We start from the raw sequence: 72,089 nt of genomic DNA on the forward strand, positions 1-72,089 counted from the left end.
AACAATTAAAAACAAGAAAAACACATTTCTAAACAATAATATACAATCGTTTTATTTTCTCTCATTTTTCTTTCTATAGAATCCTAAAACTCACTAGCTTCTAGAACTCTCATCCCCTTGGAACGAGCCCAAACAAAACTCATCTCCAATACGGAAAAACGTGCAGTCAAAATAAATTGTGATCCATGGCAACGCAATGGCTAAACACAAAACACAAATCTTTTGACTGCCCACCCTTGAGACAATCAGCAACCAAGTTGTCCTTACCACAGACATGTCTGATTTCAAGAGGAAACTCCTGCAATATCCTTAGTAACTTTCCACCTCACTGCAGAGCTTCTCTCTCTTTTCAGGGTTCACTAGATAGGCATGTTGTTGGATCGGGGCCCAGTCCCCAATGTCATGCTCTAGTACATTTGGTTTGGCACATCTGAGAATGAACCCTGATATTCATAAAAACACGGCAACAATGTGAATACAATTGTACCAAAAAAATTGTCAGTTGGTTACATAAATAATTATCATTACTAAATGTTACATGAATTGTAAATATGAAATATTTGATTGCATAGTCTTATTTTCGACGTCTTTTCAATGACATTTTGCTAGGTGGGATATCCCCAATGTCAAAGCACAGTTTTAACATGTACAAATCAATAACCAATATGCAGAAACAGTTTGTGATAAATTGAAAACCTAAACATAACATGTGCTATGTACACAAACATCAGCCAGTCAGGTTGTACGTGCTGTTGAAACTAACACAACTAAAAAACACATGGAAATGGGAGATATATTTTACCTCACAGGTTAGAGGACAACCTGCAGAAGACAGTCAGCTACATTTTGGAGAGATGCATTTAAATGTAGGGGTCGCTAAACAAAGGAACACAACACTTATTCATCGATATCATGCTAAAATCATTTGTGTGACAGGAGGGAGATGAAGTTGCACGTCCTGTTAAAACGAACAGCTCAAAAACCACATGGAATCTGGGAATAATGTGTACATCCCTGGTTAGAGGACAATTTGTAGAAAGCAGCTAGATACATTTTGAAGTGTTGCATGTTAATTCAAGTGGGTCACCAACGTGGTAAGTGTAACACAGCTCTTTTGTTCTTAGTCACTTTTTATTAAATCACATAAATAGTAACTCTTTCAATTCAGAGCCTGGATTTCCCCCCTGAGGCTAATATCCATATCATGTTGAAATCAATAGAACAGGGGGCAAATGTTTATGGTTGTACATTGTGACATCATTAAAATACTCCTACTACAATGTTAAAACATTCTACATTGTGACATTATTTCATTGATATCATGAAACAACTCCTTCATGTATTTTCTGATGTTTAATCAGAGATCTTTTATCAGAGTATCTCTTCCCACATTGATCACAGCTAGGAGGTTTCTCTCCTGTGTGTGTTCTCTGATGTGATACTAGGCTGGTTAGCCAAGCAAATCTTGTCCCACATTGACACAGCTATATTGTTTCTCTCCTGTGTGTGTTCTCTGGTGTATAGTGAGATAGCTAGACATAGAAAAACTCTTCCCACATTGAGTACAGCTATAAGGTTTCTCTCCTGTGTGTACTCGCTGGTGTTTAGTCAGATGGGAAGATGAAATATAAGTCTTCCCACATTGATCACAGCTATAAGGTTTCTCTCCTGTGTGTGTTCTCTGGTGTATTATCAGGCTGTCTGGCCGAGTAAAACTCTTCCCACATTGATTACAGCTATAAGGTTTCTCTCCTGTGTGTACTAGCTGGTGTCTACTCAGATGGCAAGATGAAATATAACTCTTCCCACATTGAGTACAGCTGTAAGGTTTCTCTCCTGTATGTGTTCTCTGGTGTATAATCAGATAGCTAGATGTAGTAAAACTCTTCCCACATTGATCACAGCTGTAAGGTTTCTCTCCAGTGTGAATTCTCAGGTGTACTTTTAGTGATTTTAATCTTAAGTAACTCTTCCCACAATCAAAACAGTGGTGAGATTTCTCTCCTGTGTGTACTCGCTGGTGTATTTTAAGTTCTGATGAAGATTTGCAATGTTTTCCACAGTCAGAGCAGCAGAGCAGCATATATTTCTTCCCTGTGGGTCTCTGCTGGTGTTTCTTGAGGTGATAGAATCTGGACAAACTCGTCTCTGCCTCGTTAGCATCATGATGTTGAGGCTCCCCAGAGGATCCATGATAGTCACGTCTCTCTCCTGTGTGAACAAGTCAGACAGATAGTTAAAGGCTCACAACAGCAGAAAACCACTGAAAAAGGTGATGCAAACAGCGTAGCCATGATACTGTACAACAATTGACGTCTGTAATGAATGTTAAAATGACTTGACAATTGTCTTAAGACAGTCAAGTGAGCAACAATAGTCATATTTAGTCTTGTTTTCACATTAGTAGTAACTAGAAATAAGTAAAAGGTGTTGAACTCCTAAGCAGTGTGCTAGGCGACTTTTGTTCTCAAATATAGGCACCTTTCTGTGTTTGCTAAAATTGCGACAAGGGCGATGCACACACAATTTGACTGCAGAAACACCTCCCTGCTAATGCAGAAACCGCTAGTTATGGATGTAGTATATCTGCCTGGAGCAAAAATGGTGAGCAAGTGGCCTAAGCTGTGCCATTAGAGATTCTGGGTTCGAGTCCAAGCTCTGTTGCCGGCAGGGATATCCTTGTCTCATCGCGCACTAGCGACTCCTGTGGCAGGCCGGGCGCAGTGCACGCTGACCAGGTTGCCAGGTGTACAGTGTTTCCTCCGACACATTGGTGCTGCTGGCTTTCGGGTTGGATAGGCATTGTGTCAAGAAGCATCGCGGCTAGGTTGGGTTGTGTTTCGGAGGACGCATGGCTCTCGACCTTCGCCTCTCCAGAGTCCGTATGGGAGTTGCAGCGATGAGACAAGACTGTAAGTACCAATTGGGGAGAAAAAAGGGGTGAAAAAATATATATATTTAACAAATGGTGAGCAAAGATTAGTTTTCACAATGTATTCTGAATATTACAGCACAAGATCAGGAGTGCTACTCAAGGAAACTCACATTAAGTTCTGTGTCTATTCACTAATTCACCACCGTGGGGGAAACTCAGGGGAGTTCTCATAGGCTGACAGCAAATAAAGCCTCCATTTCCAGGTTGATTATGATTATTATTATCATTTGACACTACTTTGGATTATAATTGTAAGGCTCGTTTGAATGTCCTGATTTAATATAATGTTTGTGTTTTTGTCAAATGTACTACTTTATATTTAAAAACAACTTCAACCAGTAAAATGCTCATTGGCTAGTTTTCCATCAGCCTGATAATGAGGTTTTGTCCACTAAGTGTATGCCAAAATGGTCTATAATCTCACCTAACAATAACATAGACCTACTGTAAGACCCATAACTTCACCTAACAACAACATAGACCTAGGACTATAAATCATTTAATATTTCAGGTGAAAGAAGGAGACTAAAATGTCTTTGTCATGACAATTCATAACCTGATCACCAGATAATTTTGTGAATAATCCCGTTAGGCTACTCTGTAATGTGTTGTCATTCTAAATGTCCTGAATAAAGGAAAATAGCTCTGTGTGTTGTACAATAGCCTATCCATCAAGGAACAGTTCTCTACACATTATGAGCTAAGTATCTCAGTTTCCAAACGGACTAACGAGACCCTACTGTAAATCAAGTAGACAATAACACATTATAAATATCGATTTGTTTGGGATGTTGGATCCAACGTGGAGCACGGCATAACTGTCTTTACCGGTGTAATGAATGAAGAACTACATTTGACTGGCATGCAGAAAATGATTTCCTGGATCAGCTGATGATAGTTGAACATGTGACTGTAACTAAACAGCTACAGTATTAAGTATTATGTGTAATTATTTAAGAACCGCATTAATGACAGTATCCATTTGGGAGTTGTCAATAAAGTTAAGGTGACTCTCGGTTAGAACCATTGGATTTAGTAAACTGAAATGATTTAGGATTTCTGTGCCCATGAAAACTGTTTTCCCAGCGTAACATAAGGAGACACTAAATGTTACATAGTTAGAGAGCATTTCAGAGATCTGAATACAAAAAAACTGTCCGACAGCAAGATCCGGTATTTAAGTTAAAGTTCATCATATGACAAGCTTAACGTTATGACTATAACTACTGTTCCCTGAAGGAGGGAAACTAGGTACAACATACTATTAAATCCACACGTTATGACTATAACTACTGTTCCCTGAAGGAGGGAAACTAGGTACAACATACTATTAAATCCACACCTCGCTGGAAGCCCCGCATTCCACAGGTGATGAGCGTGAGACTCGGATATATTCCTTAAATGTAATACCGCTCTTCACCGACCCAGGAAGTGGCGGGGCCAAACAGGTTTGGTAACTCGTTCATAACTGGCACGCAGATCGGTAGAAATGGTCAGATAAATTGGCACTTCAAACGGAAATGGAAAAAGTTTGCCTATTTTACCGGAAACTTCAGGAGCATAAAGTCAGAATTAACGAAGGCCAGCAGCAGGTGGGGAATTGGTTATTTTCTTCTGGTTATATTGACCTCTGGCTTCCTCAAGTCATTTGTGTGTGTTAATTATTTAATCAAACGCTTGAAGCATCAGTTCAGTTCAAGTTCTGCACATACAGTTGATTTTATTAAACACATGGGGTGTGTCTATATGGAAAAATACACGTCATAACATTTCAACAAATCAATTGGTAGAAATAAATAAAATAACTTTTTATCTGGGACAGAAGAAGAAGAACATAGTGCATTCAGACCCCTTCCCTTTTTACACATTTTGTTATGTTACAGCCTTATTCTGAAATGGATTAAAGAGAAAATGTCATATTTTTTAATGATCAATCTTCAGACAATACCTCAATGACATCACAACACCCCATAATGATATCACATCCATAAAAGTGAGATTTTTTTTTTTTTTTTAAATACTTGCATACCAGTGGTTGTATCTCTCTAGGTCATGCCAGTAGGTTACAGTAGGTTGTTCCTCTCTAGGTCATGCCAGTAGGTTACAGTAGGTTGTATCTCTCTAGGTCATGCCAGTAGTCTACAGTAGGTTTTATCTCTCTAGGTCATGCCAGTAGGCTGTATCTCTCTAGATCATGCCAGTAGGCTACAGTAGGTTGTGTCTCTAGGTCATGCCAGTAGGTTACAGTAGGTTGTAACTCTAGGTCATGCCAGTAGGCTACAGTAGGTTGTATCTCTCTAGGTCATGCCAGTAGGTTACAGTAGGTTGTATCTCTCTAGGTCATGCCAGTAGGTTACAGTAGGTTGTAGCTCTCTAGGTCATGCCAGTAGGTTACAGTAGGTTGTAGCTCTCTAGGTCATGCCAGTAGGTTACAGTAGGTTGTAACTCTAGGTCATGCCAGTAGGCTACAGTAGGTTGTATCTCTCTAGGTCATGCCAGTAGGTTACAGTAGGTTGTAACTCTCTAGGTCATGCCAGTAGGTTACAGTAGGTTGTATCTCTCTAGGTCATGCCAGTAGGTTACAGTAGGTTGTATCTCTCTAGGTCATGCCAGTAGGTTGTAACTCTCTAGGTCATGCCAGTAGGTTACAGTAGGTTGTATCTCTCTAGGTCATGCCAGTAGGTTGTAACTCTCTAGGTCATGCCAGTAGGTTGTAACTCTCTAGGTCATGCCAGTAGGTTACAGTAGGTTGTAACTCTCTAGGTCATGCCAGTAGGCTACAGTAGGTTGTAACTCTCTAGGTCATGCCAGTAGGCTACAGTAGGTTGTATCTCTCTAGGTCATGCCAGTAGGCTACAGTAGGTTGTAACTCTCTAGGTCATGCCAGTAGGTTACAGTAGGTTGTAACTCTCTAGATCATGCCAGTAGGTTACAGTAGGTTGTATCTCTCTAGGTCATGCCAGTAGGTTACAGTAGGTTGTATCTCTCTAGGTCCTGCCAGTAGGTTACAGTAGGTTGTATCTCTCTAGGTCATGCCAGTAGGCTACAGTAGGTTGTAACTCTCTAGGTCATGCCAGTAGGCTACAGTAGGTTACAGTAGATTGTAACTCTCTAGTAGAGGTCGACCGATTAATCGAATGGCCAATTAATTAGGGCCGATTTCAAGTTTTCATAACTATCGAAAATCGGTATTTTTGGACGCCAATTTGGCCGATTTCTTTTTTTTTAGACCTTTATTTAATGCATGTCAGTTAAGAACACTTTCTTATTTTCAATGACGGCCTAGGAACGGTGGGTTAACTGCCTTGTTCAGGGGCAGAACGACAGATTTTTACCTTATCAGCTCAGGGATTCAATCTTGCAACCTTACGGTTAACTAGTCCAACGCTCTAACCACCTGCTTTACATTGCACTCCACGAGGTTACGTGAATGCAGTAAGAAGCTAAGGTAAGTTGCTAGCTAGCATTAAACTTATCTTATAAAAAACAATCAATCAATCATAATCACTAGTTAACTACACATGGTTGATGATATTACTAGTTTATCTAGCCTGTCCTGCGTTGCATATAATCGCTTAGGTACACGTTGTTCCAACGATAAACATCAATGCATTTCTTAAAATCAATACACAGAAGTATATATTTTTAAACCTGGATATTTAGCTAAATGAAATCCAGGTTAGCAGGCAATATTAACCAGGTGAAATTGTGTCATTTTGCGTTCATTGCACGCAGTCAGGGTATATGCAACACTTTGGGTAATTTGTCAGAATTTTACGTAATTATGACATAACACTGAAGGTTGTGCAATGTAACAGGAATAACGTTTTGTTTTCGACAGTATTAATGACCTAAGGCTCGTGTTTCTGTGTGTTATTATGTTATAATAAAGTCTATGATTTGATAGAGCAGTCTGACTGAGCGATGGTAGGCAGCAGCAGGCTCGTAAGCATTCATTCAAAATAGCACTTTCGTGCGTTTTGCCAGCAGCCCTTCGCAATGCATTGCGCTGTTTGACTTCAAGCCTATCAACTCCCAAGATTAGGCTGGTGTAACCGATGTGAAATGGCTAGCTAGTTAGCCGGGTGCGCGCTAATAGCGTTTCAAACGTCACTCGCTCTGAGACTTGGAGTAGTTGTTTCCCTTCCTCTACATGGGTAACGCTGCTTCGAGGGTGGCTGTTGTCGATGTGTTCCTGGTTCAAGCCCAGGTAGGAGCGAGGAGAAGGACGGAAGCTATACTGTTACACTGGCAATACTAAAGTGCCTATAAGAACATCCAATAGTCAAAGGTATATGAAATACAAATCGTATAGAGAGAAATAGTCCTATAATTCCTATAATAACTACAACCTAAAACTTCTTACCTGGGAATATTGAAGACTCATGTTAAAAGAAACCACCAGCTTTCATATGTTCTCATATTCTGAGCAAAGAACTTAAACGTTAGCTTTCTAACATGGCACATATTGCACTTTCACTTTCTTCAACACTTTGTTTTTGCATTATTTAAATAAAATTGAACATGTTTAATTATTTATTTGAGGCTAAATTGATTTTATTGATGTATTATATTAAGTTAAAATAAGTGTTCATTCAGTATTGTTGTAATTGTCATTATTACAAAGAAATTTTTCAAAAATGTCCGATTAATCGGTATCGGCTTTTTTGGGCCTCCAATAATCGGTTTCGGCGTTGAAAAATCATAATCGGTCGACCTCTAGACTGTAACTAAACAGCTACAGTATTATGTGTAATTATTGAAGAACTGTGTTAATGACAGTATCCATTTGGGTGTCAATAAAGTTAAGATGACTCTCGGTTAGAACCATTGGATTTAGCAAACTCTGAAATGATTTAGCATTTCTGTGCCCATGAAAACTGTTTCCCAGCGTAACATAAGCAGCCACTAAAAGTTACATAGTTCGAGTGCATTTTTTTAACTTAGAAATTGCACTGTTGGTTAGAGCCTGTAAGTCAGCATTTCACTGTACACCTGTTGTATTTGGCGCACGTGACAAATACATTTTGATTTGATAGCAGTAGGACTAGTCTACCTGTCCTGCTCGCAAATGTAGGCCTATAAATGTGTCCATTTGTGGATGTCTGATAGTATTTCTGGTTGTCTTAACACACCACCACTAATGAGTTGTGGAGCTTCTCAAAGTAATTTTTTCTTCACCTCAAACAGCAAGTAAACAAAGTCTTACTAAAATCAATTGCCTATGACAATAGTTCCTCAAAGTATTTTCGTAAAATATTTCCAGCTCTCACCCTTTCGATAACCACTCAGCATAAAAGGGAAAAATGTAATTCTCTGATCCAGTGCAAATGTCATAAAATACCTGATTACTTCTTATCCTTTGCACAAATAGCCTACAGCTGTGTCTGTCCAGAACTCACTGGAGCAGGAAACTGAGAGCCCTGAATATTTTATACAATGTTGCAAGTTCATTGAAGACAGGCCATGTGCAGCAATGTGATTTATATGATATTTATTTTTATCATATTTTCTACCTGCAGGCTGCAATGTTTAAATTTGAGCTTTATGTAGGTTTAAAAAAAAAAACGTAGCAATGGCAATAAAAATGTTTATTTAAATATAATGTAGAATTGTTGAGATATAAAGACTATTATAATTATTATTACTATTATTAGAAATTAAATGAAACTGTTAAAGTAAAATGTGAATATGAAAATCATAACTGGCACCAGATCAGTAGAAATGGTCAGATAAATTGGCACCAAATGGAAAAGGTTGCTGACTGCTGGTGTAGCCTATTACCAGAAACTATAGGAGCATAACGACTGCTGGTGTAGTCTATTACCAGAAACTATAGGAGCATAACGACTGCTGGTGTAGCCTATTACCAGAAACTATAGGAGCATAACGACTGCTGGTGTAGCCTATTACCAGAAACTATAGGAGCATAACGACTGCTGGTGTAGCCTATTACCAGAAACTATAGGAGCATAACGACTGCTGGTGTAGCCTATTACCAGAAACTATAGGAGCATAACGACTGCTGGTGTAGTCTATTACCAGAAACTATAGGAGCATAACGACTGCTGGTGTAGTCTATTACCAGAAACTATAGGAGCATAACAACTGCTGGTGTAGCCTATTACCAGAAACTATAGGAGCATAACGACTGCTGGTGTAGTCTATTACCAGAAACTATAGGAGCATAACGACTGCTGGTGTAGTCTATTACCAGAAACTATAGGAGCATAACAACTGCTGGTGTAGCCTATTACCAGAAACTATAGGAGCATAACGACTGCTGGTGTAGTCTATTACCAGAAACTATAGGAGCATAACGACTGCTGGTGTAGCCTATTACCAGAAACTATAGGAGCATAACGACTGCTGGTGTAGCCTATTACCAGAAACTATAGGAGCATAACAACTGCTGGTGTAGCCTATTACCAGAAACTATAGGAGCATAACGACTGCTGGTGTAGTCTATTACCAGAAACTATAGGAGCATAACGACTGCTGGTGTAGCCTATTACCAGAAACTATAGGAGCATAACGACTGCTGGTGTAGTCTATTACCAGAAACTATAGGAGCATAACGACTGCTGGTGTAGTCTATTACCAGAAACTATAGGAGCATAACGACTGCTGGTGTAGCCTATTACCAGAAACTATAGGAGCATAACGACTGCTGGTGTAGCCTATTACCAGAAACTATAGGAGCATAACGACTGCTGGTGTAGCCTATTACCAGAAACTATAGGAGCATAACGACTGCTGGTGTAGCCTATTACCAGAAACTATAGGAGCATAACGACTGCTGGTGTAGTCTATTACCAGAAACTATAGGAGCATAACGACTGCTGGTGTAGTCTATTACCAGAAACTATAGGAGCATAACGACTGCTGGTGTAGCCTATTACCAGAAACTATAGGAGCATAACGACTGCTGGTGTAGCCTATTACCAGAAACTATAGGAGCATAACGACTGCTGGTGTAGCCTATTACCAGAAACTATAGGAGCATAACGACTGCTGGTGTAGCCTATTACCAGAAACTATAGGAGCATAACGACTGCTGGTGTAGCCTATTACCAGAAACTATAGGAGCATAACGACTGCTGGTGTAGTCTATTACCATAAACTATAGGAGCATAACGACTGCTGGTGTAGCCTATTACCAGAAACTATAGGAGCATAACGACTGCTGGTGTAGTCTATTACCAGAAACTATAGGAGCATAACGACTGCTGGTGTAGCCTATTACCAGAAACTATAGGAGCAGAACGACTGCTGGTGTAGCCTATTACCAGAAACTATAGGAGCATAACTATAGGAGCATAACGAGGAGTAGGCTAAGGAAGAGGTTTTTCTGATGGTTAAGCGATCTTGTTTCAGAGGGGTGTCATCAATAGCCCATAATGACAAAGTGAAAACAGGTAAAAAACAGAAATACCTTATTTACATAAGTATTCAGACCACTTGCTATGAGGCTCGAAATTGCTTTCAGGTGCATCTTGTTTCCTTTAATCATCCTTGCGATGTTTCTACAACTTGTTTGGAGTCCACCTGTGGTAAATTCAATTGATTGGATATGATTTGGAAGGCACACACTTGGCTATATATGGTCCCACAGTTGACAGTGCATGTCAGAGCAAAAACCAAGCCATGAGGACGAAGGAATTGTCCGTAGAGCTCCGAGACAGGACTGTGTTGAGGCTAAGATCTGAGGAAGGGTACCAAAAAAGATTCTGCAGCATTGAAGGTCCCCAAGAACACAGTGGCCTCCATCATTCTTAAATGGAATACTCTTCCTAGAGCTGGTCACCCAGCCAAACTTAGCGATTGGAGGAAGAGGGCCTTGGTCAGGGAGGTGACCAAAAACCAGAGCTCCAGAGTTCCTCTGTGGAGATGGTAGAACCTTCCAGAAGGACAACCATCTCTGCAGCACTCCACCAATCAGACCTTTATGGTAGAGTGGCCAGACAGAAGCCACTCCTCAGTAAAAGGCACATGATAGTCTGCTTGGAGTTTGACAAAAGGCACCTTAAGACTCTAAGACTATGAGAAACAAGATTCTCTGTCTTGATGAAACCAAGATTGAACCCTATGGCATGAATGCCAAGAGTCACATCTGGAGGAAACCTGGCACCATACCTACGGTGAAGCATGGTGGTGGCAGCATCATGCTGTGGGGATGTTTTTCAGCAGCAGGGACTGGGAGACTAGTCAGGATCCAGGGAAATATTAATGGAGCAAAGTGCAGAGAGAACCTTGATGAAAGACCTGCTCCAGAGTGCTCAGGACCTCAGACTGGGGTGAAGGTTCACCGTCCAACAGGACAACGACCTTAAGCACACAACCAAGACAACACAGGAGTGGCTTCAGTAGAAGTCTCTGAATGTCCTTGAGTGGCCTAGCCAGAGCCCGGACTTGAGCCCGATCTAACATCTCTGGAGAGACCTGAAAATAGCTTTGCAGTGATGTTCCCCATCCAACCTGACAGAGCTTGAGAGGATCTGCAGAGAAGGATGGTAGAAACTCCCCAAATGCAGGTGTGCCAAATAAACTAGCTAAATGAAAGGGGGGAAAAAAAGATTTTAATCCATTTTAGAATAAGGCTTTAACGTAACAAAATGTGGAAAAAGTCAAGGGGTCTGAATACTTTCCGAATGCACTGTAGACAGCAACACCTCCCCCATAAGCATTCCTGTCTTTTCTGTAGATGTTATATCCCTGTATTGCTACTGCTGTATCAAAGGAATTTTCTCAGTGAGTTTCAGAGATGAACAGTACAGTGCATTCCAAATTCAATAGGCAGGCAAGTAAACAAAAACGTTTTCAAAGAAAAACTATGCCAGAAAATGTCAAAGCGTATAATGCCCGTCCAAGAGACTGTCAACCAATCAATCGCGTTCACATTGTTACCAAATCCCTTTTTAAAGTCAGGGTATGAGTCGAGAAACATGCCTATTATCCTTGAAAGTACGTAATGTTACGATTGCAAAGCTATACAATATTACAGAGAACAAGTTAATTATCTCACATCTCTGAAAATATTTGTAATGTTGTGCTTCTTGTTCACAGAGGTTAATTCATGCCAATGTTCTTTTCTTTAAGCTGTTAATACGAATCGAAAGGAGTTTCCAATATCCTCATTTCTTGAAGTATTTCTGGTGATAGCTAGTGATAGTGATACACAAGCTAGGTCTATTTGAAACATTGCCATCCCATGGCAGCATTTACCAGCCACCAGATTCAGAAGATTTAAAACCACATAAAAAATATTTAAAACCCAATTCTAATTTTGCCCAAAGTTAAGATATAAATTATTCAAACTGAACATAATTCATGCTGGTTATTATTTTAGGCTATTTTAGTTTTGGAGTCAAAGATAGTTTTGGAATATTTTTCAAACAGGTTTGTTATTTTATTTCAGGTTACTAAATAGTTTCCCCCTAATTACTTTTCTATAATAAGCATGGAGGTTTCCCCTATCAACCAGTCATAGGTACTGGTGACAAAGCACCTCGTAACCTAGCTGGGAATGGGACAGACTGAAACCACTCCCCTATCAACCAGTCATAGGTACTGGTGACAAAGCACCTCGTAACCTAGCTGGGAATGGGACAGACTGAAACCACTCCCCTATCAACCAGTCATAGGTACTGGTGACAAAGCACCTCGTAACCTAGCTGGGAATGGACAGACTGAAACCACTCCCCTATCAACCAGTCATAGGTACTGGTGACAAAGCACCTCGTAACCTAGCTGGGAATGGACAGACTGAAACCCTTCCCCTATCAACCAGTCATAGGTACTGGTGACAAAGCACCTCGTAACCTAGCTGGGAATGGGACAGACTGAAACCACTCCCCTATCAACCAGTCATAGGTACTGGTGACAAAGCACCTCGTAACCTAGCTGGGAATGGGACAGACTGAAACCACTTCCCTATCAACCAGTCATAAGTACTGGTGACAAAGCACCTCGTAACCTAGCTGGTAATGGACAGACTGAAACCACTCCCCTATCAACCAGTCATAGGTACTGGTGACAAAGCACCTCGTAACCTAGCTGGGAATGGACAGACTGAAACCACTCCCCTATCAACCAGTCATAGGTACTGGTGACAAAGCACCTCGTAACGTAGCTGGGAATGGGACAGACGGAACCCTTCTGTGGTAACAGACAGGGGCGATTTGTAATCAAATCTAATTCCCAGGAAAGGGGTTCATATGAACCACAGAGACTGTGTGTGGGATAATAACATGGCCGTGTCCAACCCTGCTTGTTCCCTCCACTCTGCTACCAACCACCAATCTCCAACAGGACCCTTAACCTGTATCACTAGACACCTCATAGTGAGCTACAGGTAGGAATCAGCAATGAATCCCAATAATGAGACACCTCTGGGGAGGGGTGCCAGCAACATTTAAATAATATATATATAGTGTTTTATGATAAACCGTTTTTACAAATCTGTCAAGACACCAACTTAGACTTTACCGATTTGATGTGATATTTAAGTATTGTGTGAAATGATTTGACGTTATATGAAAGTACAGCAATTTATGTTTCTAGAAACGTATCGCAATTGAGAATCAATTCTCATTTAGATGGAATATTTGACTATTTGGTCTGCCAGAGCCAGTCTACCTCTGAAAATAACATACAGTCCTTGGACCTTGAGGAGTAATGGGGGCAGCAATCAGCAGTAGAAACAATAACAAAGCGTACTCCCTGCCCGTTTCGGTAAAAAGCTGAGGGATGGGGCTGGAGAAATGTAACCATCCATGATATCAACATTCTAGTTTTAACCATGTTTTGAGGCTATACAGTGTTTATATTTACTGACAAACATTGGAGGGAAAAAAAAGCTTATATTTTGGGTTCTGATGGGGTACGACAGTTGAACTAAGCTCATGAGGCATTTATAAGTGAATTCTTCAAGAAACAACTGCTGATTGCCCTTTTAAGAGAACATATTGGGCTAATCTAATAGGAGATATTGAGTACTACAGTATTTCAGGCATTGTCATTGGATGCATTTGATCAATTGTTAACGTTTTGTTGATGGTCCACTCTTGATGTTCTACACGTTACAGTGTAGCTTCAGCCATTCCTACAGAACAACATTAAAGTGTAGAACCCCTTTACTGCATATTGGTTCAACGACTGCAGAGACGGTACTTACTGGTGTTAAACAGATCTCCAACCTCCTCTTCTTCCTCCAATGTGACAGTCATCTCCCCCTCCTCCTCTTTCACTCCAAAAACTGCATCCTCCTCCTCTTTCACTCTGAACGAGTCTTCCTCTTCTTTCACTGTAACGTCTTTCTCTTCTTCTTTCACGGTAACAGCCTCACCCTCTACTTGTCTTTGTATTGTAACATCTTTCTCTTCCTCCTCCACTTTCACAAGAGCTTCTTTCTCCGTCAAGCAGACCTCCTCTTCTTTAGCAGGAGGAGAGTAACTTAGTGAACTCATGGTCGGGGATGTTAGCTAGCTAGTATTAGCGACTAGCCTAGTTCTAAGCTAACTTAGCAAACCAGCTAGCTGACAAACAACGTAAATATATAATTAAACGGGCCAACAAGTACATACGACAGAAGTGTGTTTAAAACACAGCGACTAATATACACCAAAACAGTGTAAAGAGCGTGAATGTTGTAGCTATGTTTGCTAGAAAGCTACCGAGGTGTCTGACAAGCTGTTGTTGTTGAAGGAGCGTCCCGTCCACTAGATTATACGTCACACTGGCAGCATCGCCTGAACCTAAAAGACGCACATCGCCATCTGCTGACTGGAGGGCAACGCAGTTGAGGAACCAAACGTTTATTTTTCATTTATTTCAGAAAAGGTTAATATTATATTAAGTCGTTCAAAGAGAAGCATGTGTTGATTGATTCGTGTTTAATGAGTGAGAAATTGAAACAAACTTTACACCCACTACATATTTTCATTGAACCATACTTCTGACATGGATCATTTTGACCCCAGAGGCATGTCTTTTATCATAGCCAAAATGTATTTTATTCAATTCTTCAAATTTTTCATGACTTTGTCAATCAACTGGTTGTTAATACATCTAAATCATGGTTTAGTGTTTCTGTATCAATATGGACTTTTAACAAATTCAAATCCTTTGGAGTCATTTTGACTCCAGCCAAAAGCATCTTTGATAAATAGGACGTTTAATTCAAATCAAAATCACATTTTATTGGTCACATACACATGTTTAGCAGATATTATTGTGGGTGTAATGAAATGCTTGTGTTTCTAGCTCCGACAGTGCAGTAATATCTAATAAGTAATATCTAACAATTTCACGACATATACCCAATACACACAAATCTAAGTATTTGAATCTAGGTTTCTCTGTTGACATGATCCATCCCACCAGAGGGTGGAGGGGCTCCTGTATCAGTGGTTTTGACCAGATAGACACCTGCAGACACACAGTATAGTGCTTCCCATATACTCTCCTAAGATTGGACTCTTCTATACCACATATCACATGACTGTGTACAAAACTGCAAGGGGTATACAGTGCATTCATTAAGTATTCAGACCCCTTCACTTTTTACACATTTAGTTACATTACAGCCTTATTCTAAAGTTGAATAATGTTATAATTGAATAATCAATACCCCATAATTACATCACAATAACCCATAATGACAAAACAAAATCATTTTTTAAAAACATTTTTACAAATGTATTTACTTAAGTATTCAGACCCTTTGATATGAGACTCGAAATTGAGCTCAGATGCATCCTGATTCAATTGATCTTCCTTGAAATGTTTCTACAACTTGATTGGAGTCCACTTGTGGTAAATTCAATTGATTGGACATGATTAGGAAAGGCTCACACCTGTCTATATAAGGTCCCACAGTTGACAGTGCATGTCAGAACAAAAACCGAGCCATGAGGTCAAAGGAATTGTCCATATTGCTCTGAGACAGGATTGTATCGAGGCACAGATCTGTGGAAGGGTACCAAAAAATGTCTTCAGCATTGAAGGTCCCCAAGAACACAGTGGCCTCCATCATTCTTAAATGGAAGAAGTTTGGAACCACCAAGACTCTTCCTAGAGCCGGCCGCCCGGCCAAACTGAGAAATCGTGGGAGAAGGGTCTTGGTCAGGGAGGTGAACAAGAACCTGATGGTCACTCTGACATAGCTCCAGAGTTCCTCTGTGGAGATGGGAGAACCTTCCAGAAGGACAATCATCTCTGCAGCACTCCAGCAATCAGGCCTTAATGTAGTAATGATTAAATTGTCAAAATGTATTTCAATGGACAATTAAGTGAACTGTTCACTACTGTAAGTTGCTCTGGATAAGAGCGTCTGCTAAATGACTAAAATGTAAAATGTCTTACTCGTACCTCAGCCAGCATTGTGAATGGTTAGGAAATAATATGTCATGTTTTACTCGTACCCCAACCAGCATTGTGAATGGTTAGGAAATAATATGTTATGTTTTACTCGTACCTCAGCCAGCATTGTGAATGGTTAGGAAATAATGTCATGTTTTACTCGTACCTCAGCCAGCATTGTGAATGGTTAGGAAATAATGTCATGTTTTACTCGTACCTCAGCCAGCATTGTGAATGGTTAGGAAATAATATGTCATGTTTTACTCGTACCTCAGCCAGCATTGTGAATGGTTAGGAAATAATATGTCATGTTTTACTCGTACCTCAGCCAGCATTGTGAATGGTTAGGAAATAATATGTTCCTGTGGTTCAGTTGGTAGAGCATGGTGTGTGCAACGCCAGGGTTATGGGTTTGATTCCCACGGGGGGCCAGTACAAAAAAAATGCATGAAATGTATGTATTCCCTACTGTAAGTCGCTCTGGATAAGAGCGTCTGCTAAATGACTAAAATGTAAAATGTCTTACTCGTACCTCAGCCAGCATTGTGAATGGTTAGGAAATAATATGTCATGTTTTACTCGTACCTCAGCCAGCATTGTGAATAGTTAGGAAATAATATGTCATGTTTTACTTGTACCTCAGCCAGCATTGTGAATGGTTAGGAAATGATATTTCATGTTTCACTCGTACCTCAGCCAGCATTGTGAATGGTTAGGAAATAATATGTCATGTTTTACTCGTACCTCAGCCAGCATTGTGAATGGTTAGGAAATAATATGTCATGTTTTACTCGTACCTCAGCCAGCATTGTGAATGGTGTCTGATGCAGTGACATACTAGACCATGGCAGTAAATCTAATACTTAGGTGTTTTTAGTCATGCATGAAAGGTCTGGGGTGGTTCTGTGGTTCTAAGTTACTGACCTTGGAATACATTTCTGGCCATGCTGGCTGGGTCTGAATCAAAACCAATGTCCACCTGGTACACTGGCAGGGTCTGAATCAAACCCAATGTCCACCTGGTACACTGGCAGGGTCTGAATCAAATCCAATGTCCACCTGGTACACTGGCAGGGTCTGAATTAAACCCAATGTCCACCTGGTACACTGGCAGGGTCTGAATCAAACCCAATGTCCACCTGGCACACTGGCAGGGTCTGAATCAAACCAAATGTCCACCTGGTACACTGACAGGGTCTGAATAAAACCCAATGTCCACCTGGTACACCGACAGGGTCTGAATCAAACCCAATGTCCACCTGGTACACTGACAGGGTCTGAATCAACCCAATGTCCACCTGGTACACTGACAGGGTCTGAATCAAACCCAATGTCCACCTGGTACACTGGCAGGGTCTGAATCAAACCCAATGTCCACCTGGTACACTGACAGGGTCTGAATCAAACCCAATGTCCACCTGGTACACTGGCAGGCTCTGAATCAAACCCAATGTCCACCTGGTACACTGACAGGGTCTGAATCAACCCAATGTCCACCTGGTACACTGACAGGGTCTGAATCAAACCCAATGTCCACCTGGTACACTGACAGGGTCTGAATCAACCCAATGTTAAGGGGAGGGAAGATTGGTCAAGAGGGTGATAATTATTGTTGTTCTACTCCCTGATTGTTATGCAACAACACTGTTTACAAAAGCTTTGTTAAATCAGCACAACAGTTTTCAGCTGTGCTAACATAATTCTAAAAGGGTTTTCTAATGATCAATTAGCCTTTTAAAATGATAAACTTGGATTAGCTAACACAACGTGGCATTGGAACACAGGAGTGATGGTTGCTGATAATGGGCCTCTGTACACCTATGTAGATATTCCATAAAAAATCAGCCGTTTCCAGCTACAATAGTCATTTACAACATTAACAATGTCTACACTGTATTTCTGATCAATTTGATGTTATTTTAATGGACAAAAAAAGTGTTTTTTCTTTCAAAAACAAGAACATTTCTAAGTGACTCCAACCTTTTGAACGGTAGTGTTAATCATTTTAGAATAAGGCTGTAATGTAACAAAATGTGGAAAAAGTGAAGGGGTCTGAATACTTTCCGAATGCACTGTATTGTTACACCATGTAGCAGCAGTATAGACCTAGTCTGTTCATACATGATGTATTGTTACACCATGTAGGAGCAGTATAGACCTAGTCTGTTCATTATATACATCTACATGATGTATTGTTACACCATGTAGGATCAGTATAGACCTAGTCTGTTCATTATATACATCTACATGATGTATTGTTACACCATGTAGGAGCAGTATAGACCTAGTCTGTTCATTATATACATCTACATGATGTATTGTTACACCATGTAGGATCAGTATAGACCTAGTCTGTTCATTATATACATCTACATGATGTATTGTTACACCATGTAGGAGCAGTATAGACCTAGTCTGTTCATTATATACATCTACATGATGTATTGTTACACCATGTAGGATCAGTATAGACCTAGTCTGTTCATTATATACATCTACATGATGTATTGTTACACCATGTAGGAGCAGTATAGACCTAGTCTGTTCATTATATACATCTACATGATGTATTGTTACACCATGTAGGAGCAGTATAGACCTAGTCTGTTCATTATATACATCTACATGATGTATTGTTACACCATGTAGGAGCAGTATAGACCTAGTCTGTTCATTATATACATCTACATGATGTATTGTTACACCATGTAGCAGCAGTATAGACCTAGTCTGTTCATTATATACATCTACATGGTGTATTGTTAGTCCATGTAGGAGCAGTATCGACCGACAGTAGATGGCTACTTATTTAGATGTTGTTTGACTTAATGAAACTGCCTTAAATGTGCTGTAGTAAACATGTTTTATTCGCATTAATCAACCAACACATCCCTGTCTTTGTATGTCTCAATATAATAGTATTATTTAATTAAATCCATGTAAAATAATATTTTCTGAAAATAAAATGTGATCCTCAACTGCGTTTCCCTCCAGTCAGCAGACGGCGATGTGCGTCTTTCAGGCGATGCTGCAGCGTGACGTATAATCTAGTGGACGGTTCTTCATAAACAGCTCGTCAACCACCTCGGTAGCTTGCTAGCCAACATAGCCGAAAGATTCAACCTATTTATACGCTTTCGGTCTATATTACCTACTGTGTTTTAGACACACTTCTGTCGTATCTACTTGTTAACCTATTTAATTTAATATTACGTTATTGTTTATTAGTCAGCTATAGTAGCTGGCTGGTTAAGTTAGCATTAGCCTAGTCGCTAATGATAGCTAGCTAGCTAACATCCCCGAACATGAGCTCCCTAAACTACTCCCCTCCTGTTAAAGAAGAGGAGGTCTGCTGGACGGAGAAAGAAGCTCTGGGGCTGAACATTGTCGTGAAAGAGGAGAAGGAAGAGGAGGATGTTACAGTAAAAGAAGAAGTAGAGGGTGAGGCTGTTACAGTGAAAGATGAAGAGAAAGACGTTACAGTGAAAGAAGAGAAAAACGCGTTCAGAGTGAAAGAGGAGGAGGATGTTACTGTAAAAGAGGAAGATGCAGTTTTTGAAGTGAAAGAGGAGGAGGAGGAGACAGGTCAGATTAACACCAGTAAATACTAATATTTAATAACGGGGCACAAACCCTGCAGTTGTTGAACTGATGTACACAAACGTGGTTTTAAAGCAGCAATGGTTTTTGTTTTGCATACATTTTAAAATGAAAAATCAGAGTCTGGTGTAATTCTGTTACTGTGGAATTGTCCAGCTCCTAACTATACTCAACAAAACATATAAACGCAACATGCGACAACTTCAAAGATTTTACTGAGTTACAGTTCATAGAAGCCAATTGAAATATATTCATTAGGCCCTAATCTATGGATTTCACGACTGGGCAGGTGCGCTGCCATATGCCCACCCACTGGGGCACAAGACCCAGCCAATCAGAATTAGGTTTTCCACACAAAAGGGCTTCATTACAGACAGAAATACTCCTCCGCACCCCCCTCCCTCAGACGATCCCGCATGAAACATGGGACCAACACTTTACATGTTGCGTTTTATATTTTTGTTCAGTATATAAACTGAGGAACACATGTCAGCGTAGAGCCCTGAACTATAATAATAAGGCAGCAGTTTATCTGGCAGGACAGTGTGGTGTGTAGTGATCAGCAGTTTATCTGGCAGGACAGTGTGGTGTGTAGTGATCAGCAGTTTATCTGGCAGGACAGTGTGGTGTGTAGTGATCAGCAGTTTATCTGGCAGGACAGTGTGGTGTGTAGTGATCAGTTTATCTGGCAGGACAGTGTGGTGTGTAGTGATCAGTTTATCTGTCAGGACAGTGTGGTGTGTAGTGATCAGCAGTTTATCTGGCATGACAGTGTGGTGTGTAGTGATCAGCAGTTTATCTGGCAGGACAGTGTGGTGTGTAGTGATCAGCGGTTTATCTGGCAGGACAGTGTGGTGTGTAGTGATCAGCAGTTTATCTGGCAGGACAGTGTGGTGTGTAGTGATCAGCAGTTTATCTGGCAGGACAGTGTGGTGTGTTGTGATGTGTTGTGTTATGGAGGCACTTTGTTGATTCTTGATGTTCACTTGTACAACTGTTCATCATTACTATTGTATCTAAATGAATTATTTTAACACATTGGTTAAAAGACTCGTCACAAAAATGTAATTACATTGAGCAATATACCACATTACTTCTTACTTACATTCCTTGTGTTACAAACATTGCCAAGCTGCTCATTAGTTTTCTTGTAGTTGTGATTTTTGGTGTGATCAGTCATGGCAAAAAAGATTTTGGCTGGTAAAAAATCAGTGGCTGGTATATTCTATCATCTGCCTGCTACAGTGGCTGGTATATTCTATCATCTGCCTGCTACAGTGGCTGGTATATTCTATCATCTGCCTGCTACAGTGGCTGTTGGACCAAAATCAATCTAAAACAAGACTTAGAAGACATTTGTCAAAGTTTGTAAAAACATTTAAACACTACATTCACTACATTGACTGTCTGATTTTGACTTTCATACAGGAGAGAGACGGGACTATCGTGGATCCTCTGGGGAGCCTCAACAACATCATGATGCTGACGAGGCAGAGAAGAGTCTCTCCACATCAGGACACCTCAAGAAACACCATCAGAGACCCACAGGGAAGATATCTCACTGCTCTGACCGTGGGAAACGTTGCAGATTTTCATCAGAACTTAAAAAATACCAGCGAGTACACACAGGAGAGAAACTTTATAGCTGGAATCAATGTGGGAAGAGTTTTACTCATTCAAGTAATCTGAAAACACACCAGAGAACACACACAGGAGAGCAGTCATATAGCTGTGAGCAATGTGGGAAAAACTTTTCTCGGGGAGAAAGCCTTAAAGAGCACCAGAGAATACACACAGGAGAGAAGCCTTATAGCTGTGATCAGTGTGGCAAGAGTTTTACTCAGTCAAGCAACCTGGTATCACACCAGAGAACACACACAGGAGAGCAGCCATATAGCTGTAATCAATGTGGGAAGAGTTTTTCTCGGATAGACCACCTTAAAGGACATCAGAGAACACACACAGGAGAGAGACCTTATAGCTGTGATCAGTGTGGGAAGAGTTTTACTCAGTCAAACAGCCTGAATAGACACAAGAGAACACACACAGGAGAGAAACCTTTTAGCTGTGATCGATGTGAGAAAAGCTTTTCTCAGATAGAATACCTTAAAGGACACCAGATAACACATACAGGAGAGAAACCTTATAGCTGTGATTAATGTGGGAAAAGCTTTGGTAGAACTTATTATCTGACTGAACATAAGCAAACACACCCAGGAGACAAACCTTACCATTGCTCTGACTGTGGGAAGCTCTTTAATTCCCTAAGAAGCCTGACACAACACCAGAGAACACACACAGGAGACACACCTTACCACTGCTCTGACTGTGGGAAGAGCTTTGCTTCCCTAAGAAACCTGACAAAACACCAGAGAACACACACAGGAGACAAACCTTACCAATGCTCTGACTGTGGGAAGAGCTTTACTTCCCTAAGAAGCCTGGCACAACACCAGAGAACACACACAGGAGACAAACCTTACCACTGCTCTGACTGTGGGAAGAGCTTTACTTCCCTAAGAAACCTGACACAACACCAGATGTGTCCTCTCTGGAAAAAAGCAGGAGCAGACATTTCTGAACTCTTAACCAACAGGCCTTTACACCCAAGAAAAAGTATGTGAACCCTTTGGAAATACCTGTATTTTTGCATAAATTGGTCATAAAATTTGATCTGATCTTCATCTAGGTCACAACAATAGACAAACACAGTCTGCTTAAACTAATGACACACAAACAATTATACGTTTTCATGTCTTTATTGAACACACCGTGTAAACATTCACAGTGCAGGGTGGAAAAAATATGTGAACCCTTGGATTTAATAACTGGTTGACCCTCCTTTGGCAGCAATAACCTCAACCAAACGTTTTCAGTAGTTGCGGATCAGTCCTGCACAACGGTCAGGAGGAATTTTGGACCATTCCTCTTTACAAAACTGTTTCAGTTCAGCAATATTCTTGGGATATCTGACGTGAACTGCTCTCTTGAGGTCATGCCACAGCATCTCAATCGGGTTGAGGTCAGGACTCTGACTGGGCCACTCCAGAAGGCGTATTTTATTCTGTTTAAGTTATTCTGTTGTTAATTTACGTCTGTGTTTTGTGTCGTTGTCCTGTTGCATCACCCAACTTGAGCTTCAACTGGCGGACAGATAGTCTAACATTCTCCTGCAAAATGTCTTGATAAACTTGGGAATTCATTTTTCTGTTGATGATGGCAAGCTGTCCAGGCCCTGAGGCAGCAAAGCAGCCGCAAACCATGATGCTCCCTCCACCATACTTTACAGTTGGGATGAGGTTTTGATGTTGGTGTGCTGTGCCTTAACAGTGGTCATTTATACCTGTTAATTCACAACCCATCATTTATACCTGTTAGTTCATAACCCATCATGTATACCTGTTAATTCATAACCCATCATTTATACCTGTTAGTTCATAACCCATCATTTATACCTGTTAATTCACAACCCATCATTTATACCTGTTAATTCATAACCCATCATTTATACCTGTTAATTCATAACCTATCATGTATTCCTGTTAATTCATAACCCATCATTTATACCTGTTAGTTCATAACCCATCATTTATACCTGTTAATTCACAACCCATCATTTATAAATGTTAATTCATAACCCATCATTTATACCTGTTAATTCATAACCCATCATTTATACCTGTTAATTCATAACCCATCATTTATACCTGTTAATTCATAACCCATCATTTATACCTGTTAATTCATAACCCATCATTTATAACCCATAATTTATACCTGTTAATTCATAACCCATCATTTATACCTGTTAATTCATAATCCATCATTTATACCTGTTAATTCATAACCCATCATTTATACCTGTTAATTCATAACCCATCATGTATACCTGTTAATTCATAACCAATCATTTATACCTGTTAGTTCATAACCCATCATTTATACCTGTTAATTCATAACCCATCATTTATACCTGTTAATTCATAACCCATCATGTATACCTGTTAATTCATAACCCATCATGTATACCTGTTAATTCATAACCCATCATGTATACCTGTTAGTTCATAACCCATCATGTATACCTGTTAATTCATAACCCATCATGTATACCTGTTAATTTATAACCCATCATTTATACCTGTTAATTCATAACCCATCATTTATACCTGTTAATTCATAACCCATCATTTATACCTGTTAATTCATAACCCATCATTTATACCTGTTAGTTCATAACCCATCATTTATACCTGTTAATTTATAACCCATCATTTATACCTGTTAATTCAGGGGCGGTTCAGGCAGGCTGGCACGCTCCCTAACCATACTCGGCAGGAACTCATGGGGATCCATAATAAACCCCAGGAAGAGTAGCTGCTGCCTTGACAGGAACTAATGGGGATCCATAATAAACCCCAGGAAGAGTATCTGCTGCCTTGGCAGGAACTCATGGGGATCCATAATAAATCCCAGGAAGAGTAGCTGCTGCCTTGGCAGGAACTAATGGGGATTCATAATAAACCCCAGGAAGAGTAGCTGCTGCCTTGACAGGAACTAATGTGGATCCATAATAAACCCCAGGAAGACTAGTTGCTGCCTTGGCAGGAACTAATGGGGATCCATAATCAATACAAATACTTGCATCAATATATTTGTGTCTCTTTACTCTCGGATTCTAAAATGCTAATTAGCATCAAAGTAGATGACATGCAAGACTACAAATCCCTGCAAGATCCTGCATGTCATCTCTAGCCAACACCTTTCACAGAACACTTCACTGAATTGTCCATTGAAATAAATTTTTACAATTTAATCATTGCTACATTAAGGCCTGATTGCTGGAGTGCTGCAGAGATGGTTGTCCTTCTGGAAGGTTCTCCCATCTCCACAGAGGAGCTCTGTCAGAGTGAACATCAGGTTCTTGTTCACCTACCTGACCAAGGCCATTCTCCCACGATTTCTCAGTTTGGCCGGGCGGCCGGCTCTAGGAAGAGTCTTGGTGGTTCCAAACTTCTTCCATTTAAGAATGATGGAGGCCAGTGTGTTCTTGGGGACCTTCAATGCTGAAGACATTTTTTGGTACCCTTCCCCAGATCTGTGCCTCGACACAATCCTGTCTCAGAGCAATATGGACAATTCCTTTGACCTCATGGCTTGGTTTTTGCTCTGACATGCACTGTAAACTGTGGGACCTTATATAGACAGTTGTGTGCCTTTCCAAATCATGTCCAATCAATTAAATTTACCACAAGTGGACTCCAAGTTGTAGAAACATTTCAAGGAAGATCAATTGAATCAGGATGCATCTGAGCTCAATTTCGAGTCTCATAGCAAAGGGTCTGAATACTTAAGTCAATACATTTGTAAAAATGTTTTTTTAAATTATTTTGTTTTGTCATTATGGGTTATTGTGATGTCATTATGGGGTATTGATTATTCAATTATAAAATTATTCAACTTTAGAATAAGGCTGTAATGTAATTAAATGTTTAAAAAGTGAAGGTGTCTGAATACTTAATGAATGCACTGTATACCCCTTGCAGTTTTGTACACAGTCATGTGATACGTGGTATAGAAGAGTCCAATCTTAGGAGAGTACATGGGAGGCACTATAATGTGTGTCTGCAGGTGTCTATCTGGTTAAAACCACTGTTACAGGAGCCCCTCCACCCTCTGGTGGGATGGATCATGTCTACAGAGAAACCTAGATTCAAATACTTAGATTTGTGTGTATTGGGTAAATGTTGTGAAATTGTTAGATATTACTTATTAGATATTACTGCACTGTCGGAGCTAGAAACACAAGCATTTCACTACACCCACAATAACATCTGCTAAACACGTGTATGTGACCAATAAAATGTGATTTTGTTTTGAAATAAATGTCCTATTTATCAAAGATGCTTTTGGCTGGAGTCAAAATGACTCCAAAGGATTTGAATTTGTTAAAAGTCCATATTGATACAGAAACACTAAACCATGATATAGATTTCTTAAGAACAAGTTGATTGACAAAGTCATGAAAATTTGGAAGAATTGAATAAACCACATTTTGACTATGATAAAAGATATGCCTCTGGGGTCAAAATGAACCATGTCAGAAGTATGGTTCAATGAGAATATGTAGTGGGTGTAAAGTTTGTTTTAAATTCTCACTCATTAAACACGAATCTATCAACACATGCTTCTCTTTGAACGACTTAATATAATATAAAACCTTTTCTGAAATAAATTAAAAATCACCGTTTGGTTCCTCAACTGCCTTTTGGAGTGGGTCTGTGGACTTTTCCATGTGAATATTAAAGTCACCAAAATTAGAATATTATCTGCGATGACTACAAGGTTCGATAGGAATTCAGGGAACTCAGTGAGGAACGCTGCATATGGCCCAGGAGGCCTGTAAACAGTAGCTATAAAAAGTGAGTGAGTAGGCTGCATAGATTTCATGACTAGAAGCTCAAAAGACAAAAACGTTGTTGTTGTTTTTTGGGGGGTAAATTTAAATTTGCTATCGTAAATGTTAGCAACACCTCCGCCTTTGCGGGATGCGCGGGGGATGTGGTCGCTAGTGTAACCAGGGGGTGAGGCCTCATTTAACACAGTAAATTCATCAGGCTTAAGCCATGTTTCAGTCAAGCCAATCACATCAAGATTATGATTAGTGATTAGTTCATTGACTATAACTGCCTTTGAAGTGAGGGATCTAACATTAAGTAGTCCTATTTTGAGATGTGAGGTATCACAATCTCTTTCAATAATGGCAGGGATCGAGAAGGTCTTTATACTAGTGAGATTGCTAAGGCGAAAACCGCCATCTTTAATTTTGTCCAACCTAGGTCGAGGCACAGACACGGTCTCAATGGGGATAGCTGAGCTGACTACACTGACTGTGCTAGTGGCAGACTCCACTAAGCTGGCAGGCTGGCTAACGGTTGAGGGCACATCGGACGGAATTACATCGGCATCTTCCGCGCCTGGCTCGAGGCTAACTGGTGCTAGCTTCGGGACAAGGGCGTCACCGACATCCTGCAAAGGCCAGTTGAGGGCACATCGGACGGATTACGGTGGCAGACCAGTCATGATGGATCGGCGGGGCTCCATGTTTACAAAGGGTCCAGGCCAATTGGCAAAAGAGGTATTGTAGCTGGAGTAATTTGTTTGCTAGCCGGGAGATGCACCTGGCTCGAAGCTAACTGGTGCTAGCTTCGAGAAGGTCTTTATACTAGTGAGATTGCTAAGGCGAAAACCGCCATCTTTAATTTTGTCCAACCTAGGTCGAGGCACAGACACGGTCTCAATGGGGATAGCTGAGCTGACTACACTGACTGTGCTAGTGGCAGACTCCACTAAGCTGGCAGGCTGGCTAACGGTTGAGGGCACATCGGACGGAATTACATCGGCATCTTCCGCGCCTGGCTCGAGGCTAACTGGTGCTAGCTTCGGGACAAGGGCGTCACCGACATCCTGCAAAGGCCAGTTGAGGGCACATCGGATGGATTACGGTGGCAGACCAGTCATGATGGATCGGCGGGGCTCCATGTTTACAAAGGGTCCAGGCCAATTGGCAAAAGAGGTATTGTAGCTGGAGTAATTTGTTTGCTAGCCGGGAGATGCACCTGGCTCGAAGCTAACTGGTGCTAGCTTCGGGACAAGGGCATTAGCCACTATAGCCACTCCGGTGCAAAGGTCCAGAATTTCCGGCAGGAATCCGGTGATGTAGTGTCTTCTAGTCGTCTTAGTGAAGAGTCTGGGAGGCATCAGCTGTGTAGCCGAGTGATCATAGGGTCCACTGAGCAGGCCGGGAGATGGGCCTGGCTCAAGGCTAGCTTTGGGGCTGGGTCACTCGGTAGCAGCTAGCTAGCTGCGATTATCCGGTGTAATGGTCCAGAGCTTACGGCAGGAATACGGTGATGTAGTGGAGAAAAACAGTCCGATATGCTCAGGGTTGATATCGCGCTGTGCAGACTGGCATGTATTATCCAGGCAAAAAGCGGCTGGTATCTGAGCTAAAAAGGTAAAGCAGTGGCTAACAATGACTAAATAGCTAGTAGCTAATTAGCTGGTTAGCTTCTGATGGCTAGCTGCTGATGGAGGTTCTAGCTATAAGGTCTAAAATATAGCAGATCCGTATCACATTGGGTGAAGTGTGTTGCCGGAAGGTATATTTAATTTAAAAATGGAAAAAGAGATTGAAATATTTTGCAATATATACAAAAAAGACGAAAAGAACATAACATTTACAACAAACACGTCTTACTGCTACGCCATCTAGGATTACAAGATGACTCTCAGTTAAAAAACATTGGATTTAGCAAATTCTGAAATTATTTAGTATTTCTGTGCCCACGAAAACTGTTTTCCCAGCATAACATAAGGAGCCACTAAATGATACGTAGTTCGAGTGCATTTCAGAATACAAAAAAGAACTGTCGGACAGCAAGATCCCGTATTTAATTTGAAGTTCATCACATGACAAGCGTAACGTTATGACTATAACTATTGTTCCCTTTCAGTCGGTCAACTTCAGTACAACATACTATTGGAAAAGATAATCATTCCCCATTCCGACCCAAACGGACACTAAATGAAGCGGCCCCTGGCAGACCACCCAGATCTGACCCCGCAATTTGCGTCAGTTTTGCCAATTTATTCATTGTCTTTGTTTGAAACACTCCTGTCAATGTTGAGTAAGGACGCACACCTTATTACGCATATAGAAGTAGGACTAGTCTACCTGGCCTGTGTGCAAATGTAGGCCTATAAATGTGCCCAGTTGGGGATGTCTGATAGTATTTCTGATTGTCTTAATGCACCACCACTAATGAGCTGTGGAGCTTCTCAAAGCTAATTTTTCTTCACCCCAAACAGCAAGTAAACAAAGTCTAATCAAAATCAATTGCAAATGACAATAGTTCCTCAAAGTATTTTCGTTAAATATTTCCAGCAGCAATATTTCCACCTTTCGATAACCACTCAGCATAAAAGGGAAAAATGTAATGCTTTGATCCAGTGGAAATGTCATAAAATACCTGATTACTTCTTATTCTTTGCACAAATAGCCTACAGCTGTGTCTGTCCAGAACTCACTGGAGCAGGAAACTGAGGGCCCAGAATATTTGATACAATGTTGCAAGCTGCTATCTGAGTTTTGCTGACCCAGTTGATACAATGTTTCAAGTTTGTTTTAGACAGGCCATGTGCAGCCAATGTGATTTCTATGATATTTATTTTTATCAGGATATTTTCTACCTGCAGAATGCAATGTTTTTATTTGTTGGCTTTATGTAGGCTATTTTTTTACATAGTTGGCAATGGCAATAAAAGTTACTTTTAGATTTGTAAAATTTTCTTTTAGATTTAGATAGAATGTAGATTAATCACAGACAATAATTTTGAGATACTATTATAAATTAAATGAAACTGTTCCACGAAAATGTGCATATGAAAATCATAACTGGCACACAGATTGGTAGAAATGGTCAGATAAATTGGCACTCAAACTGGAAAAGGTTGCCGATTGCTGGTGTAGTCAATTACTGAAAATTTCAGGAGCAGAACGGCAGAATTTACGAAGTCCAGCAGCAGAGGGGGAAGGGGGGCTCCCTCTAGTCAGGTTATGTTGACGACTGGCTCCCTCTAGTCATTTGTGTGTCTTATTTATTTAATCAAACAGCGTGCTTAAAGCATCAGACAAGTTCAGTACATATAGTTGATTGTATAAAAACACATGGGGTGATTGGTAGAAAGAACAGATGACTCTTGGTTGACCAAGATGTATTTTAGTTGGGGACAGCACTAGAACATGACTTTGGGGCTCCCGAGTAGCACAGCGGACACTGCATCTCAGTGCTTGAGGCGTCACTACAGACACCCTGGTTCAAATCTAGGCTGTATCACAACCGGCCGTGATTGGGAGTCCCATAGGCCGGCGCACAATTGGCCCAGCGTTGTCCGGGGTAGGCAGTCATTGTAAATAAGAATTTGTTCTTAACTGACTTGCCTAGTTAAATAAAGTTTACATTTAAATACATTTAAAAAATAGAGTTTCCTGACAATCCATTTTTTACAAATCCGGCAAGGCACCAATTTTGAGAAGGGTTTAAAACAAAGGTTTCAAACCAATTCATGAATGTAATTGAATCTAGGTATGTCTTGCCTTTAATGTAATGGCATGAAAAACAATTGGCTGAATATTATACAATGACTTATCAACAGCTCTAATAATTTGCCTCCACAGGAAATCTACACTGGCAGTTATAGAATATACGATATATCCTAGAAACCTGGTTAAACTATCATTATGACATCATGGATGAATTCTAGAATATACTATATATCCTAGAAACCTGGTTAAACTATCATTATGACATCATGGATGAATTCTAGAATACACTATATATCCTTGAAACCTGGTTAAACTATCATTATGACATCATGGATGAATTCTAGAATACACTATATAGCCTAGAAACCTGGTTAAACTATCACTATGACATCATGGATGAATTCTAGAATATACTATATATCCTAGAAACCTGGTTAAACTATCATTATGACATCCTGGATGAATACATTTGAGTGGTTACACTCCTCCTTCCCCCATCCCTCAGCTGTTTACCAAACCAAGCCTCTGGGCAGCCATTTTGTTACTGTTGAATAAACCCACACAACCCAGCAATCTGCAGTTCATACAATAACAAAGCTGTCATTCCACCACTGTTTTGGTTATAAGATGTTGATGTGGTTGGAGAAATGTAACTACTCTCAAATTCATAGACAGACCTATGGATGCAAGGACTGACCATCCATGATATCAACATTATAGTTTTAACTATGTTGAGGCTATACAGTGTTGGTTTACATTTCTAAACATTGGAGTAAAAAAAAGCTTATTTGGGGTTCTGATGGGGTAAACAGTTGAACTAAGCTCATGAGGCATGTGTTATATTCTTCAACAATCAATGGCTATAAATTATTAATTTAAAAGTCACAATATGGATGTAGCTATTGCATATTTCCCCTTTAACACCACACATCAGTTCAACAACTGCAGAGTTTGTGCCTCTGTTTTTAAGACAGTACTTACTAGTGTTAATCAGGGAACGGTTTCTCAAAACCATCTTATTGCTAAGTTCACCGTTAGAACCATTGGACGCCTTAAGATGCGTTTGGGAAACCGGGTCCAGATATCCAGTTTCCTCCTCTTCTTCCTCCTCCTTTTTCGATGTGATCTCCTCCTCTTCCTCTTTCACTCCATAAACTGCATCCTCCTCTTTCTCTTCCTCCTCTCCTTTTACTGTAACGTCCTCCTCCTCTTTCACTCTGAACGCGTCTTTTTCTTCTTTCACAGTAACGGCCTCACCCTCTACTTCTTGTTTTACTGTAACATCCTCCTCCTCTTTCACTCTGAATGCGTCTTTTTCTTCTTTCACAGTAATGGCCTCACCCTCTACTTCTTGTTTTACTGTGATGTTCTCTTCTTTAACAGGAGAGTAGCTTAGTGAACTCATGGTCGGGGATGTTAGCTAGCTAGGCTAATGCTAAGTTAACCAACCCGCTAGCTGACCAATAACAACAACACCGTAAATATGAAATTAAATCGGAGGACTAACTAGACGACAGTAGTGGGTTTAAAACACTGTGGCTAATATACACTAAAGCGTCTAAAGAGCTTTATTGGTTCGGCTATTTTGTCTAGCAAGCTACCGAGGTGGGTGACGAACTGTTGTTGCTGTTGAAAGAAGAGTTCCGTCCACTAGATTATACGTCACACCAACAGCATTACCTTAAATTCCCAGACCGCCATCTGCTGACTGGAGTGGGTAACGCAGTTGAGTAAAATGTACATTTTATTTTCAGACAAAAAGTTAAAGTGTAGGAAGCATGAGTTTTTACTCACCAGTGTAACAACACAGTGTGGTTAAAGACTTAGTAAGCTAGTTGTAGTCACGATCTGGTTCCCTATAAGTACAAACAGTTATGTTTTTGCATTATTACAAATGTATTAACTTATTTCGGGAAATCTTCTAAACTACCCACAATGCACTATTTCCCAACGTCATATGTATTATCAACTCTATGCTACCGAGTTTGTATGCCAGTGTAACGGTGTAATGAAGTTACATAAAAAAAAATGTATTTAACCTTTATTTAAACATGTCACAGTATCTAACGAAGGTGGCGCCCCTCCTCGGTCGGGCGGCGCTCGCCGGCCTATTAGCTGCCACCGATCGTTGTTTCTGTGTCTTTTGGTTTTGTCTGTCTATCCCGCACCTGTTTTGTGTTTGTCATTCGTGGGGGGTTATTTAGTGTGTATTTTCAGTTGGGGTTCTCGTGCGGGATTGTTTATTGTTACTCAGGACAGTTGTGATTGTATCCTGTTAGTATCCATTATATTGCCGGGCTGCGCCCCGTGCGCTGTTTTTTTTCAGTGCGCTTATTTTGGGTGTTTTCCCCTGGCGGACTTCGCCACGCGCCCTGTGCCCTACGGCTATTGCATTTTTCTATTATTATTAAAACACAGTTGCTCCGGCCCTCTGTCTCCTGCTCCTGATTCCACATCTCCACTGGTCCTAGACAACCGTGACAAAACAGGCAAGCCAGCTAAGGACAAATTCTTATTTACAATGACGGCCAAACCCTAACCCAGACGATGCTGGGCTACTGTGCGTTGCCCTATGGGACTCCCAATCCCGGCCTGTTATGATACAGCCTAGTTTTGAACCAGGCTCTGTAGTGACGCCTCTAGCACTGAGATGCAGGGCCTTAGACTGCTGCTCGTGTGTTTACATTACATTCAGTGATAAAGGTGTGGGATTCTGGGTAATCCACAGCAGATTTATGGAGAATTTGGAAATTGAGTGGTCCTGGGATAGAAATGTATAAAGTTGACATTAGATCATAAAATCCACCTTTTACATCATAAATTAGCAATTTATATTTTAGTAATTTAATTAATTATTAACTTAAACAAATAAGCCTCTCTTTATATGTTATTTGCCGAATCTCAGGTTTCCATGTGGGTTTTATGCAGAAGTTCCCTCTTTCAAGTTGGTAGCAAACTGGAAAATGCATCTTCTATAGGAGAGCTATTTATATCCTGATCATTCATCCTCACTGCATCTTCTATAGGAGTGCTATTTATATCCTGATCATTCATCCACACTGCATCTTCTATAGGAGTGCTATATATATCCTGATCATTCATCCACACTGCATCTTCTATAGGAGTGCTATTTATAACCTGATCATTCATCCACACTGCATCTTCTATAGGAGTGCTATTTATATCCTGTCACTACTGATCATTCATCCACACTGCATCTTCTTTAGGAGTGCTATTTATATCCTGATCACTCATCCCCACTGCATCTTCTTTAGGAGTGCTATTTATATCCTGATCATTCATCCACACTGCATCTTCTATAGGAGTGCTATTTATATCCTGATCATTCATCCACACTGCATCTTCTTTAGGAGTGCTATTTATATCCTGATCATTCATCCACACTGCATCTTCTATAGGAGTGCTATTTATATCCTGATCATTCATCCACACTGCATCTTCTATAGGAGTGCTATTTATATCCTGATCATTCATCCACACTGCATCTTCTATAGGAGTGCTATTTATATCCTGATCATTCATCCACACTGCATCTTCTATAGGAGTGCTATTTATATCCTGATCATTCATCCTCACTGCATCTTCTTTAGGAGTGCTATTTATATCCTGATCATTCATCCACACTGCATCTTCTATAGGAGTGCTATTTATATCCTGATCATTCATCCACACTGCATCTTCTATAGGAGTGCTATTTATATCCTGATCATTCATCCACACTGCATCTTCTTTAGGAGTGCTATTTATATCCTGATCATTCATCCACACTGCATCTTCTTTAGGAGTGCTATTTATATCCTGATCATTCATCCACACTGCATCTTCTATAGGAGTGCTATTTATATCCTGATCATTCATCCACACTGCATCTTCTACAGGAGTGCTATTTATATCCTGATCATTCATCCACACTGCATCTTCTATAGGAGTGCTATTTATATCCTGATCATTCATCCACACTGCATCTTCTATAGGAGTGCTATTTATATCCTGATCATTCATCCACACTGCATCTTCTATAGGAGTGCTATTTATATCCTGATCATTCATCCACACTGCATCTTCTATAGGAGTGCTATTTATATCCTGATCATTCATCCTCACTGCATCTTCTATAGGAGTGCTATTTATATCCTGATCATTCATCCACACTGCATCTTCTTTAGGAGTGCTATTTATATCCTGATCATTCATCCTCACTGCATCTTCTATAGGAGTGCTATTTATTTCCTGATCATTCATCCACACTGCATCTTCTATAGGAGTGCTATTTATATCCTGATCATTCATCCACACTGCATCTTCTTTAGGAGTGCTATTTATATCCTGATCATTCATCCACACTGCATCTTCTATAGGAGTGCTATTTATATCCTGACCCTTCATCCACACTGTGTGTCTCATCAATGCAGGTAATTTATGACATGTATAAAGTATGTGTTTTATAAACTCATGAACACCAGCCAGTTTATCAGCCCGGTTCTGTTAGTTTAGGTGGATTATACGTCTTCACCACCAGAGGGGGACGTTGAGTAATATTCCAGGTTAATTTGTTATATTTTGATACTAAAATGGATGACAGTTTATTCTGATGTTGTATTTATTTTATTATAGTACATTAGGAATTAGTAGGAATTGTTAAATCCACCATGCGATCACAAAAACTTTGATCGACATTTCAACAACAAAAAAGTTAGTATATTATACGGCAGATTTGTGGAGAATTACTATCGGAGTGCTATTTATAACCCGTCACTACTGATCATTCATCCATACTGTGTGTGTCCCATCATTGCAGCTTTGGAAATAAATGAACTATCCATCCATTGCTCATTCCTGTGTTGACTCACAGACTTGAGGGACCAGGAAGGTCACACTAGGTTGATATCTAGCTCAAGCTTGCAAACGTTAACCACACCTTTCCATGTACTGTGTGATTGGGTTATCTAGAGGGAACCCGTTAGCACGGTAGGCTCTGGTGCCTTCTTGCTGTGGGCTCAAATCGACAGAGGAAATCAACCTGCTTGCTCCTTTTTGTTTTGACAACTTTTCATTAGGGATGTTATGTTTGATACCGGAGCTACGAGGCCTGCGTCCAAATCGCTAAGCAGTAAACTTCAAAGCAGTTTACCGACGCCTGTATCACTTTATCAGCAGCACGTCATCAATGGCGTCTGAAGCTTCATTTCATCAAACAACCACCTAATTGGTTTGGTATTGGGCTTGTTCGACACTGCAGGCGACTGCCAACTGACTGATCTACAAATCACCTTACATCATAAATAACTGCTCATTATTATTTATAAATTAGTCAACCAGTCACCATTTACCCACAATGCAGCATGGATTTTATGCTCTCGAGCACGGCCAGTGGTTTAGTAGATGACATAAAGGCTACGGTGTGGGACGTCATCTATAATAATGACATAAAGGCTATGCTGCTACGGTGTGGGATGTCATCTATAATAATGACATAAAGGCTATGCTGCTACGGTGTGGGATGCCATCTATAATAATGACATAAAGGCTATGCTGCTACGGTGTGGGATGTCATCTATAATAATGACATAAAGGCTATGCTGCTACGGTGTGGGACGTCATCTATAATAATGACATAAAGGCTATGCTGCTACGGTGTGGGACATCATCTATAATAATGACATAAAGGCTATGCTGCTACGGTGTGGGACGTCATCTATAATAATGACATAAAGGCTATGCTGCTACGGTGTGGGACGTCATCTATAATAATGACATAAAGGCTATGCTGCTACGGTGTGGGACGTCATCTATAATAATGACATAAAGGCTATGCTGCTACGGTGTGGGACGTCATCTATAATAATGACATAAAGGCTATGCTGCTACGGTGTGGGACGTCATCTATAATAATGACATAAAGGCTATGCTGCTACGGTGTGGGACGTCATCTATAATGATGACATAAAGGCTATGGTGCTACGGTGTGGGATGTCATCTATAATAATGACATAAAGGCTATGCTGCTACGCTGCTACGGTGTGGGATGTCATCTATAATAATGACATAAAGGCTATGCTGCTACGGTGTGGGATGTCATCTATAATAATGACATAAAGGCTATGCTGCTACGGTGTGGGACGTCATCTATAATAATGACATAAAGGCTATGCTGCTACGGTGTGGGACGCCATCTATAATAATGACATAAAGGCTACGCTGCTACGGTGTGGGACGTCATCTATAATAATGACATAAAGGCTATGCTGCTACGGTGTGGGATGTCATCTATAATAATGACATAAAGGCTACGCTGCTACGGTGTGGGATGTCATCTATAATAATGACATAAAGGCTATGCTGCTACGGTGTGGGATGTCATCTATAATAATGACATAAAGGCTATGCTGCTACGGTGTGGGACGCCATCTATAATAATGACATAAAGGCTACGCTGCTACGGTGTGGGATGTCATCTATAATAATGACATAAAGGCTATGCTGCTACGGTGTGGGATGTCATCTATAATAATGTGGCTGTTATAAATTTATTTTAAATAGCGTTAGACATGCTTCTAAAAGGGGGTTTCTCCCTGTGAACCTGCCAATGTACCTGAATGTCAATTAACTTGTGGGCGGTGGTCGTGATGACGGCCTATTGGATGACGTCGTCCATCGGGATTCCCCCCAAAAAGAAGATGCTCTGGATTGATCACTAGAGTCAGATGTGAAGGAGGAGGTTGATCATCAGGAGTCAGACGTGAAGGAGGAGGTTGATCATCAGGAGTCAGATGTGAAGGAGGAGGTTGATCATCAGGAGTCAGATGTGAAGGAGGTTGATCATCAGGAGTCAGATGTGAAGGAGGAGGTTGATCATCAGGAGTCAGATGTGAAGGCGGAGGTTGATCATCAGGAGTCAGATGTGAAGGAGGAGGTTGATCATCAGGAGTCAGATGTGAAGGAGTAGGTTGATCATCAGGAGTCAGATGTGAAGGAGGAGGTTGATCATCAGGAGTCAGATGTGAAGGAGGAGGTTGATCATCAGGAGTCAGATGTGAAGGAGGAGGTTGATCATCAGGAGTCAGATGTGAAGTAGGAGGTTGATCATCAGTGAACCTCTAGGATTGTGGTTGGGCTGGCGTTTACACTTCCAGCTTGGTCATATATTTTGATACATTGAATGTTGATATTGTGAACCTATGTTATATATTGGTACCTCCTGTTTCAGGAAGTGATGTCACTAAGTACTGCTCCTATATATACAGTGCAGTCGGAAAGTATTCAGACCCCTTCACTTTTTCCACATTTTGTTACGTTATTCTAAAATAGATTAAATCAATATTTTACCCTCAATCTACACACAATACCCCATAGTGACATCACAATACCCCACAATGACATCACAATACCCCATAATGACATCACAATACCCCATAATGACATCACAATACCCCATAGTGACATCACAATACCCCATAATGACATCACAATACCCCATAATGACATCACAATACCCCATAATGACATCACAATACCCCATAATGACAAAGCAAAAACAGGTTTTTATAAATGTTTCAAATGTAACAAAAACAACAAGTGAAATATCACATTTACATACAGTACCAGTCAAAAGTTTGGACACACCTACTCATTCAAGGGTTTTTATTTTTACTATTTTCTACATTGTAGAATAATAATGAAGACATCAAAACTATGAAATAAAGCATATGGAATCATGTAGTAGCCAAAAAATGGTTAAACAAATCAAAAGATATTTCACCCTTTGCTTTGATGACAGCTTTGCACACTCTGGCATTCTCTTAACCAGCTTCATGAAGTAGTCACCTGGAATTAATTTCAATTAACAGGTGTGCCTAGTGAAATGTTAATTTGTGGAATTTTTTTCCTTCTTAATGCGTTTGAGCCAATCAGTTGTGTTGTGAGAAGGTATGGGTGGCTCTCATGAGGATTGCCACAGGGAAGGAAGACCCAGAGTTACCTCTGCTGCAGAAGATACATTAACTGCACCTCAGATTGTAGCCCAAATAAATGCTTCACAGAGTTCAAGTAACAGACACATCTCAACATCAACTGTTCAGAGACTGCGTGAATCAGCCCTTCATGGTTGAATTGCTGCATGCAAAAACACTATTTAGAAAAGCTTTGTTATTAAAGAACAAGAAAGACGGCACACTGTCTACAAATAATTTGCTTTCCTTTCAAAAAACAGGACATTTCTAAGTGACCCCAAACTTTTGAACGGTAATATACATCTACATGATGTATTCTTACACCATGTAGGAGCAGTATAGACCTAGTCTGTTCACTATATACATCTACATGATGTATTGTTACACCATGTAGGAGCAGTATAGACCTAGTCTGTTCACTATATACATCTACATGATGTATTGTTACACCATGTAGGAGCAGTATAGACCTAGTCTGTTCATTATATACATCTACATGATGTATTCTTACACCATGTGGGAGCAGTATAGACCTAGTCTGTTCATTATATACATCTACATGATGTATTGTTACACCATGTAGCAGCAGTATAGACCTAGTCTGTTCATTATATACATCTACATAATGTATTGTTACACCATGTAGGAGCAGTATAGACCTAGTCTGTTCATTATATACATCTACATGATGTATTGTTACACCATGTAGGAGCAGTATAGACCTAGTCTGTTCACTATATACATCTACATGATGTATTGTTACACCATGTAGGAGCAGTATAGACCTAGTCTGTTCATTATATACATCTACATGATGTATTCTTACACCATGTGGGAGCAGTATAGACCTAGTCTGTTCATTATATACATCTACATGATGTATTGTTACACCATGTAGCAGCAGTATAGACCTAGTCTGTTCATTATATACATCTACATGATGTATTGTTACACCATGTAGGAGCAGTATAGACCTAGTCTGTTCATTATATACATCTACATGATGTATTGTTACACCATGTAGCAGCAGTATAGACCTAGTCTGTTCATTATATACATCTACATGATGTATTGTTACACCATGTAGGAGCAGTATAGACCTACAGTAGCTGGCTACTTATTTATATGTTGTTTGACTGAATGAAACTGCCTTAAAAGTGCTGTAGTAAACATTTTTTTTCTCACTAATCAATCATCACATTCCTGTCTTTGTATGTCTCAATATAAAAGTATTATTTAGTTAAATCCATTTAAAATAATCTTTGTCTGAAAATAAAATGTGATCCTCAACTTCGTTTCCCTCCAGTCAGCAGACGGCGATGTGCGTCTTTCAGGCGATGCTGCAGCGTGACGTATAATCTAGTGGACGGTTCTTCATAAACAGCTCGTCAACCACCTCGGTAGCTTGCTAGCCAACATAGCCGAAAGATTCAAGCTATTTAGACGCTTTCGGTCTATATTACCTACTGTGTTTTAGACACACTTCTGTCGTATCTACTTGTTAACCTATTTAATTTAATATTACGTTATTGTTTATTAGTCAGCTATAGTAGCTGGCTGGTTAAGTTAGCATTAGCCTAGTCGCTAATGATAGCTAGCTAGCTAACATCCCCGAACATGAGCTCCCTAAACTACTCCCCTCCTGTTAAAGAAGAGGAGGTCTGCTGGACGGAGAAAGAAGCTCTGGGGCTGAACATTGTCGTGAAAGAGGAGAAGGAAGAGGAGGATGTTACAGTAAAACAAGAAGTAGAGGGTGAGGATGTTACATTGAAAGATGAAGAGAAAGACGTTTCAGTTAAACAAGAGGAAGAAGAGGATGATGCTGTTTTTGGAGTGAAGAAGGAAGGAGAGATTACTGTCACATTGGAAGGTGAAGAGGAGGAGACAGGAGATCTGATTAACACCAGTAAGTACCGCCTTCAATTAGTTTTTAACTTTGCACGGAGGGCCCTGGGATGATGACTGATATGTCTAGAATCAGACGACGTAGAGAACAAGCTACCCCTTGTTTTCTCCGTTCCGTTTCCAAAAAGTGACTTAACATACACTACCGTTCAAACATTTGGGGTCACTTAGACATTTCCTTGTTTTTGAAAGAAAGCATTTTTTGTTGTCCATTAAAATATCATCAAATTGATCATAAATACAGTGTAGACATTGTAAATGACTATTGTAGCTGGAAATGGCTGATCTTTAATGGAATATCTACATAGGTGTACAGAGGCCCGTTATCAGCAACCATCACTCCTGTATTCCAATGGCACGTTGTGTTAGCTAATCCAAATTTATCATTTTAAAAGGCTAATTGATCATTAGAAAACCCTTTTGCAATTATGTTAGCACAGCTGAAAACGGTTGTGCTGATTTGAAGAAGCAATAAAACTGGTCTTATTTAGACTAGTTGAGTATCTGGAGCATCAGCATTTGTGGGTTCGATTACAGGCTCAAAATGGCCAGAAACAAAACTTTCTTCTGGAACTCGTCAGTCTATTCTTGTTCTGAGAAATGAAGGTTATTCCATGCGAGAAATTGCCAAGAAACTGAAGATCTCGTACAACGCTGTGTACTACTCCCTTCACAGAACAGCACAAACTATCTCTAACCAGAATAGAAAGAGGAGTGGGAGGCCCCGGTGCACAACTGAGCATGAGGACAAGTACATCAGAGTGTCTAGTTTGAGAAACAGACGCCTCACAAGTCCTCAACTGGCAGCTTCATTAAATAGTACCCGTAAAACACCAGTCTCAACGTCAACAGTGAAGAGGCGACTCCAGGATGCTGGCCTTCTAGGCAGAGTTGCAAAGAATAAGCCATATCTCAGACTGGCCTATAAAAATAAAAGATTAAGATGGAAAAAAGAACAGACACTGGACAGATGACTTCTGCCTAGAAGGCCAGTATCCCGGAGTGTTTTGCTGGTACTATTTAATGAAGCTGCCAGTTGAGGACTTGTGAGGCGTCTGTATCAGCAGGTTGTGTTCCTCTGACAGGTTGTGTTCCTATATCAGACCACACTAGCACCAGTGTTCCTAAATCAGACCACACTAGCACCAGTGTTCCTATATCAGACCACACTAGCACCAGTGTTCCTAAATCAGACCACACTAGCACCAGTGTTCCTATATCAGACCACACTAGCACCAGTGTTCCTATATCAGACCACACTAGCACCAGTGTTCCTATATCAGACCACACTAGCACCAGTGTTCCTATATCAGACCACACTAGCACCAGTGTTCCTATATCAGACCACACTAGCACCAGTGTTCCTATATCAGACCACACCAGTGTTCCTATATCAGACCACACTAGCACCAGTGTTCCTATATCAGACCACACTAGCACCAGTGTTCCTATATCAGACCACACTAGCACCAGTGTTCCTATATCAGACCACACTAGCACCAGTGTTCCTATATCAGACCACACCAGTGTTCCTATATCAGACCACACTAGCACCAGTGTTCCTATATCAGACCACACTAGCACCAGTGTTCCTATATCAGACCACACTAGCACCAGTGTTCCTAAATCAGACCACACTAGCACCAGTGTTCCTTTATCAGACCACACTAGCACCAGTGTTCCTTTATCAGACCACACTAGCACCAGTGTTCCTATATCAGACCACACTAGCACCAGTGTTCCTATATCAGACCACACTAGCACCAGTGTTCCTATATCAGACCACACTAGCACCAGTGTTCCTATATCAGACCACACCAGTGTTCCTATATCAGACCACACTAGCACCAGTGTTCCTATATCAGACCACACTAGCACCAGTGTTCCTATATCAGACCACACTAGCACCAGTGTTCCTATATCAGACCACACTAACACCAGTGTTCCTATATCAGACCACACCAGTGTTCTTATATCAGACCACGCTAGCACCAGTGTTCCTATATCAGACCACACTAGCACCAGTGTTCCTATATCAGACCACACTAGCACCAGTGTTCCTATATCAGACCACACCAGTGTTCCTATATCAGACCACACCAGTGTTCCTATATCAGACCACACTAGCACCAGTGTTTCTATATCAGACCATACTAGCACCAGTGTTCCTATATCAGACCACACTAGCACCAGTGTTCCTATATCAGACCACACTAGCACTAGTGTTCTTATATCAGACCACACTAGAACCAGTGTTCTTATATCAGACCACACTAGAACCAGTGTTCCTATATCAGACCACACTAGCACTAGTGTTCTTATATCAGACCACACTAGAACCAGTGTTCTTTTATCAGACCACACTAGAACCAGTGTTCCTATATCAGACCACACTAGCACTAGTGTTCTTATATCAGACCACACTAGAACCAGTGTTCTTATATCAGACCACACTAGCACCAGTGTTCCTATATCAGACCACACTAGCACCAGTGTTCCTATATCAGACCACACTAGCACCAGTGTTCCTATATCAGACCACACCAGTGTTCCTATATCAGACCACACTAGCACCAGTGTTCCTATATCAGACCACACTAGCACCAGTGTTCCTAAATCAGACCACACTAGCACCAGTGTTCCTTTATCAGACCACACTAGCACCAGTGTTCCTATATCAGACCACACTAGCACCAGTGTTCCTATATCAGACCACACTAGCACCAGTGTTCCTATATCAGACCACACTAGCACCAGTGTTCCTATATCAGACCACACTAGCACCAGTGTTCCTATATCAGACCACACCAGTGTTCCTATATCAGACCACACTAGCACCAGTGTTCCTATATCAGACCACACTAGCACCAGTGTTCCTATATCAGACCACACTAGCACCAGTGTTCCTATATCAGACCACACTAGCACCAGTGTTCCTATATCAGACCACACTAACACCAGTGTTCCTATATCAGACCACACCAGTGTTCCTATATCAGACCACACTAGCACCAGTGTTCCTATATCAGACCACACTAGCACCAGTGTTCCTATATCAGACCACACTAGCACCAGTGTTCCTATATCAGACCACACCAGTGTTCCTATATCAGACCACACCAGTGTTCCTTTATCAGACCACACTAGCACAAGTGTTCCTATATCAGACCACACTAGCACCAGTGTTCCTATATCAGACCACACTAGCACCAGTGTTCCTAAATCAGACCACACTAGCACCAGTGTTCCTATATCAGACCACACTAGCACCAGTGTTCCTATATCAGACCACACCAGTGTTCCTATATCAGACCACACTAGCACCAGTGTTTCTATATCAGACCATACTAGCACCAGTGTTCCTATATCAGACCACACTAGCACCAGTGTTCCTATATCAGACCACACTAGCACTAGTGTTCTTATATCAGACCACACTAGAACCAGTGTTCCTATATCAGACCACACTAGCACTAGTGTTCTTATATCAGACCACACTAGAACCAGTGTTCTTTTATCAGACCACACTAGAACCAGTGTTCCTATATCAGACCACACTAGCACTAGTGTTCTTATATCAGACCACACTAGAACCAGTGTTCTTATATCAGACCACACTAGCACCAGTGTTCCTATATCAGACCACACTAGCACCAGTGTTCCTATATCAGACCACACCAGTGTTCCTATATCAGACCACACCAGGGTTCCTATATCAGACCACACTAACACCAGTGTTCCTATATCAGACCACACTAGAACCAGTGTTCTTATATATGAACACACTAGCACCAGTGTTCGTTGTTTCCTCAGTTTGCCACTTCGGCTTGTTGTTATTTCAGTCTGTTATTTTCTTCTTGTCCCATCGGCCATGGTCATAGGAGCTTATATTAATTAATATTAATGAATCCCCTCTGTTGCAAACCAAATGCTAGGCTAGAATCATGGGGTAATAATGTCTAGATAATTCTTTCTAGTGGAGATTAGTTTATAAATTGCCTGGCAGGGCTGTGGGACAGTGGAGATTAGTTTATAAATTGCCTGGTTGAGCTGTGGGACAGTGGATGTGTAGGCATGATTCAAATAGAACTGTTAACAGCCATTACCCGGGTAGTATTGTGAATAACTAACGGCTATTAACCAATCAGCATCCAGGATCCAAATGTTGTGTTATAATGAAATATCTAGTCTGGATTAAACCTCAATAGGAAGACTGTTTTATCATATGGTTTCATTCAGGTCTCTGTTTAACTAAATACTTTGTTTGTCTTTGGCAGGAGAGAGACCAGACTTTCCCTTTGACAGACGGAAGAGTCCTTCAGGGAAACCAGACCCAGAGACTCCCAAACCAGTGACACGACATCACTGCTCCCTGTGTGGAAGGAGTTTTACCAAGTTAGGGAACCTAAAAGAGCATGAGAAAAAACACACAGGAGAAAAGCCTTTCCAATGCTCCCAGTGTGGAAAGAGATTTTCACGAACTCATGAACTAATATTACATGAAAGGACACACACAGGGGAAAAACCACACTATTGCTCCCAGTGTGGAAAGAGTTTTGCGCAGTTAGGGAACCTAAAAAAACACAAGAGGGTACACTCCGGAGAGAAGCCTTACCCCTGTTCCCATTGTGGAAAATATTTTAGGCTGTCAGAACACTTAAAATCACATGAGAGGACACACACAGGGGAAAAAACACACACTTGCTCCCAGTGTGGAAAGAGTTTTTCCCATTTAGGGAACCTAAAAAAACATAAGAGAATACACACTGGAGAGAAACCTTACCCCTGTTCCCATTGTGGAAAGAATTTTAGGTTATTACAAAACTTAAAATCACATGAGAGGACACACACAGGGGAAAAACCACACAATTGCATCCAGTGTGGAAAGAGTTTTTCCCATTTAGGGAACCTGAACAAACATAAGAAAATACATTCTGGAGAGAAGCCTTACTGCTGTTCTCGTTGTGGAAAGAATTTTACATTGTCAGAAAGCTTAAAATCACATGAGAGGACACACACAGGGGAAAAATCACACAATTGCTCCCAGTGTGGAAAGAGTTTTTCCCATTCAGCGACCCTCAATCAACATAAGAGAATACACTCTCGAGAGAAGCCTTACTGCTGTTCCCAATGTGGAAAGAATTTTGCATTGTCAGATAACCTGAAGAAGCATGAGAGGACACACACAGGAGAAAAGCCGTACCAATGCTCCCAGTGTGGAAAGAGATTTTCAAGAACACCGGACCTGAAGAAGCATGAACGGACACACACAGGAGAAAATCCTTACCACTGCTCCCAGTGTGGAAAGAGTTTTACTGACTTAGATAGCCTGAACATACATAAGATAATACACTCTAAAGAGAAACCGTACCATTGTTCCCAGTGTGGAAAGAGTTTTACTAAGCTAGGGAACCTGAAAAGGCATGTGGATATACACACACAGGGGAGGATAAGCTCCCAGTTTGGAAAGAGTTTTAGTTAGGGAACCTAATTGTGGAAAGACATTTTCCCCGGACAGAGGACCTGAAATCACGTGACAGAATAGACAGGCTGTGTTCTGACTTATGTTTGACTGTTGTTTTATGGCACATTAAATCATATTGTTTATATGAAATTTAACTCAAAAATAGGCCTCTACTTTTGTTTTAGTTTTTAACTCTGGAGACATGATCATGTCTAAAATGTGATTCGTTGAATACAAGTATGAACCCTTATTATTCCGCAGTGTGCTGATTGTAAAAATGATTTGATTAATGCAACATTATCTGAATAAAACTCTATATAACTATGTTAGTCACTAGTGGACATTCATTATATACATCTACATCTATGTACTTATAGAAATTAGTTATTCTGAATGGAGGGCTGGAAGGTACATAACACAACCTATCAGGAGGGGTCTTCTGATTGGGTGAATGGATGTCAGGACAGGTCTTCTGATTGGGTGAATGGATGTCAGGAGAGGTCTTCTGATTGGGTGAATGGATGGAGAGGTCTTCTGATTGGGTGAATGGATGTCAGGACAAGTCTTCTGATTGGGTGAATGGATGTCAGGACAAGTCTTCTGATTGGGTGAATGGATGTCAGGAGAGGTCTTCTGATTGGGTGAATGGATGTCAGGAGAGGTCTTCTGATTGGGTGAATGGATGTCAGGAGAGGTCTTCTGATTGGGTGAATGGATGTCAGGAGAGGTCTTCTGATTGGGTGAATGGATGTCAGGACAGGTCTTCTGATTGGGTGAATGGATGGCTGGATGGTAGATAACACAACATGTCAGTCAGAATATCACTAGAGGTCTTCTGATTGGGTGAATGGATGTCAGGAGAGGTCTTCTAATTGGGTGAATGGATGGCTGGATGGTAGATAACACAACGTATCAGTCAGAACATCACTAGAGGTCTCCTGATTGGGTGAATGGATGGCTGGATGGTAGATAACACAACGTATCAGTCAGAACATCACTAGAGGTCTCCTGATTGGGTGAATGGATGGCTGGATGGTAGATAACACAACGTATCAGTCAGAACATCACTAGAGGTCTCCTGATTGGGTGAATGGATGGCTGGATGGTAGATAACACAACGTATCAGTCAGAACATCAGGAGAGGTCTTCTGATTGGGTGAATGGATGGCTGGATGGTAGATAACACAACGTATCAGTCAGAACATCACTAGAGGTCTCCTGATTGGGTGAATGGATGGCTGGATGGTAGATAACACAACGTATCAGTCAGAACATCACTAGAGGTCTTCTGATTGGGTGAATGGATGGCTGGATGGTAGATGACACAACATGTCAGTCAGAACATCACTAGAGGTCTTCTGATTGGGTGAATGGATGGCTGGATGGTAGATAACACAACATGTTGTCAGAACATCACTAGAGGTCTTCTGATTGGGTGAATGGATGGCTGGATGGTAGATGACACAACATGTCAGTCAGAACATCACTAGAGGTCTTCTGAATGGATGGCTGGATGGTAGATAACACAACGTATCAGTCAGAACATCACTAGAGGTCTTCTGATTGGGTGAATGGATGGCTGGATGGTAGATAACACAACGTATTAGTCAGACCATCACTAGAGGTCTTCTGATTGGGTGAATGGATGGCTGGATGGTAGATAACACAACATGTCAGTCAGAACATCACTAGAGGTCTTCTGATTGGGTGAATGGATGGCTGGATGGTAGATAACACAACGTATCAGTCAGAACATCACTAGAGGTCTCCTGATTGGGTGAATGGATGGCTGGATGGTAGATAACACAACGTATCAGTCAGAACATCAGGAGAGGTCTTCTGATTGGGTGAATGGATGGCTGGATGGTAGATAACACAACGTATCAGTCAGAACATCACTAGAGGTCTCCTGATTGGGTGAATGGATGGCTGGATGGTAGATAACACAACATGTCAGTCAGAACATCACTAGAGGTCTTCTGATTGGGTGAATGGATGGCTGGATGGTAGATAACACAACGTATCAGTCAGAACATCACTAGAGGTCTCCTGATTGGGTGAATGGATGGCTGGATGGTAGATAACACAACGTATCAGTCAGAACATCACTAGAGGTCTCCTGATTGGGTGAATGGATGGCTGGATGGTAGATAACACAACGTATCAGTCAGAACATCACTAGAGGTCTTCTGATTGGGTGAATGGATGGCTGGATGGTAGATGACACAACATGTCAGTCAGAACATCACTAGAGGTCTTCTGATTGGGTGAATGGATGGCTGGATGGTAGATAACACAACATGTTGTCAGAACATCACTAGAGGTCTTCTGATTGGGTGAATGGATGGCTGGATGGTAGATGACACAACATGTCAGTCAGAACATCACTAGAGGTCTTCTGATTGGGTGAATGGATGGCTGGATGGTAGATAACACAACGTATCAGTCAGAACATCACTAGAGGTCTTCTGATTGGGTGAATGGATGGCTGGATGGTAGATAACACAACGTATTAGTCAGACCATCACTAGAGGTCTTCTGATTGGGTGAATGGATGGCTGGATGGTAGATAACACAACATGTCAGTCAGAACATCACTAGAGGTCTTCTGATTGGGTGAATGGATGGTAGATAACACAACATGTCAGTCAGAACACCACTAGAGGTCTTCTGATTGGGTGAATGGATGGCTGGATGGTAGATAACACAACGTATCAGTCAGCACATCACTAGAGGTCTCCTGATTGGGTGAATGGATGGCTGGATGGTAGATGACACAACATGTCAGTCAGAACATCACTAGAGGTCTTCTGATTGGGTGAATGGATGGCTGGATGGTAGATAACACAACGTATCAGTCAGAACATCACTAGAGGTCTTCTGATTGGGTGAATGGATGGCTGGATGGTAGATAACACAACGTATCAGTCAGAACATCAGGAGAGGTCTTCTGATTGGGTGAATGGATGGCTGGATGGTAGATAACACAACGTATCAGTCAGAACATCACTAGAGGTCTTCTGATTGGGTGAATGGATGGCTGGATGGTAGATAACACAACATGTCAGTCAGAACATCACTAGAGGTCTTCTGATTGGGTGAATGGATGGCTGGATGGTAGATAACACAACGTATCAGTCAGAACATCACTAGAGGTCTTCTGATTGGGTGAATGGATGGCTGGATGGTAGATAACACAACATGTCAGTCAGAACATCACTAGAGGTCTTCTGATTGGGTGAATGGATGGTAGATAACACAACATGTCAGTCAGAACACCACTAGAGGTCTTCTGATTGGGTGAATGGATGGCTGGATGGTAGATAACACAACGTATCAGTCAGAACATCACTAGAGGTCTCCTGATTGGGTGAATGGATGGCTGGATGGTAGATGACACAACATGTCAGTCAGAACATCACTAGAGGTCTTCTGATTGGGTGAATGGATGGCTGGATGGTAGATAACACAACGTATCAGTCAGAACATCACTAGAGGTCTTCTGATTGGGTGAATGGATGGCTGGATGGTAGATAACACAACGTATCAGTCAGAACATCAGGAGAGGTCTTCTGATTGGGTGAATGGATGGCTGGATGGTAGATAACACAACGTATCAGTCAGAACATCACTAGAGGTCTTCTGATTGGGTGAATGGATGGCTGGATGGTAGATAACACAACATGTCAGTCAGAACATCACTAGAGGTCTTCTGATTGGGTGAATGGATGGCTGGATGGTAGATAACACAACGTATCAGTCAGAACATCACTAGAGGTCTTCTGATTGGGTGAATGGATGGCTGGATGGTAGATAACACAACGTATCAGTCAGAACATCACTAGAGGTCTCCTGATTGGAGGGTTTTGAGAGCCTTTAACCTTTTTATTTAAATTAGTTTGCTTCTTTAGTCTTTTTAGTTTTCAATAGGCTTTGGCTATTACAGCGAACACCTGGTAAAGAGGAACTTACCATCTCTGATCACCTCAGTAGTACTGTAGTGTCCACCTATCTGGTAAAGAGGAGGTTACCATCTCTGATCCACCTCAGTAGTACTGTAGTGTCCATCTTTCTGGTAAAGAGGAGGTTACCATCTCTGATCACCTCAGTAGTACTGTACTGTCCATCTTTCTGGTAAAGAGGAGGTTACCATCTCTGATCACCTCAGTAGTACTGTAGTGTCCATCTTTCTGGTAAAGAGGAGGTTACCATCTCTGATCACCTCAGTAGTACTGTAGTGTCCATCTTTCTGGTAAAGAGGAGGTTACCATCTCTGATCACCTCAGTAGTACTGTAGTGTCCACCTATCTGGTAAAGAGGAGGTTACCATCTCTGATCACCTCAGTAGTACTGTAGTGTCCATCTATCTGGTAAAGAGGAGGTTACCATCTCTGATCACCTCAGTAGTACTGTAGTGTCCATCTTTCTGGTAAAGAGGAGGTTACCATCTCTGATCACCTCAGTAGTACTGTAGTGTCCACCTATCTGGTAAAGAGGAGGTTACCATCTCTGATCATCTCAGTAGTACTGTAGTGTCCATCTTTCGGGTAAAGAGGAGGTTACCATCTCTGATCACCTCAGTAGTACTGTAGTGTCCATCTTTCTGGTAAAGAGGAGGTTACCATCTCTGATCACCTCAGTAGTACTGTAGTGTCCACCTATCTGGTAAAGAGGAGGTTACCATCTCTGATCACCTCAGTAGTGCTGTAGTGTCCATCTTTCTGGTAAAGAGGAGGTTACCATCTCTGATCACCTCAGTAGTACTGTAGTGTCCATCTTTCTGGTAAAGAGGAGGTTACCATCTCTGATCACCTCAGTAGTACTGTAGTGTCCATCTATCTGGTAAAGAGGAGGTTACCATCTCTGATCACCTCAGTAGTGCTGTAGTGTCCATCTTTCTGGTAAAGAGGAGGTTACCATCTCTGATCCACCTCAGTAGTGCTGTAGTGTCCATCTTTCTGGTAAAGAGGAGGTTACCATCTCTGATCACCTCAGTAGTGCTGTAGTGTCCATCTATCTGGTAAAGAGGAACTTACCATCTCTGATCACCTCAGTAGTACTGTAGTGTCCATCTTTCTGGTAAAGAGGAGGTTACCACCTCTGATCACCTCAGTAGTACTGTAGTGTCCATCTATCTGGTAAAGAGGAGGTTACCATCTCTGATCACCTCAGTAGTACTGTAGTGTCCATCTTTCTGGTAAAGAGGAGGTTACCATCTCTGATCACCTCAGTAGTACTGTAGTGTCCATCTATCTGGTAAAGAGGAGGTTACCATCTCTGATCCACCTCAGTAGTACTGTAGTGTCCATCTTTCTGGTAAAGAGGAGGTTACCATCTCTGATCACCTCAGTAGTGCTGTAGTGTCCATCTTTCTGGTAAAGAGGAGGTTACCATCTCTGATCACCTCAGTAGTACTGTAGTGTCCACCTATCTGGTAAAGAGGAGGTTACCATCTCTGATCACCTCAGTAGTACTGTAGTGTCCACCTATCTGGTAAAGAGGAGGTTACCATCTCTGATCACCTCAGTAGTACTGTAGTGTCCATCTATCTGGTAAAGAGGAGGTTACCATCTCTGATCACCTCAGTAGTACTGTAGTGTCCACCTATCTGGTAAAGAGGAGGTTACCATCTCTGATCACCTCAGTAGTGCTGTAGTGTCCATCTTTCTGGTAAAGAGGAGGTTACCATCTCTGATCACCTCAGTAGTACTGTAGTGTCCATCTTTCTGGTAAAGAGGAGGTTACCATCTCTGATCCACCTCAGTAGTACTGTAGTGTCCATCTTTCTGGTAAAGAGGAGGTTACCATCTCTGATCACCTCAGTAGTACTGTAGTGTCCATCTTTCTGGTAAAGAGGAGGTTACCATCTCTGATCCACCTCAGTAGTACTGTAGTGTCCATCTTTCTGGTAAAGAGGAGGTTACCATCTCTGATCCACCTCAGTAGTACTGTAGTGTCCATCTTTCTGGTAAAGAGGAACTTACCATCTCTGATCACCTCAGTAGTACTGTAGTGTCCACCTATCTGGTAAAGAGGAGGTGGGGTTTGCACATTGTAGTCCATTCCATTTGTCCTTAAGTGAAATCGCCACCCATCCGGGGCACCTGGCCATGCCAAACAAACTAGCCCAATATTTCTGCCTCATGGACATAGCAGGTTAGGAGAATTAATGTAGCAGTTTAGGAGACTGAGGTTAAGGTTAGGAAAGGGGTTAGCTAAATTGCTCTCTTAACCTGCTATGAAAAGTCACTTCCGGTCGTAACTGTACTCCCATCTAGTCACAACCGAGAATCAGGAACTGACTTCCTGAAACAAATACCAAAAGAGAGTTTTGGGGTGGAGTTTTCCTTTAACTATCCTACCACTGTGGTTCGTCTGTGAGCTGATCAACCAATAGTGTGAGCTGCCTGACCCCTGTGATATTCTGCTCACTAGGAGAGTCAGTATGTATATAGACTACTGCTGCTATGACCCTGTGATATTCTGTTCACTAGGAGAGTCAGTATGTATATAGACTACTGCTGCTATGACCCTGTGATATTCTGTTCACTAGGAGAGTCAGCGTGTATATAGACTACTGCTGCTATGACCCTGTGATATTCTGTTCACTAGGAGAGTCAGTGTGTATATAGACTACTGCTGCTATGACCCTGTGATATTCTGTTCACTAGGAGAGTCAGTATGTATATAGACTACTGCTGCTATGACCCTGTGATATTCTGTTCACTAGGAGAGTCAGCGTGTATATAGACTACTGCTGCTATGACCCTGTGATATTCTGTTCACTAGGAGAGTCAGTATGTATATAGACTACTGCTGCTATGACCCTGTGATATTCTGTTCACTAGGAGAGTCAATATGTATATAGACTACTGCTGCTATGACCCAGTTTATTCCTCCTCTCCATCAGGCCTTTTGTTTTGTCTCCGGAGTCCGGAGACTCTGCTTAGCATTTTGGAGATGATTTACTTTTTGTCTAACAAGGGGAACCCCGTACCCCCGTGAAACCCCTTAATTCAAGGATGTAGAACTTGTGTTCAGTGCCTTTTTGTATGCAGTCTGTTGATATACCAGGTCCTGGGGATACAGTTAGGTTTGTATGAGGATAATTCAACCAGTGTGCGACCAGTGGGTTTCTTTAAATGAATGAATATGAAACTACCTTAAATACAGATGTGAAGGACAGTATGTTTTAAATTCTCACTTAAAATATGCACTGCTCTATTTGAACGTCTCAATATAATCTTATTATTTAATGAAAGGAATGAAAATACATTTGTCTGCAAATGAAAATTAAAAAAAACGTATCATAACTGCGTTTCTCTCCAGTCAGCAGACGGCGATGTGCGTCTTTCAGGTGGCGCTGCCAGCGTGACGTATAATCTAGTGGACGGAACGGATCAACAACAACGAGTCAGCCACCTTGGTAGCCAACAGCCGAAACATTTAGACTTTTTCTGTGCATATTTGTCTCTGTGTTTTAAATATACTTCTGACGTCTAGTTAATTGCCCCCATTTAAATGTTATAGGTACATTGTTAGTCAACTAGCTGGCTTGATAAGTTAGCCTAGCACTAAACTAGTCGCTCATGCTAGCTAGCTAGCCAGCTAACATCCCCGACCATGAGCTCACTGATGTATTCCTCGCCTGCTAAAGAAGAGGTCTGTTGGACGGAGAAAGAAGCTCTGGGGCTGAACGTTGTCGTGAAAGAGGAGAAGGAAGAGGAGGATGTTACAGTAAAACAAGAAGTAGAGGGTGAGGCTGTTACAGTGAAAGAAGAAGAGAAAGACGTTTCAGTGAAAGAAGAGGAAGACGCGTTCAGAGTGAAAGAGGAGGAGGATGTTACAGTAAAAGAAGAGGAAGATGCTGTTTTTGGAGTGAAGGAGGAGAAAGAGGGAGAGAGAACTGTCATATTGACAGAGGAGTCAGGAGATCTGATTACCATCAGTAAGTACTGTCTTAAAAAACGGGCTCTAACTGTCCAAAGGTTTTGAACGAATGTGTTGTTTTAAAGCAGCACGCTACTGAAATTCTATACTTGAAAATGTTGTTCTGTTCTATAGCAATTCATGTTATAATATAATGTTAAAGCTACATTTTAAAATGGGTGATTAAAGCCCTGAATGCTGATTGGCTGACAGCCGTGGTATATCAGGCCGTATACCATGGGTATGTCATGTATTTTTACTGTTCTGATTACGTTGGTAACCAGTTTATAATAGCAATAAGATGCCTCAGTGATAGATGGCCAATATACCACGGCTAAGTTCTGTATCCAGGCACTCTGCATTGCGTTTTGCATAAGGACAGTCTTTAACCATGCTATATTGGCCATATACCACACTTCCTCTGGTCTTATTGCTTAACTGTAACATGTGTATACCATCAGAGCCCCCCCCCCCACCTCAAAATCACAACTTAATTGTCTCACAGAATGGCAAACAAGTTATAAATGAAACGTTTGACGTGTGTCTATTGTAGGCCTTGCGTAGAGTGTGTATACTCGCGACTGAACATATTAGCAAAAGGACAAGCGTTTTGGGGAGACTGAACATATTAGCAAAAGGACAAGCGTTTTGGGGAGACTGAACATATTAGCAAAAGGACAAGCGTTTTGGGGAGACTGAACATATTAGCAAACGTTTGTTAGTCGACAAAAAACATGGGCAAAATAGCCATTTCAAGGAAAGGCTAAACTAAAGAATTATCATTTAGAAAAGATGGTAATTATTACTTTAGAGATGAAGTGGGCCACCAACAAAACGTTAATAACAATGGATCAACTGCAGCCTTTAACATTAGTAATATATATTATTATAGAGCTCTGCTCAGCCTATAAACATGACATTATCTATTATTATAGAGCTCTGCTCAGTCTATAAACATGACATTCTCTATTATTATAGAGCTCTGATCAGCCTATAAACATGACATTATCTATTATTATAGAGCTCTGCTCAGCCTGTAAACATGACGTTATTTATTATTATAGAGCTCTGATCAGCCTATAAACATGACATTATCTATTATTATAGAGCTCTGCTCAGCCTGTAAACATGACATTATCTATTATTATAGAGCTGTGCTCAGCCTATACACATTACATTATCTATTATTATACAGCTCTGATCAGCCTATAAACATGACATTATCTATTATTATAGAGCTCTGCTCAGCCTGTAAACATGACATTATCTATTATTATAGAGCTGTGCTCAGCCTATACACATGACATTATCTATTATTATACAGCTCTGATCAGCCTATAAACATGACATTATCTATTATTATAGAGCTGTGCTCAGCCTGTAAACATGACATTATCTATTATTATAGAGCTCTGCTCAGCCTATAAACATGACATTATCTATTATTATAGAGCTCTGCTCAGCCTAAACATTACATTATCTATTATTATTGAGCTCTGCTCAGCCTATAAACATGACATTATCTATTATTATAGAGCTCTGCTCAGCCTGTAACATGACATTATCTATTATTATAGAGTTCTGCTCAGCCTATAAACATGACATTATCTATTATTATAGAGCTCTGCTCAGCCTATAAACATGGCATTATCTATTATTGTAGAGCTCTGTTCAGCCTATAATCATGATCTATTATTATAGAGCTCTGCTCAGCCTATAAACATGACCTTATCTATTATTATTGAGCTGTGCTCAGCCTATACACATGACATTATCTATTATTATACAGCTCTGATCAGCCTAAAATACGACATTATGTAGACTGGCAGGTGGGAGCGTTGGGCCAGTAACCGAAAGGTTGCTGGATCAAATCCCCGAGCTGAAAAGGTAAAAACGCTGTCATTCTGCCCCTGAGCAAGTCAGTTAACCCACTGTTCCCTGGCTGCCGACGACGTGGATGTCTATTAAGGCAGCCCCCCACACCTCTCTGATTCAGAGGGGTTGGGTTAAATACGGGACACACATGTCAGTTGAATCCATTCAGTTCACTAGGTTTCCCCCTTTCCCTATTATAGAGCTCTGCTCAGCCTATAAACATGAGAGCAAGATTAGATTTTATGTTCTACATTATTATTATTATTAGGGCAGCCACCAAGTTTTTATTAAACTATGGAATGTTCTGAAAACTGACTTCAGGTTTTTGAGGAATCTATGGAGGTTTAATTCAGTTCTCTGTTTAATATTTAACTAAATACTCTGTTTGTCTTTGGTAGGAGAGGGACCAGATTCTCACTCTGACAGCAGGGAGACTCATTCAGGGGAACCAGACCCAGAGACGCCCAAACCAGCGAGACAACACCACTGTTCCCAGTGTGGAAAGAGTTTTAAGTGGTTAAGGAACCTGAAAGTACATGACAGAACGCATACAGGAGAAAACCCTTACGATTGCTCCCACTGTGGAAAGAGTTTTACCAAGTTAGGGAACCTAAAAGAGCATGAGAGGACACACACAAGAGAAAAGCGTTTCCAATGTTCACAGTGTGGAAAGAGGTTTACCCAGTTACGGTACCTGAAACAACATGAAGAAATACACACAGAAGATAGGAAGACCTACCACTGCTCTCAGTGTGGAAAGATATTTGCTGGGTTAGGGAACCTGAAAATACATATGAGAATACACTCTGGAGAGAAGCCGTACCACTGTTCCCACTGTGTAAAGAGTTTTACTCAGTTAGGGAGCCTGAAAACACATGAGAGGGGACACACTGGAGAGAAGCCTTATCACTGTTCCCACTGTGGAAGGAATTTTAGGTGGTATGCGAGCCTGAAGGAGCATGAGAGAATACACACAGGAGAAAAGCCTTACCACTGTTCCAATTGTGAAAAGAGTTTTACCCATCAAGGGAGCCTGAAAGCGCATGAGAGAATACACTCAGGAGAAAAACCTTACCAATGTTCCCGATGTGAAAAGAGTTTTACCCGGTTAGGGAGCTTGAAAAGGCATGAGAGAACACACACAGGAGAAAAGCCTTTCCAACATACTAATACACAGGAGGAGAAGACATACCACTGTTCTCATTGTGAAAAGACATTTTCCCAGTCAGAGGACCTGAAATCACACGAGAGAATAGAGAGGCTGTGTTCTGACTTGTGTTTCTGACTGAGAATTTGTGTTTTTGTTCATGCTACATTAAATCATATTGTATGAATGAAATCATACTGAAAAATAGGTCTACATTTTTTTTCAGCTCAAGACATGATCATGTCGAAAATCGGATTAAAATAGTTAAAAAAATATTATGTTTTGATTATGAATTTAAGATTGATTGAATGCAAGTGTAAACCCCTACATGTTGTTCACTATATAATTGGGATATTTCAAACATGTTAATTAATAAATAGATTTATATTATTATTTCTTCATTCAGATTGTCATTGTAAATGTGAATTGCTTCTCAATTGACATATCTGATGAAATAAAGGTGAAATAAAGTAAATGCCATACTATTTTTGGGGAAGTCTATTTGATTCTAAGTTCGGACATATAAAGTGTGTTTGGAAAACTATTTTTAAGATGCTGCATAGTGATTTTCCAAACTCACTTCAAAGAGAGAGACTTGAGGATGGGACATGTTTGTGACATCACTGCTATTTCCAATCTGAGTGTTCCTTTCCTCTATTTAGAATCTAATAGTGTTCCATCCTTTCCTCTATTTAGAATCTAATAGTGTTCCATTCCATCCTTTCCTCTATTTAGAATCTAATAGTGTTCCATTCCATCCTTTCCTCTATTTAGAATCTAATAGTGTTCCATTCCATCCTTTCCTCTATTTAGAATCTAATAGTGTTCCATTCCATCCTTTCCTCTATATAGAATCTAATAGTGTTCCATTCCATCCTTTCCTCTATTTAGAATCTAATAGTGTTCCATTCCATCCTTTCCTCTATATAGAATCTAATAGTGTTCCATTCCATCCTTTCCTCTATTTAGAATCTAATAGTGTTCCATTCCATCCTTTCCTCTATTTAGAATCTAATAGTGTTCCATTCCATCCTTTCCTCTATTTAGAATCTAATAGTGTTCCATTCCATCCTTTCCTCTATTTAGAATCTAATAGTGTTCCATTCCATCCTTTCCTCTATTTAGAATCTAATAGTGTTCCATTCCATCCTTTCCTCTATATAGAATCTAATAGTGTTCCATCCTTTCCTCTATTTAGAATCTAATAGTGTTCCATTCCATCCTTTCCTCTATATAGAATCTAATAGTGTTCCATTCCATCCTTTCCTCTATTTAGAATCTAATAGTGTTCCATTCCATCCTTTCCTCTATTTAGAATCGAATAGTGTTCCATTCCATCCTTTCCTCTATTTAGAATCTAATAGTGTTCCATTCCATCCTTTCCTCTATTTAGAATCTAATAGTGTTCCATTCCATCCTTTCCTCTATTTAGAATCTAATAGTGTTCCATTCCATCCTTTCCTCTATTTAGAATCTAATAGTGTTCCATTCCATCCTTTCCTCTATTTAGAATCTAATAGTGTTCCATTCCATCCTTTCCTCTATTTAGAATCTAATAGTGTTCCATTCCATCCTTTCCACTATTTAGAATCTAATAGTGTTCCATTCCATCCTTTACTACTATATAGAATCTAATAGTGTCCATTCCATCCTTTCCTCTATTTAGAATCTAATAGTGTTCCATTCCATCCTTTCCTCTATATATAATCTAATAGTGTCCATTCCATCCTTTCCTCTATTTAGAATCTAATAGTGTTCCATTCCATCCTTTCCTCTATATATAATCTAATAGTGTCCATTCCATCCTTTCCTCTATATATAATCTAATAGTGTTCCATTCCATCCTTTCCTCTATTTAGAATCTAATAGTGTTCCATTCCATCCTTTCCTCTATATAGAATCTAATAGTGTCCATTCCATCCTTTCCTCTATTTAGAATCTAATAGTGTTCCATTCCATACTTTCCTCTATTTAGAATCTAATAGTGTTCCATTCCATCCTTTCCTCTATATATAATCTAATAGTGTCCATTCCATCCTTTCCTCTATATATAATCTAATAGTGTTCCATTCCATCCTTTCCTCTATTTAGAATCTAATAGTGTTCCATTCCATCCTTTCCTCTATTTAGAATCTAGTAGTGTTCCATTCCATCCTTTCCTCTATATAGAATCTAATAGTGTTCCATCCTTTCCTCTATTTAGAATCTAATAGTGTTCCATTCCATCCTTTTACTCTATATAGAGTCTAATAGTGTTCCATTCCATCCTTTCCTCTATTTAGAATCTAATAGTGTTCCATTCCATCCTTTCCTCTATTTAGAATCGAATAGTGTTCCATTCCATCCTTTCCTCTATTTAGAATCTAATAGTGTTCCATTCCATCCTTTCCTCTATTTAGAATCTAATAGTGTTCCATTCCATCCTTTCCTCTATTTAGAATCTAATAGTGTTCCATTCCATCCTTTCCTCTATTTAGAATCTAATAGTGTTCCATTCCATCCTTTCCTCTATTTAGAATCTAATAGTGTTCCATTCCATCCTTTCCTCTATTTAGAATCTAATAGTGTTCCATTCCATCCTTTCCACTATTTAGAATCTAATAGTGTTCCATTCCATCCTTTACTACTATATAGAATCTAATAGTGTCCATTCCATCCTTTCCTCTATTTAGAATCTAATAGTGTTCCATTCCATCCTTTCCTCTATTTACAATCTAATAGTGTCCATTCCATCCTTTCCTCTATTTAGAATCTAATAGTGTTCCATTCCATCCTTTCCTCTATATATAATCTAATAGTGTCCATTCCATCCTTTCCTCTATATATAATCTAATAGTGTTCCATTCCATCCTTTCCTCTATTTAGAATCTAATAGTGTTCCATTCCATCCTTTCCTCTATATAGAATCTAATAGTGTCCATTCCATCCTTTCCTCTATATATAATCTAATAGTGTTCCATTCCATCCTTTCCTCTATTTAGAATCTAATAGTGTTCCATTCCATCCTTTCCTCTATTTAGAATCTAATAGTGTTCCATTCCATCCTTTCCTCTATATATAATCTAATAGTGTCCATTCCATCCTTTCCTCTATATAGAATCTAATAGTGTTCCATTCCATCCTTTCCTCTATATAGAATCTAATAGTGTTCCATTCCTTCATTTAAGCCACTGTAACAGTTGTGTTTAATCATGTTGACTGGCAAAAGAGACGTTACAGCATGCCTGCCAACTGGCTATATGGCAAAATGTTGATATGTCGAATGTGACCAGGTTTGTGCAGATTGCTTTCAGAGGTAGGCTCTACCCAGAGTAATGGAGTTATGTTTTGTTGAATGCCCAGAATTTTTATCGATAATCAAGGAGCAAGTGGGGATTTGAACTTTTAGTCCAGTTTTATTGTACAATCTTTCCTGAAAAGTAAATTGAGTCCACGATCATCTCCCTTGTTTTGTTGACGTTGGGCGAGAGGTTATTTTATTTATTTATTGCAGGTAGAACAGCACTGTGGACCTATTGGAGTGGGTCTAGGGTATCAGGTAGAACAGCACTGTGGACCTATTGAAGTGGGTCTAGGGTATCAGGTAGAACAGCACTGTGGACCTATTGAAGTGGGTCTAGGGTATCAGGTAGAACAGCACTGTGGACCTATTGAAGTGGGTCTAGGGTATCAGGTAGAACAGCACTGTGGACCTATTGAAGTGGGTCTAGGGTATCAGGTAGAACAGCACTGTGGACCTATTGAAGTGGGTCTAGGGTATCAGGTAGAACAGCACTGTGGACCTATTGAAGTGGGTCTAGGGTATCAGGTAGAACAGCACTGTGGACCTATTGAAGTGGGTCTAGGGTATCAGGTAGAACAGCACTGTGGACCTATTGTAGTGGGTCTAGGGTATCAGGTAGAACAGCACTGTGGACCTATTGAAGTGGGTCTAGGGTATCAGGTAGAACAGCACTGTGGACCTATTGAAGTGGGTCTAGGGTATCAGGTAGAACAGCACTGTGGACCTATTGAAGTGGGTCTAGGGTATCAGGTAGAACAGCACTGTGGACCTATTGAAGTGGGTCTAGGGTATCAGGTAGAACAGCACTGTGGACCTATTGAAGTGGGTCTAGGGTATCAGGTAGAACAGCACTGTGGACCTATTGAAGTGGGTCTAGGGTATCAGGTAGAACAGCACTGTGGACCTATTGAAGTGGGTCTAGGGTATCAGGTAGAACAGCACTGTGGACCTATTGAAGTGGGTCTAGGGTATCAGGTAGAACAGCACTGTGGACCTATTGAAGTGGGTCTAGGGTATCAGGTAGAACAGCACTGTGGACCTATTGAAGTGTTTCTAGGGTATCAGGTAGAACAGCACTGTGGACCTATTGAAGTGGGTCTAGGGTATCAGGTAGAACAGCACTGTGGACCTATTGAAGTGGGTCTAGGGTATCAGGTAGAACAGCAGTGTGGAACAATTGAAGTGGGTCTAGGGTATCAGGTAGAACAGCACTGTGGACCTATTGGAGTGGGTCTAGGGTATCAGGTAGAACAGCACTGTGGACCTATTGAAGTGGGTCTAGGGTATCAGGTAGAACAGCACTGTGGACCTATTGAAGTGGGTCTAGGGTATCAGGTAGAACAGCACTGTGGACCTATTGAAGTGGGTCTAGGGTATCAGGTAGAACAGCACTGTGGACCTATTGAAGTGGGTCTAGGGTATCAGGTAGAACAGCACTGTGGACCTATTGAAGTGGGTCTAGGGTATCAGGTAGAACAGCATTGTGGACCTATTGAAGTGGGTCTAGGGTATCAGGTAGAACAGCACTGTGGACCTATTGAAGTGGGTCTAGGGTATCAGGTAGAACAGCACTGTGGACCTATTGAAGTGGGTCTAGGGTATCAGGTAGAACAGCACTGTGGACCTATTGAAGTGGGTCTAGGGTATCAGGTAGAACAGCACTGTGGACCTATTGAAGTGGGTATAGGGTATCAGGTAGAACAGCACTGTGGACCTATTGAAGTGGGTCTAGGGTATCAGGTAGAACAGCACTGTGGACCTATTGAAGTGGGTCTAGGGTATCAGGTAGAACAGCACTGTGGACCTATTGAAGTGGGTCTAGGGTATCAGGTAGAACAGCACTGTGGACCTATTGAAGTGGGTCTAGGGTATCAGGTAGAACAGCACTGTGGACCTATTGAAGTGGGTCTAGGGTATCAGGTAGAACAGCACTGTGGACCTATTGAAGTGGGTCTAGGGTATCAGGTAGAACAGCACTGTGGACCTATTGAAGTGGGTCTAGGGTATCAGGTAGAACAGCACTGTGGACCTATTGGAGTGGGTCTAGGGTATCAGGTAGAACAGCACTGTGGACCTATTGGAGTGGGTCTAGGGTATCAGGTAGAACAGCACTGTGGACCTATTGGAGTGGGTCTAGGGTATCAGGTAGAACAGCACTGTGGAACTATTGAAGTGGGTCTAGGGTATCAGGTAGAACAGCACTGTGGACCTATTGAAGTGGGTCTAGGGTATCAGGTAGAACAGCACTGTGGACCTATTGAAGTGGGTCTAGGGTATCAGGGAAGGTAGAGGTGATATGATCCTAGCACTGTGGACCTATTGAAGTGGGTCTAGGGTATCAGGGAAGGTAGAGGTGATATGATCCTAGCACTGTGGACCTATTGAAGTGGGTCTAGGGTATCAGGGAAGGTAGAGGTGATATGAGCAAAATATAGCAATATTACAATAATGGATACATAGACCTCCAAACATTTACAATGAAAAGCAATATTACAATAATGGATACATAGACCTCCAAACATTTACAATGAATAGCAATATTACAATAATGGATACATAGACCTCCAAACATTTACAATGAATAGCAATATTACAATAATGGATACATAGACCTCCAAACATCTACAATGAATAGCAATATTACAATAATGGATACATAGACCTCCAAACATTTACAATGAATAGCAATATTACAATAATGGCTACGTTGAGACCGACGGGAGCAAAGGTCTTTAAATTAAAGATCCAGGCAGCCTCTTGTTTTTAACAATAAATTGTCGAGGTCACCCCCTCTCCTAGGGAGCGTGACGTGTTCGATGCCGATATAATGTAGGGACGAAATCAAGGGGTTCGCTTCCAAAAAGATTTTACCACAAGGACAAATTAAAAGATAAATAACTGCCTTAGTGGTGCACCTGATAACACCTGTGATTGGGATCTGTTTCCCTGTTTGGGGGTGTTTGAAGGATCTACATTTGTAAGTGCCATTGCATTGAGCGCAGTGACCAAATTAATTAATGAATATGAAACTGCCTTAAATACAGATGTGAATGATAGTATGTTTTAAATTCTCACTTAAAATATGCACTGCTGTATTTGAACGTCTCAATATAATATTATTATTTCATGAAAGGAATGAAAAATAAATTTGTGTGCAACAAAAAAAACAATCTTAACTGCGTTTCCCTCCAGTCAGCAGACGGCGATGTGCGTCTTTCAGGCGATGCTGCAGCGTGACGTATAATCTAGTGGACGGAACGGATCAACAACAACGAGTCAGCCACCTTGGTAGCCAACAGCCGAAACATTTAGACTGTTTCTGTGCATATTTGCCTCTGTGTTTTAAATATACTTCTGACATGTAGTTAATTGCCCCCATTTAAATGTTATAGGTACATTGTTAGTCAACTAGCTGGCTTGATAAGTTAGCCTAGTACTAAACTAGTCGCTCATGCTAACTAGCTAGCTAACATCCCCGACCATGAGCTCACTGATGTATTCCTCGCCTGCTAAAGAAGAGGAGGTCTGCTGGACGGAGAAAGAGGGTCTGTGGCTGAACATTGTCGTGAAAGAGGAGAAGGAAGAGGAGGATGTTACAGTAAAACAAGAAGTAGAGGGTGAGGCTGTTACAGTGAAAGAAGAAGAGAAAGACGTTACAGTGAAAGAAGAGGAAGACACGTTCAGAGTGAAAGAGGAAGAGGATGTTACAGTAAAAGAAGAGGAGGCAGAGAAAGAGGAGGATGCAGTTTTTGGAGTGAAGGAGGAGAAAGAGGGAGAGATTACTGTCATATTGACAGAGGAGTCAGGAGATCTGATTACCACCAGTAAGTACTGTCTTAAAAAACGGGCTCTAACTGTCCAACTGTTTTGAACGAATGTGTTGTTTTAAAGCAGCATGCTACTGAAATTCTATACTTGAAAATGTTGTTCTGTTCTATAGCAATTCATGTTATAATATAATGTTAAAGCTACATTTTAAAATGGGTGATTAAAGCCCTGAATGCTGATTGGCTGACAGCCGTGGTATATCACGCCATATACCATGGGTATGTCATGTATTTTTACTGTTCTGATTACGTTGGTAACCAGTTTATAATAGCAATAAGACACCTCAGTGATAGATGGCCAATATACCACGGCTAAGTTCTGTATCCAGGCACTCTGCATTGCGTTGTGCATAAGGACAGTCTTTAACCATGCTATATTGGCCATATACCACACTTCCTCTGGCCTTATTGCTTAACTGTAACATGTGTATACCATCAGAGTACCCCCCCCCCCACCACAAAATCACAACTTAATTGTCTCACAGAATGGCAAACAAGTTATAAATGAAACTTTTGACGTGTGTCTATTGTAGGCCTATAAACATGACATTATCTATTATTATAGAGTTCTGCTCAGCCTATAAACATGACATTATCTATTATTATAGAGCTCTGCTCAGCCTATAAACATGACATTATCTATTATTATAGAGCTCTGCTCAGCCTATAAACATGACATTATCTATTATTATATAGTTCTGCTCAGCCTATAAACATGACATTATCTATTATTATAGAGCTCTGCTCAGCCAATAAACATGGCATTATCTATTATTGTAGAGCTCTGTTCAGCCTATAAACATGATCTATTATTATAGAGCTCTGCTCAGCCTATAAACATGATCTATTATTATAGAGCTCTGCTCAGCCTATAAACATTATCTATTATTATAGAGCTCTGATCAGCCTGTAAACATGACATTATCTATTATTAAACAGCTCTGATCAGCCTATAAACATGACATTATCTATTATTATAGAGCTCTGCTCAGCCTAAAATACGACATTATGTAGACTGGCAGGTGGGAGCGTTGGGCCAGTAACCGAAAGGTTGCTGGATCAAATCCCCGAGCTGAAAAGGTAAAAACGCTGTCATTCTGCCCCTGAGCAAGTCAGTTAACCCACTGTTCCCTGGCTGCCGACGACGTGGATGTCTATTAAGGCAGCCCCCCACACCTCTCTGATTCAGAGGGGTTGGGTTAAATACGGGACACACATTTCAGTTGAATCCATTCAGTTGACTAGGCATCCCCCTTTCCCTATTATAGAGCTCTGCTCAGCCTATAAACATGAGAGCAAGATTAGATTTTATGTTCTACATTATTATTATTATTAGGGCGGCCACCAAGTTTTTATTAAATTATGTAATGTTCTGGAAACTGACTTCAGGTTTTAGTGGAATCTAGCCTCACAGGAAGACAGTTTTATTTTATGGAGGTTTAATTCAGTTCTCTGTTTAATATTTAACTAAATACTCTGTTTGTCTTTGGTAGGAGAGGGACCAGACTCTCACTCTGACAGCAGGGAGACTCCTTCAGGGGAACCAGACCCAGAGACGCCCAAACCAGCGAGACGACACCACTGTTCCCAGTGTGGAAAGAGTTTTAAGTGGTTAAGAAACCTGAAAGTACATGACAGAACGCATACAGGAGAAAACCCTTATGATTGCTCTCACTGTGGAAAGAGTTTTACCAAGTTAGGGAACCTAAAAGAGCATGAGAGGACACACACAAGAGAAAAGCATTTCCAATGTTCACAGTGTGGAAAGAGGTTTACCCAGTTACGGTACCTGAAACAACATGAAGAAATACACACAGAAGATAGGAAGACCTACCACTGCTCTCAGTGTGGAAAGATATTTACTGGGTTAGGGAACCTGAAAATACATATGAGAATACACTCTGGAGAGAAGCCGTACCACTGTTCCCACTGTGTAAAGAGTTTTACTCAGTTAGGGAGCCTGAAAACACATGAGAGGGGACACACTGGAGAGAAGCCTTATCACTGTTCCCACTGTGGAAGGAATTTTAGGTGGTATGCGAGCCTGAAGGAGCATGAGAGAATACACACAGGAGAAAAGCCTTACCAATGTTCCCGATGTGAAAAGAGTTTTACCCGGTTAGGGAGCTTGAAAAGGCATGAGAGAACACACACAGGAGAAAAGCCTTTCCAACATACTAATACACAGGAGGAGAAGACATACCACTGTTCTCATTGTGAAAAGACATTTTCCCAGTCAGAGGACCTGAAATCACACGAGAGAATAGAGAGGCTGTGTTCTGACTTATGTTTTTGATTGAGAAATTGTGTTTTTGTTCATGCTACATTAAATCAAATTGTATGAATGAAATCATACTGAAAAATAGGTCAACATTTTTTTTCAGCTCAAGAAATGATGATGTCGAAAATCAGATTAAAATAGTTTAAAAAATATTATGTTTTGATTATGAATTTAAGATTGATTGAATGCAAGTGTAAACCCCTACATGTTGTTCACTATATAATTGGGATATTTCAAACATGTTAATTATTAAATAGATTTATATTAGTATTTCTTCATTCAGATTGTCATTGTAAATGTGAATTGGTTCTCAATTGACATATCTGATTAAATAAAGGTGAAATAAAGTAAATGTCATAGTATTTTTGGGGAAGTCTATTTGATTCTAAGTTCGGACATATAAAGTGTGTTTGGAAAACTATTTTTAAGATGCTGCATAGTGATTTTCCAAACTCACTTCAAAGAGAGAGACTTGAGGATGGGACATGTTTGTGACATCACTGCTATTACCAATCTGAGTGTTCCATTCCATCCTTTCCACTATTTAGAATCTAATAGTGTTCCATTCCATCCTTTCCACTATTTAGAATCTAATAGTGTTCCATTCCATCCTTTCCTCTATATAGAATCTAATAGTGTTCCATTCCATCCTTTCCTCTATTTAGAATCTAATAGTGTTCCATTCCATCCTTTCCTCTATTTAGAATCTAATAGTGTTCCATTCCATCCTTTCCTCTATTTAGAATCTAATAGTGTTCCATTCCATCCTTTCCTCTATATAGAATCTAATAGTGTTCCATTCCATCCTTTCCTCTATAAAGAATATAATAGTGTTCCATTCCATCCTTTCCTCTATTTAGAATCTAATAGTGTTCCATTCCATCCTTTCTTCTATTTAGAATCTAATAGTGTTCCATTCCATCCTTTCCTCTATTTAGAATCTAATAGTGTTCCATTCCATCCTTTCTTCTATTTAGAATCTAATAGTGTTCCATTCCATCCTTTCCTCTATAAAGAATATAATAGTGTTCCATTCCATCCTTTCCTCTATTTAGAATCTAATAGTGTTCCATTCCATCCTTTCCTCTATTTAGAATCTAATAGTGTTCCATTCCATTCTTCCCTCTATTTAGAATCTAATAGTGTTCCATTCCATCCTTTCCTGTATAAAGAATCTATCTAATAGTGTTCCATTTCATCCTTTCCACTATTTAGAATCTAATCGTGTCCATTCCATCCTTTCCTGTATAAAGAATCTAATAGTGTTCCATTCCATCCTTTCCTCTATTTAGAATCTAATAGTGTTCCATTTCATCCTTTCCACTATTTAGAATCTAATAGTGTTCCATTCCATCCTTTCCACTATTTAGAATCTAATAGTGTTCCATTCCATCCTTTCCTCTATTTAGAATCTAATAGTGTTCCATTCCATCCTTTCCTCTATAAAGAATCTAATTGTGTTCCATTCCATCCTTTCCTCTATATAGAATCTAATAGTGTTCCATTCCATCCTTTCCTCTATTTAGAATCTAATAGTGTTCCATTCCGTCCTTTCCTCTATTTAGAATCTAATAGTGTTCCATTCCATCCTTTCCTCTATTTAGAATCTAATAGTGTTCCATCCTTTCCTCTATTTAGGATCTAATAGTGTTCCATTCCATCCTTTCCTCTATTTAGAATCTAATAGTGTTCCATTCCATCCTTTCCTCTATTTAGAATCTAATAGTGTTCCATTCCACCCTTTCCTCTATATAGAATCTAATAGTGTTCCATTCCATCCTTTCCTCTATTTAGAATCTAATAGTGTTCCATTTCATCCTTTCCTCTATTTAGAATCTAATAGTGTTCCATTCCATCCTTTCCTCTATTTAGAATCTAATAGTGTCCATTCCATCCTTTCCTCTATTTAGAATCTAATAGTGTTCCATTCCATCCTTTCCTCTATTTAGAATCTAATAGTGTTCCATTCCATCCTTTCCTCTATTTAGAATCTAATAGTGTCCATTCCATCCTTTCCTCTATATAGAATCTAATAGTGTTCCATTCCATCCTTTCCTCTATATAGAATCTAATAGTGTCCATTCCATCCTTTCCTCTATTTAGAATCTAATAGTGTTCCATTCCATCCTTTCCACTATTTAGAATCTAATAGTGTTCCATTCCATCCTTTCCTCTATTTAGAATCTAATAGTGTTCCATTCCATCCTTTCCTGTATAAAGAATCTAATAGTGTTCCATTCCATCCTTTCCTCTATTTAGAATCTAATAGTGTTACATTCCATCCTTTCCTCTATAAATAATCTAATAGTGTTCCATTCCATCCTTTCCTCTATTTAGAATCTAATAGTGTTCCATTCCATCCTTTCCTCTATATAGAATCTAATAGTGTTCCATTCCATCCTTTCCTCTGTATAGAATCTAATAGTGTCCATTCCATCCTTTCCTCTATTTAGAATCTAATAGTGTTCCATTCCATCCTTTCCTCTATTTAGAATCTAATAGTGTTCCATTCCATCCTTTCCTCTATTTAGAATCTAATAGTGTTCCATTCCATCCTTTCCTCTATTTAGAATCTAATAGCGTTCCATTCCATCCTTTCCTCTATAAATAATCTAATAGTGTTCCATTCCATCCTTTCCTCTATTTAGAATCTAATAGTGTTCCATTTCATCCTTTCCACTATTTAGATTCTAATCGTGTCCATTCCATCCTTTCCTCTATTTAGAATCTAATAGTGTTCCATTCCATCCTTTCCTCTATTTAGAATCTAATAGTTTTCCATTCCATCCTTTCTTCTATTTAGAATCTAATAGTGTCCATTCCATCCTTTCCTCTATTTAGAATCTAATAGTGTTCCATTCCATCCTTTCTTCTATTTAGAATCTAATAGTGTTCCATTCCATCCTTTCCTCTATTTAGAATCTAATAGTGTTCCATTCCATCCTTTCCTCTATTTAGAATCTAATAGTGTTCCATTCCATCCTTTCCTCTATTTAGAATCTAATAGTGTTCCATTCCATCCTTTCCTCTATATAGAATCTAATAGTGTTCCATTCCATCCTTTCCTCTATTTAGAATCTAATAGTGTTCCATTCCATCCTTTCCTCTATTTAGAATCTAATAGTGTTCCATTCCATCCTTTCCTCTGTATATAATCTAATAGTGTTCCATTCCATCCTTTCCTCTATTTAGAATCTAATAGTGTCCCATTCCATTCCTTCATTTAAGCCACTGTAACAGTTGTGTTAAATCATGTTGACTGACAAAAGAGACGTTACAGCATGCCTGCCAACTGGCTATATGGCAAAATGTTGATATGTCGAATGTGACCAGGTTTGTGCAGATTGCTTTCAGAGGTAGGCTGTACCCAGAGTAATGGAGTTATGTTTTGTTGAATGCCCAGAATATTTATCGATAATCAAGGAGCAAGTGGGGATTTGAACTTTTAGTCCAGTTTTATTGTACAATCTTTCCTGAAAAGTAAATTGAGTCCACGATCATCTCCCTTGTTTTGTTGACGTTGGGCGAGAGGTTATTTTATTTATTTATTTCAGGTAGAACAGCACTGTGGACCTATTGGAGTGGGTCTAGGGTATCAGGTAGAACAGCACTGTGGACCTATTGAAGTGGGTCTAGGGTATCAGGTAGAACAGCACTGTGGACCTATTGAAGTGGGTCTAGGGTATCAGGTAGAACAGCACTGTGGACCTATTGAAGTGGGTCTAGGGTATCAGGTAGAACAGCACTGTGGACCTATTGGAGTGGGTCTAGGGTATCAGGTAGAACAGCACTGTGGACCTATTGAAGTGGGTCTAGGGTATCAGGTAGAACAGCACTGTGGACCTATTGAAGTGGGTCTAGGGTATCAGGTAGAACAGCACTGTGGACCTATTGAAGTGGGTCTAGGGTATCAGGTAGAACAGCACTGTGGACCTATTGAAGTGGGTCTAGGGTATCAGGTAGAACAGCACTGTGGACCTATTGAAGTGGGTCTAGGGTATCAGGTAGAACAGCACTGTGGACCTATTGAAGTGGGTCTAGGGTATCAGGTAGAACAGCACTGTGGACCTATTGAAGTGGGTCTAGGGTATCAGGTAGAACAGCACTGTGGACCTATTGAAGTGGGTCTAGGGTATCAGGTAGAACAGCACTGTGGACCTATTGAAGTGGGTCTAGGGTATCAGGTAGAACAGCACTGTGGACCTATTGAAGTGGGTCTAGGGTATCAGGTAGAACAGCACTGTGGACCTATTGAAGTGGGTCTAGGGTATCAGGTAGAACAGCACTGTGGACCTATTGAAGTGGGTCTAGGGTATCAGGTAGAACAGCACTGTGGACCTATTGAAGTGGGTCTAGGGTATCAGGTAGAACAGCACTGTGGACCTATTGAAGTGGGTCTAGGGTATCAGGTAGAACAGCACTGTGGACCTATTGAAGTGGGTCTAGGGTATCAGGTAGAACAGCACTGTGGACCTATTGAAGTGGGTCTAGGGTATCAGGTAGAACAGCACTGTGGACCTATTGAAGTGGGTATAGGGTATCAGGTAGAACAGCACTGTGGACCTATTGAAGTGGGTCTAGGGTATCAGGTAGAACAGCACTGTGGACCTATTGAAGTGGGTCTAGGGTATCAGGTAGAACAGCACTGTGGACCTATTGAATTGGGTCTAGGGTATCAGGTAGAACAGCACTGTGGACCTATTGAAGTGGGTCTAGGGTATCAGGTAGAACAGCACTGTGGACCTATTGAAGTGGGTCTAGGGTATCAGGTAGAACAGCACTGTGGACCTATTGAAGTGGGTCTAGGGTATCAGGTAGAACAGCACTGTGGACCTATTGAAGTGGGTCTAGGGTATCAGGTAGAACAGCACTGTGGACCTATTGAAGTGGGTCTAGGGTATCAGGTAGAACAGCACTGTGGACCTATTGAAGTGGGTCTAGGGTATCAGGTAGAACAGCACTGTGGACCTATTGAAGTGGGTCTAGGGTATCAGGTAGAACAGCACTGTGGACCTATTGAAGTGGGTCTAGGGTATCAGGGAAGGTAGAGGTGATATGATCCTAGCACTGTGGACCTATTGAAGTGGGTCTAGGGTATCAGGGAAGGTAGAGGTGATATGATCCTAGCACTATGGACCTATTGAAGTGGGTCTAGGGTATCAGGGAAGGTAGAGGTGATATGATCCTAGCACTGTGGACCTATTGAAGTGGGTCTAGGGTATCAGGAAGGTAGAGGTGATATGATCCTAGCACTGTGGACCTATTGAAGTGGGTCTAGGGTATCAGGGAAGGTAGAGGTGATATGATCCTAGCACTATGGACCTATTGAAGTGGGTCTAGGGTATCAGGGAAGGTAGAGGTGATATGATCCTAGCACTATGGACCTATTGAAGTGGGTCTAGGGTATCAGGGAAGGTAGAGGTGATATGATCCTAGCACTGTGGACCTATTGAAGTGGGTCTAGGGTATCAGGAAGGTAGAGGTGATATGATCCTTGACTAGTCTCTCAAAGCACTTCATGATGACGGAAGTGAGTACTACGGGGCGATAGTCACTTAGTTCAGTTACCTTTCTGGGCTCCCGAGTGGCGCAACGGTTTACAGCACTGCATCTCAGTGCAAGATTCATCACTACAGTCCCTGGTTCGAATCCAAGCAGAATCACATCCGGCCATGATTGGGAGTCCCATAGGGCAGTGCACAATTGGCTCTGTGTTGTCCGAGTTTGACCAGGGTAGGCTGTCATTGTAAATAAAGAATTTGTTCTTAACTGACTTGCCTAGTTAAATAAAGGTTAAATAATAAATATATATATATATTGGGTACAGGAACAATGGTGGACATCTTGAAGCATGTGGGGACAGTAGACTGGGATAGGGAGAGATTGAATATGTCCGTAATATGTCTCATAGCAAAGGGTCTGAATACTTATGTAAATAAGGTATTTCTGTTTTTTATTTGTAATACATTTCCGGTAATTTCTAAAAACCTGCTTTCACTTTGTCATTATGGGTTATTGTGTGTAGATTGATGAGGAACATTTTCTATTTAATACATTTTAGAATGAGGCTGAAACGTGACAAAATGTGGAAAAAGTCAAGGGGTCTGAATACTTTCCGAATGCGCTGTAAACTAAAGCAAAAAAAAGGTAATTAAATGCATTTAGAATAATCTTTCTCTGAAAATAAAATGTGATCCTCAACTGCGTTTCCCTCCAGTCAGCAGACGGCGATGTGCGTCTTTCAGGCGATGCTGCAGCGTGACGTATAATCTAGTGGACGGTTCTTCATAAACAGCTCGTCAACCACCTCGGTAGCTTGCTAGCCAACATAGCCGAACGATTCAACCTATTTAGACGCTTTCGGTCTATATTAGCTACTGTGTTTTAGACACACTTCTGTCGT

General features: G+C 40.6%; 2 protein-coding genes across 2 annotated transcripts; both read left to right on the plus strand.

Moving 5' to 3' along the window:
- Positions 1-11,880: 11,880 nt before the first annotated feature.
- On the plus strand, positions 11,881-45,673 carry LOC115151399 (zinc finger protein 135-like). Its single transcript, XM_029695305.1, has 3 exons — positions 11,881-11,899; positions 39,828-39,881; positions 44,158-45,673. The coding sequence occupies exons 1-3, from the start codon at positions 11,881-11,883 to the stop codon at positions 45,360-45,362; spliced, it is 1,278 nt and encodes a 425-aa protein (XP_029551165.1). The 3' UTR covers positions 45,363-45,673.
- A 7,294-nt stretch (positions 45,674-52,967) lies between these two features.
- Positions 52,968-56,881, plus strand: LOC115151400 (zinc finger protein 239-like). The gene is made up of 3 exons (XM_029695306.1): positions 52,968-53,010; positions 53,194-53,292; positions 55,547-56,881. The coding sequence occupies exons 1-3, from the start codon at positions 52,968-52,970 to the stop codon at positions 56,431-56,433; spliced, it is 1,029 nt and encodes a 342-aa protein (XP_029551166.1). The 3' UTR covers positions 56,434-56,881.
- The last annotated feature ends 15,208 nt before the right edge of the window (positions 56,882-72,089 follow it).

This window comes from Salmo trutta, chromosome 17, assembly GCF_901001165.1.
Source record: "Salmo trutta chromosome 17, fSalTru1.1, whole genome shotgun sequence".
In the NCBI taxonomy this organism is placed as follows: Eukaryota; Metazoa; Chordata; class Actinopteri; order Salmoniformes; family Salmonidae; genus Salmo; species Salmo trutta.

Bases quoted from the DNA above. Each gene is read 5' to 3' on its own strand.
- LOC115151399 (XM_029695305.1), top strand. The intron at 39,882-44,157 runs GTAAGTACCGCC...TGTCTTTGGCAG, and splicing joins AGGAGATCTGATTAACACCA to GAGAGAGACCAGACTTTCCC.
- LOC115151400 (XM_029695306.1), top strand. From the start codon at position 52,968: ATGAGCTCACTGATGTATTCCTCGCCTGCTAAAGAAGAGGTCT. The intron at 53,011-53,193 runs GTTGGACGGAGA...AGGATGTTACAG, and splicing joins GCCTGCTAAAGAAGAGGTCT to TAAAAGAAGAGGAAGATGCT. The intron at 53,293-55,546 runs GTAAGTACTGTC...TGTCTTTGGTAG, and splicing joins AGGAGATCTGATTACCATCA to GAGAGGGACCAGATTCTCAC.